Source organism: Geotrypetes seraphini, chromosome 5 (genome assembly GCF_902459505.1).
Source record: "Geotrypetes seraphini chromosome 5, aGeoSer1.1, whole genome shotgun sequence".
Lineage (NCBI taxonomy): Eukaryota > Metazoa > Chordata > Amphibia > Gymnophiona > Dermophiidae > Geotrypetes > Geotrypetes seraphini.
Window position 1 is genome coordinate 77,307,644 of NC_047088.1, and position 60,948 is coordinate 77,368,591.

Here is a 60,948-nt window from a genome sequence, read left to right on the forward strand (position 1 = left end):
TACAATATGCCTCGTTTGATGAGGCGGTTGCTTTGGTGCGGAATTTTGGTAGAGGGTCCATGATGGCTAAGGCTGACATTGAATCAGCATTCCGTTTGTTGCCTGTGCATCCCACTGCGTTTCACCTGCTTGGTTTCCATTTTGAGGGTCATTATTATTTTGACAAATGTATGCCAATGGGATGTTCCATTTCTTGCAAATATTTTGAGGCATTTTCTACTTTTGTGCACTGGGTTGTGCAACAAGTGAGTGGGAGCAGTTCCATTGTCCATTATTTGGATGATTTCTTGTTTGTTGGACTCCTGATTCCCAGGAATGTGCTGATTTGATGTCCGCCTTTCAAGCGGTAGCAGATGCCTTAGGGATCCCGTTGGCTCAAGATAAGTGTGCAGGGCCTGTGACCTCTTTGATATTTTTAGGGATTGAATTGGACTCAGTTTGGATGGAATCCCGTCTGCCTTTGCATAAAGTGCAAAATTTGGTGGCAGCTATTGAGTCAGCATGTGCCAAGAAAAAATTAACTTTAAAAGAAATCCAAACTTTGGTTGGCCATTTCAATTTTGCAGCCAGAGTTATTCCGATGGGGAGAGTATTTTCTAGGCGTTTGGCATTGTTGTCAGTGGGTCTGAAAAGACCGTATTATAAAGTGCGTTTGACAAGTGCGGTATGTCAGGATTTGAGACTGTGGCATTCATTTCTGTTGTCTTTTAATGGTGCCTGTATTTGGCAATCTGCTGCGGTTTCTAGTTCTGATCTTCAATTGTTTACAGATGCGTCTGGCGAGATTGGATTTGGTGTGTTTTTTGGTGGGGCCTGGTGTGCTCATCAGTGGCCGCACTGGTGGAGATCAGCTAGTTTGTGTACCAATATTGCCTTGCAGGAGCTGTTTCCAGTATGGGTAGCTTTGGATACTTGGGGGGCTCGTTTGGCTAATAAGAAAGTAGTCATATTTTCAGACAATTTAGCGGTGGTTTCAGCTCTTAATCGCCAGTCGGCAAAATGCCCTAGATTGATAGAGCTGCTGAGACTCATTGTGCTAGCAGGTTTGCATCTGAATATGTGTTTGTCAGCAAGGCATGTGCCAGGGGTTTTAAATGAAATAGCTGATGCACTTTCTCGTTCACAGTGGTCCCGGTTCAGAGCGCTAGCTCCTGCAGCGGATGGCTTCCCGACACCCATGAGGGAGGAATTATGGGAGATCTTCCAGCGGGCAGTCAGCAGCTCTTGCATCGGTCTTTAGCACCTAATACTTGGAAATCTTATGCGCTTGGATGGAGGCGTTTACTGTTCTTTTTGGAACAGCAGTATTCTGGTTGTGATTTCCCTATTTCGGAACCGGCACTTGTGGCATTCATAGGATATTGTGCCCAACAGGGATGGTCATTTGTGATGGTGTCTCAAACAATAGCTAGTTTAGTTTTTGTGTCTCGTTTATATAAATGGCCGAATGTCACTGGGACATTTTTAGTTAAACAGCTTTTAAAAGGATATGCGCGGTCGGGAGTTGAGTACCGTCCGCATTTGCGACGCCGTCCTATTACTTATGAAATGTTGGTTTTGCTGTCCTGTATGGTCAGCTGTCCAGTATTTGCTCATCTGAGTATGAAACCCTATTGAGTTAAGGAGCTGGGTCATTAGCACTCAGACTTAATGGGGTGGGTCAGTAGAGTGGGCAGACTTGGTGGGCTGTAGCCCTTTTCTGCCGTCATCTTTCTATGTTTCTATGTTTCTAATTAGCCTTTGTAGTGGCTTTCTTTGTAGCATGTCGGATTGGAGAGTTAGTAGCGCCATCACACCGGGCAGTTGGAGAATCTGGTTTGCTTTTTCAGGACGTTATTTTGGAGGACTCTTATCTGAAGCTCCATTTTCGTAGGTCCAAAACGGATCAAGAGGGTAGAGGAGTCTGGTCTGTGTTGCGGAGGTTGAATAATTTGGCGGTGTGCCCGATACATTTGGCATTCCGCTATAGTGGTGTTCTACCTTCGGGGGGCCTTTATTGGTTGGAGCATATGAATTCCTTACCTTTAACTCGTTATCAATTTGCAGCTCTCTTGAAGAAGAGTGTGACTGCCCTAGGCTATGATCCTCGGGAATTTGGAACCCATTCTTTTAGAATTGGGGCAGCCACTTCTGCAGCAGCTGCTGGTGCACCTCCGGCGCTGATTCAGAGAGTGGGACGTTGGCGTTCCAATCAATATAAGGGTTATGTGAGAGAGTTGGCATGATGGAGTTGGGTGATACTGATGTTTGTTAGTTTATTTTTCAGGTCCTCGACCAATGCTCTCTTTGTCTCCAGATATCTGCGTCTGGCTCTGTGGACACTCTCACATCTTTTGGGCCCATAAGCATGCCAGAGAATCCTGCTGGGGTCACAATTTGGGCCGGGCTGAGGCTGGTGTCCGGATTCGCTGGCTTGGAATTCGAGGAATGATTTGGGAGCAGTTGTTGCCTACTTTGCATCAAGCTCATCGTTTCTCCTCTCCACTGCTTATATTAGTGCATTTGGGGGGCAATGATTTATGCTCTGTCACAGGGGTTGAATTAATTCGCCAAATAAAGCAAGATGTATTGTCCATTGCCTGCTCCTTCCCTGCAGCGCGCCTGGTATGGTCTCACATTCTTCCTCGCCGTTGCTGGAAGGGTGCACATAAGCCTGCCGCTATTGAGCGGCTTCGCAGGTGAGTGAATGCTGAAGTGTCAAAATTTATAGCTATGATGGGAGGTCTGGTCTTGGTCCATGACCTCATTTCAGTGGACTGTCCGGGTTTATTTCGCCTGGATGGTGTCCATTTATCTTTAATTGGGGTAAATATTTTTCTTAGTTCCATTCAGGATTTGTTACAGACTTGTTTATTGGGCTAGTTGGCTGCAGTAGTGGGGGGAGCAGTGACAAGAAATTCTGTCACTGCTTTTGGCCTATGACCTGAGCCTTATGATAGGCAGATAAAATTTGAAGTACTATGAATAGTAAATATGTCCTCGTGTGCGACACCGCCACGAGATGAGGTGACTTGACGACACCGTAAGTCACCGAGAGATTAGGGAAAGTTTGGATAAGAGAGCTAGTGTCGATACCGAATAGCTCTTGGAAGGAAATCATAAATTGTTAAGAGTTAAGTTTGGTATATTTTCAAAAGTTTGAAAATTAATGTTTAAATAATATGAAATAAAGCTGCGGCCAATATTTGCCCAATAGAACATTGTAAGAGTTATTATTGGAAATGGTGATGTAGTTCAGAATGGCTGATGTATGAGTCCCAATGTTAAAAAGGCCACACAGTTAATCTGGGTGGCCAATAACAGTGGGCGATATCAAAGGCCTAAACAGTTAAAGAAAAGGGTGGATTGGGGGTTGGAATGAAGAGCAAAGGGTTAGCAACAAGGAAGATAATTTTGATTGGTGGGTGATAAAAGCAGGGGATTGGAGGAAAAAGGAAAAAGGGTGTAGCTGGGGCTGAGGAGAGTAGGAAAGAAATTGGCGGGCTAAATTGGAAACACGGAGGAAAGAGCTAGGGAGGAGAGGAAAGGGTTTTTAGTTTCCCTCCCTCCCACCGCTTTGGGTGTATTAAGAGAGTGAAGGGTGAATGATGGGGATGAAGGTAGGGAATTGGGTGGGGGGTGGGGAGGTCGCAGCTAATATGTTGGTAGGCCTATGACCTGAGCCTTATGATAGGCAGATAAAATTTGAAGTACTATGAATAGTAAATATGTCCTCGTGTGCGACACCGCCACGAGATGAGGTGACTTGACGACACCGTAAGTCACCGAGAGATTAGGGAAAGTTTGGATAAGAGAGCTAGTGTCGATACCGAATAGCTCTTGGAAGGAAATCATAAATTGTTAAGAGTTAAGTTTGGTATATTTTCAAAAGTTTGAAAATTAATGTTTAAATAATATGAAATAAAGCTGCGGCCAATATTTGCCCAATAGAACATTGTAAGAGTTATTATTGGAAATGGTGATGTAGTTCAGAATGGCTGATGTATGAGTCCCAATGTTAATGATGATTAACATTTTCTCTGCGTATAGTGTGCTTTGTAGTTTTTTAAAAATTTTATGGTTACCATTATGAATTAATAAGATAGTATATGTACATGAAAAATGAATGGAAGAAATTGGGGGTGGGATTGGGGGTGGGACTGACAATTAATAGATGTCCCCTTTTCATGAAAAAAATAAATGGTCACGTTAGGTATAGACATTCTTAATAGAATAGGAAGTAGGTCTGAGGAATAGCCTAGTGCAGAGATGCTCACACTTTTTTGGCTTGCGAGCTACTTTTAAAATGACCAAGTCAAAATGATCTAGCAACAATAAAATTTAAAAAAACACAAAGCACACTGTATACAGAGAAAATGCTAATTATCATTTGTATTCATGTTTTTTTTTCAGAGGTCAAGGCAGATGACTTTAAAATATGCAATGTCACCTCAGTAAATAGACAAATAAACCCCATTCCCCTTTTACTAAACTGCAATAGCATTTTTTAGTGCAGGGAGCTGCATTGAATGCCCCTCGCAGCTCCAGATGCTCATAGGCTCCCTGTGCTAAAAAAACACTATCGCGGTTTAGTAAAAGGGGGCCATAGTGCAAAATATAGACAGCAGATATAAATTCTCAAAATGGACACATTTTGATCACTAAATTGAAAATAAAATTATTTTTCCTACCTTTTTGTCTGGTGATTTCATGAGTTTCTAGTTGGACTTCCTTCTTCTGTAAATCCAATATTTCTTTCTTTCTGCCCCTCCCCTTTTCTTTCTGTTTTTCTTTCTCTCTACCCCTACCCCCTCTTTATTTCTGTCTTTCTCTCCCCCTGCCTGCCTGTCTTCCTATTCTTCTCCCCCTGCCCCCCTACCCAAGCCATCGTGCAGATTTCTCCACTTCCCCAATTCTTTCTCTCTCCTTGTCCCCCCCAAACCACCACACCGATTTGTCCTTTCTTCGCCGAGCCAGACCTGGCACATACAAGCACCGGGCCCACAAGCATTCACCTCTGGCATCAATTCTAATGTCGGAGAGGAAGTTCCAAGCCAGCCTGGCAGCAATTGGCTGGCCCAGAACTTCCTCTCTGACGTCAGAATTGACGTCGGAGGTGAAGGCTTGTGGGTCCATGTACGCGACAGGCCTGGCTCGGGGAGGCAGGAAGAGCAAGATTGCAAAGGCAGCACGATCGATTCGTATTGCCTTTGCGATCTATTGGTCGATCACGATCTACCATTTGGGCCCCCCTGGCCTAGTTTTTAGTGCAGTAGACTGTAAAACCAAGGAACCTGGATTCAAATCCCATTTCCACTTTTTTTTTTTTTTTTAATTATGAGCCTTCCAGAAACAGAATAATACCTACTGTACCTAAACATATAAGATACCTGCAAGCCTGAAAGCTATTGAAGTGATGTACATTCAGGTATGGTAGGTATTTTTCTGTTCCTGGAAGGCTCACAATGACAAAAACAAAGAGTTAACGTGGGATGTGAACCCAGGTGCCTTGGTTTATAGTCCAGTGCCACTAACCACTAGACTTACTTTCTCCTCTGCATGAACATCTCTGTCTGGTCAATTTCTAAGAATGCTGCTATACAGTTGCCCATGTCCCTTCTCCCCTCGCCTGTTCAAAATTTGGATGTTTTGTTTTGTAAAATGGATGTTCATGCTGTGACATTTCCAGTACACGGACATCCATCTCACGTATTTTCGAACAAGTTGTATCCTGTTCGAAAATACATATGAGATGCACATCTGTTTGGGACATTCTGACTTGAATATCCTTTTGAAAATACCCCTCCTAATATGGTCTAGCACATAGACTTCATTGCATGCTAGAGAGTCTAAAATTAATGCATATTGTAGGAGGATGCTGGGGGGGGGGGGTTAGTTGGCATTGATTTTGTGATTTTTAACCAGGGAAAATGCTTGAAGTATCTGTATGTAAACCGCTATGTGCATGGTTGTAAAACTACAAAAAGGGAGTATACAGTCCCAATTCCTCCTCCTCCTCCCCCCCCCCCTTCTTTCATACGTGTAATAAAATATCACAGCTAAACACAGCCTCATGGTGAGAAAAAGATGAAAGAGAGATGTGCATGGGTAGGAAAGAAAGTGGTTGGAAAAAAAGGGATGGAAGGATACAAAAGGGAAATTTTGCAGCATGAAACAGGTCAGTAGGAGGAGTAAAAGGGAGGTGGTAAGAGGAAAGCAGAGAATTAAAAAAGGGAGAAGTGGAAGAGACAGAAGGCAGGAAATGGGAAATTTGCAAATGCTTATTTAGTTGTGACTCAGGGCTATGAGAGCTATACAAATATTGCTTCATAATGTGGCGTAATATAGGGGAAGGAAGGATTCAAATTTGAATAACTAAACACTCTTTCTGCAATAATCCCAAAGCTTCCTAAACTCTGCTTTTGTTGATCACTCAGCAGCAGTCATTCACAGGGATTCTTACTGTGAGACTCTATCCAGCTATGGATGTTTTCTAAGAAAACTGAGGGTCGGCTCCTCTGCACTTGCTTTTCCATACGGCTTGAGAGGCTTCTGTACTGTCCATGCTAAAAAAGGTAAGGAGAACTCTTGTTAATAGTAGATATAATACTGTATAATTCTTTTATATGTGTAATGTTACCATTATAATGTATTTCTAGTCTACATGCAAGAAAAAAAATATTAGGCAGAAATTCAAAGAACAGCAAAGAAAAAATAAATAAAAATAAAGCACCAACATCAGATGTTTACGTCAAATTAGGAAAACATTAACTCAACCATCCTTCAAATTGGACGACAATAATTTATGTTACTTGGGGGGAGGGGCAGGAATACTACTTATAACTACTACTACTTACCATTTCTATAGGGCTGCTAGATGTACGCAGCGCTGAATAATTATAGAAATATATAGTCATAAGCTATCCAAAGACGAACACAAGATGAACCTGTTGAGCTGGTGCAGTCCTAGAAGAGAGCTAAGTAATAACTTGTTTCTGTGCAATTCAAACCAGTGACCCCATAGCCTAATATCAGAATCTTAAAGTAAGCCTTTAATTGTGCTCTAACAGAGAAAAGCATTGTTACAGATATTTAGGAGCTGCAAATTCCATTCAAATATTCATGAATATCTGATGTATGGGATCAAGCACAAATACTGAATGGCAGCATTCAATTATAGTTATCATTAAGAGCTTGATTTACTTAGGGCTCCTTTTACTAAGGTGTGCTAGCATTTTTAGCTTAGGCTTTCCTCTGTGTTATGAAAGGTTATATAGGGGCAAACAAAGCATCTACATGTATGTCTACTGGTACTGTTTACCTAATGACTTTGCATCATTTTTTTAAAGGGAAAAATGTCCCTTTTGGAAAATGAGTCAGGAAAAGAATACATATGTGCATATCTGTCCCTGCTCTTTGTGCAGGTATTTTTCCGAGGAAAATCTACACACACGCACTTTTGGAAATCTAACTCCCTGTTTGAATCCTGGGTCCAGGAACAACTTCCCAATGTGTGGGCAAACTTTCCTTTCAGTAAAGCTACGCACTTAAGTTTACCAATTGATTGGGCTGGCCAGTTCCTAAATACCCATTTTGCTGCATAAACCCCATGTTTTCATGTGCAGCTATGGCTTTGAAATGTGCCCCTTTGGGAAAGACATTAAAGCGATCAATAGTTTCAAAGTAACACAATAATTTACAAGGTTTTGACTTTCCCCTTCATTTTCAGGCACAGGGATACAGCATGTTTGCAGCTATAAAGGTTTATTGGGCCTTCTACCTCTGTCATGCCCTCCTCCGCCCAATTTCCCAGTCGCAGTCAAAATCCCACCCAGCCCCACCTCATTCTTTTACTGAGCTGTAATTGTAATGTAATTTGAAACGTCCTTTCACATACAGATAAACTCTGCACCCAAGTTATATCCAGTGTAAGTGCAGTTTCTTTAGCACTCCGACGAAAGTCCCCTAGCTCTTAAAAGTTAGTCACAGATACATTGAGTTATCACTCACACCTTGTTTTTTGATCTTTATTTCTATAAGTCTGGAGGTAGTATTAAAAAAAAGAAAGTTTAGTAAATCTAACAATTTATATACTGGCTACAATTTGGACTGCTACGTGTTACCCTACCTTTTGTATTTTCCTGTGTTTCTCTCTTCTTTATATATATTTCAGTTCTCCCTTTTCCACTCATTTCAGTATGTCCTTTGGTCTTATTCATCCATTGTTTTAACTGATGATGGGTGTTTTTTTAAAATTTGTTTGTTATAATTTGTCCCCTTCTTGATTTTATTGTATAATTTTGATAAGGTGGTATAACAAATTTTTAATAAACTCGGAAACTTGGAAACATCAGCTTTACTTAATAGAAAAGGTTGAACAGGTGATGAATAAGATCAGTTATTTCAATCTCTTCTGGTTCCAGAAGCCAAGAGTCAGATGTGTGGGAGGGCTGAACTGACTTCCAAAGTCTCAAATGAGTCTTAATAAAAAAATAAAACAAAACAATACTGTGCATTATGAATGTTGTAGCCAATCTCTAAGAGGGAAATTCTATAATTAAAAGCTCCTATCGGCACCTAAACAAAAGGTGCCGGAATTGAGCCTCTGGATGTGCCTACTATAGGCATGGCTAATGCAAGATATGGCATTAGACGCTGTAAAGCACCTATTGTTCATAGGCATGATTCATAGCAAAGGTAGGTGCTGGAACTGTAGGTCTGGAAAATCCTGGCCTACATTTCCAGCACCTATCTTTCCCAGATTCTCTCAGCTGCTTCTTAGGCGGCCGCTAATATCGGCATTATTTAGAGAATCCGAGCCTAATTCAATAATGGCTCTGTAGACTACAGGGTAATTTTATAAGAGGGTATCTGGGTAAAGAGATTAAGAAGGTACCTATTCTTAGCTTGTTTTATAAAGATACATAGGCACAGATGCATCTTCTCAAAATACTAGGGAGAGGTATTGCCAGTAGGAAAAAGGAGGTATTGACTCTGGTGAGACCTCATTTGGAATATTGTGTACAATTCTGGAGACCACACTTTCAAAAAAGATATAAACAGAATGGAGTTTGTCCAGAGGACGGCAACTAAAATGGCTGATGATCTGCTTCATAAGGTGTATAGGGACAGACGTAAAGCTCTCAATATGCGTAATGAATGGTCTAGAATTTGGCAGCTAAGATTTAATGCTAAGAAATGTAGAGTGATGCACTTTGGCTGCAAAAAATATGAGAGTGGTACATTATAAGGGTGAAGTTCTTCTATGCAGAAAAGAAGAACAGGACTTGGAGGTGATCACGTGTGTTGCTCTTAAGGTGGCCAAACAGGTAGAAAGGTGATGGCAAAAATCAGATCGATGCTTGGGTGCATAGAGGAATGACTTGCTAGACAGCAAAAAGATGTATACAGAGTACAATTCTGGGGTTCAAAAAGGGACTGGATGACTTCCTGGAAGCGAAGGGGATAACAGGGTACAGATAGAGGTTTACCTTACAGGACATTGAGCGAATAGGGTATGGACATTTTTAGGTTAGGTAAGGAACACTTTCAGGCCATGGACCTGGAGGGCTGCCGCGGGAGCGGACTGCCAGGCACGATGGACCCCCTGGTCTGATCTGGCAGAGGCAATGCTTGTGTTCTTATGACTACATCTTCCAAAAGACATAAACAGGGCAAAGTCAGTCCAGAGCTCAATTACTTCATCATTAAGTATATGGGGTAGACTTAAAGACCTCAATATGTATACCCCGGAAAACAGCATGAGTGACATTTTTCTTTTGGTGATTGTGCACAGTGGTGGGCGGTTGACTAGTATAAGATGAATATTATAATAATAATAACAACTTTATTTTTCTACATCACCATAGTCGAAAGACTTCTAGGCGGTTTAAATTGAAGAAGGCTAGACAATCAGCGAATTACAGAGTGCAAGAGGTGAAAGGTTACATAAACAATAGGTAAAGGACAGCAAATTACATCAAGTTTGGCAAGGGGAAAATATCATTGAGAGTGAGGGGCATCTGTTTAGGAGATGAATTTGTCAAATAGAACGGTTTTTATTGATTTTCAGAATGCGCCGTAGGTCTGCCTGGCTCTATTAATGTAGTTTCCCAGCCAGGATTGCTGTCTGCTTGCTTGGAAACTAACGTGTCCTGTCCAAAAAGGATTTGTATTTGCAGTCTGTAATCTTTGGGTTTGCAAAGATGCTTTGGTTTCTGGTTGTTCGTGTGGTGTGGTGTAATGTGAAGTGGGGTAGCAGGTAGGAAGGTGCTAGTCCCCAGACCTGTTTGAAACAGGTACATGCAAACTTGAACCGTATTCGCGTTTCCATGGGTAACCAATGCAATTTTTTGTAGTAAGGGCTAATATGGTCATTTTTCCTCAATCCGAAGATCAAGCGAACTGCAGTGTTTGTAATGCGGTGGAGTTTTTTGTGCCAATAACAAGCAGATTGGCTTGAAGTCCTTTTGGACTGCTGTCGTCATATGTGATTATTTGAGGCTTTTTCTCCACCCGCATTTGTTAACTAATATCTCTTCAGGCCAGCCCACCCTTGGCTGGTAATATTTTTGGTGATTTTTTAAAATTATTTTGCTACCACTACGATTGTTATTGAGAGACATTTAAATACCTTGGTGGCATACAGGTACAGGAGGTGAACCTTTTTTCAACAGAAAAGAACCTCTGAAACAAGGGGGGCATAGGATGAAGACAAAAGGGATAATCTAAGGAAATGTGCTTCCAATGGAGGGGGTGAAGATGAAGGCTGTAAATGAATTCAGGAAAGCTTGGAGCAAGCACGTAGGATCTCTTAGGGAGAGGAAGAGACAGTAGATTCCCCCCCCCCTTTTTTTACAAAACTGCGCAAGAGGTTTTTAGCGCCAGCCAATGCTCTGCGCTGCTCCAATGCTCATAGGAACTCTATGACCGTAGGAGCAATGCAGAGTATTCGGTGCACCGGCTGGCGCTAAAAACCTCTTGCGCAGTTTTGTAAAAAGGAGGGGGGGGTTATATTCCAAATTTATAAACTGCTTTAATTCATAAGATAAAATTCTTCAGGCATTAACCGAAGGTAAGTTCCGAGTTATTCGCTGGTTTTAATCTAGATAAGTTGATAGCACTGCAGTTTTACTTGCACTTTGTGAAAGCTTCACTGATTTTGTATCACATTATAATTACGATTTTGTGCACTTCTGTAGGTCTGTGATGGTGCACAACAGGTCTTGAAATATAGCCTGGCTACAACAGGTTAAGCCTGGAGCATTGGTTCGCCAGAGCACCGTTAGCTTTAACTATTGCACTGACGCTACATATATAAAATAATATTATTATTAAATTTTCATGGTTTGATAATTTTTAGTACACTGCTGCTCACTTCTCTTGATTTTTATCTGGGGATTTTTGATCGGTATTAATTCCTAAAATGGCATGAATAGGCAGACCTGATAAGCCATGTGACTTTTTGTGCCATCTTTCTCTCTGTTTCTGTTAGGTTCATAACTGCTGCTCCATGCTGGATAATACCTCATGCTTTTATTTAGGATTTGTTGAAAACCAAGTATACAGCATCTAGCACATGTCCTCCATCTACTTCTTTAGTCATTTAATCCAAGAAATAAGTAACAATTGATTGGCTCAGGCTGCCTCATGTTGCAGCCATCTGGATTATGTATAGTTCACTGTCCTTCCCTTCAGCAGCAAATTCAGGGTAAGACTTGTAGTGTATTTTCCATTACCACTTTTGTGAAGAGAATATCTACCCTTTTCCAGTCCTGTGGACAGTGGCGCAGTAAGGGGGGCTGTGTGGGAGGAGGTGGTCCTAAGGGTGCAAAAGCACCCCTCCTCCTCTCCCACCCCCACCCCGCCCACCCATTCCTCGCGTTTCTCCTTGTGCGCTCCTTGCCTTCCCCTGGCATGAGGTTGCTGCCCGTGTCAGCATCAGCGCTCTCTATGACCTCATTTCTGGGACCCGTACCTAGGAAGGGATGCTGCTCACGCCGGAGAAGCTAAAAAAAGGTATGGGGCAAGGGAAGGGGGCGTGCATGCAACTGGAGGGCATGAGAAGGGTGCTACCACCCCAGGTGCCATTCACCCTTTCTACGCCACTGCCCATGGAGCTTCTTCTGCCTTCCAAATCTATTAAACACATCCTTTATAGAACCAGCCAGGATATCTCTGAGTTCTCTTAGTATCCTGGAAGATATCTCATCCAGCCCCATGCCTTTGTCCACTTCAGTTTAGGTAATTGTTGATATCTGAATTATCTGCTCCATTTTAACAAGCATTTTTTATGGCTATCTGTTGTCCTTGTCCAAGGTTTTTTATCTGAAGAAACTGAACAGAAATATTTGGCCAGGACTTACAATGGGTTGTCAAATGGTAAAGACAGTGTAAGTATGTTTTGCACAGATACATTTATTGTATCGTTTAAAACCAATGCTGTCACCATTTGACTTTCGTGCCATTGTACAAGCACTGATTTTGTCGCGGCTGGACTACTGCAATATCCTGTACCTGGGAATAACTAAGACCAGGTGCAGGGCACTGCAGGTGGTTCAGAATGCCGCAGCTAGATTGATAACTGGAACATCAAGATATGAGCATATTACTCCATATCTCCGACAATTGCATTGGCTGCCAGTTGTATTTAGAATTCAACACAAAGCAATTATGCTATGTCACCAATTTCTATATGGTACAATCCCTGAATTTTTTAAGAGTTTGATGTCTGGGTATCAACCTTTAAGATCATTGCGCTCCGAAAGTTCAGCATTGCTGAAAACGAAGGCTAATCCTAAATTTGTGGAAACGAATGCCATGACTTTTACATGTGCAGGAGTTAAGTGGTGGAAAATTTGAAACTGTAGAGATAGGAATCATTCAGGAAAATGTTAAAAATACAACTATTTGTAGATGCATTTCTTTGAGCAATTGACCTTATGTAAGGACTGAATCTGTCTGTTTTGGTTCTTATTTTGTTCTGATCTTTTATAATGTTTTATGTATGTAACATTTTGTAAACCGTTTTTGGAAAACACGGTATAGAAATTTTAAAAATAAATAAATAAATCTCCACACATTGGTCCTTGTCAACCTTTAGTCTTACAATTCCATAGCTACCCTTCATCTTTATCCTGACATACCTCACCTTCTCATGTTACATCTTTATCAATCATTATTTCATCCTTGCTTTTGCTCTATAATTTCTTCTTTTGCCTCTTTCCGCATTATCAGGTATAATTTTCTGTGTTCCACTTGTTGAGATCCTTTGTTTTGTTTTCCTTTGCCTCTTGCTTTTATTTTTCTTGCATCCTGATCTGTTTCCATGATTATAGCTTATTTTAATTTAGGTCACTGTTCCTCCACTTCCGTATTTCCTCACACCTTACTAGTTCCTCCCGGTGCTTCCCCATTTTGCCAAAGTCAGCATTTTTTTTTAAATTCATGACTGAGCTTGGCGTGTCCAGTTTCTTCCTGAGTGTTTGTATCAAACCAAGCTATCTAATAATTGCTGATACTTAGTTGGCCACCAACCCTGATATTAAACATAAGTTGGGAATTTCTGGGGGTGTGGTTTTTGTAAAGCTAGAATGAAGCTGAAAGAGTAGAAGCAGAGAGTACAATAGCATGTTTAGACCTGCCTCAGGTGTAACTTTATATAAGAGAACATTAATGCAACTGGGGCTGCTTCAAGATGCCTATTTCATTAAGGTACTGTGAGAGCGTCTATAGGACGCTGCCACTTCCCCTCAGGATACTCCCTCACAGTGTCAGAGCCACCTTAAAGTCTATACTTTTCAAAGGGGAAGTAACACGGGAGTGGTGCAGCTGCGAAGACAGGAGCTAGGAAATATATAAAAGCTTAGGTCCAGCTAACCTAAGGAAGCCTAGGGGGAAGGAGTGAAGGCTCACTGCATATGCCTCCACTCAGTGGCATAGTAAGGGGGGGGGTGGTCTGCCCCTGTCTCCATCTTGGTAAGGGCGCAAGCACCCATTCCCCTCTCTGTCACCACGCTCCTTCCTGCCCCCCTCCCCCCCTCCCCACTGCCACGGGTGTGCACCACTTCCATTCCCCTGTACCTCTGTAATGTTCCTGGTGCAAGCAGCAACCCCCAATCTCCTGTCGCACCAGCATCATCTCTTCCTCTAGGAAGTAGCATCAGAGGAAAATCTGACGCTGGCACGACAGCAGTTTGGGGGTTGCAGTTCATGCCAGGAACGTTACAGAAGTACGGGGCAAGGGAAGCAGCGCACACATGGCAGGAGGGGCCAGGGAAGGAGCATGTGGAGGTAGGGGGATAGAGAGGACGGTAGGGGTGGGGTGCCACCGCCCCGGGCGCCTCTCACCCTCGCTGCACCACTGCCTCCACTATGTACTCTTTGAACTAGAACCACAACAGTCAGGTAGGCCCAGTTTAACTGGAACATTGTAGTTAGGGTTATCATATTGGTGAAGCCAAAAAAGAGGACACTTGGCCCTGCCCCTTTCCTTGGTGGTTGCTGGCTGTGGGCAGTCAGGGCTGTAACAAGATATAAGTGCACCCTGTATGACTTGGCTTCCATGGTGCACACCATCCTTTTTTACGCAGCCACCCCCCTCCCCCCAATGATATATCAGACTTTCAGTTGTGAGTTTTGTACTTCATTCAAAATTAAAAATACAATTATTTTTTTCTACCTTTGTTGTCTAGTTTAATTGCTCTAATTATTTTGATCCCAATCTCTGCTTTCTGCTTTCCTCTGTCTTCTCTTAACTCTCATGCCAGCTTTTGATGTCCATTTATCATTTTTCTTTTGCCTCCTGTCTTCTTCATCTCCTCCACTACTACATTTATCTCTAACATTGGGGGGGGGGGGGGTTCCTCTCAGCTTTTTTCAATTTATTTTTCTCCATCACTTCATTCATTCTTGATATATAGTCTTCAATTTCCCACTTTTTACTGTTTGCCTTTAACTTTCTACCTCTTTTCTCTTATAACACATCTCTCTTTCCCCTTCCTCTTATTCCACAGTCTTTCACTAACTCTATCTTCTACCCCCTTCCATCCAGAATGTCCTTCCTCTCTCACTTCGCACTTCTCTCACTTGGTTCTCTCCATACTTTCATCCAGCATCTCCCCTCTATCCCCACTCTTCCATCCAATATCTCTCTATGTCTTTTCCATCCAGCATGTCCCCCCCCCTTTTTTTTTTCTTCATCCTTCCATTTAGTGTGTCCCTCCATCATTCCAGCAAGTGTCTCCCCTCTCTCTCCAATCCTTTCATCCAGCATCTCTCTGCCCCTTTTCTCTCCTCTTCCTTCCATTTAACATCCCCTTCCCTCTCCCTCATCCTTTCATCCAGTATCTCCCTTCTCTCCCCATCTCTCCCTTCTATCCCTTTTCCATTCAAGGTCCCCTTTTTCTTTTCCCACCCTTCCATTTAGCATGGCCCCTCTCTCTCCCCCATCCAGCTACTCCCCTCTCTCTTTTCCATCCAGCGTCTCCTTTTTCTCTCCTCATCCTTCCATTTAGCATGACCTCCTCTCTCTCCTCCCTTATCCTTCCATCCACTGTCTCCCTTTTTTCCCTACCCTTCCTGTTCCCCTGCCTAGATTACCTTGGCTTCGGTTCCCTCCTGCTGCTGCTTCCTATGTGGGACTGCTCTGGTGAGGCATGTGCTGTTGTCTGTGCCAGTCTTTTGCCCCCTCTGACATCAGTTCCTGTTCTGGGGCAGAGGACCAGTACAGCCAACATTCACAGCACGTGCCTCAGCAGAGCAGCCTCATGTGCATTTCTTCTTGCCATCTGCCAAAAACTGGACAAAAAGAGAAAAATAAAAAAGCCAACTGGATGCCTGACCAAACCCTCAAAAAGAGAACATGTCTAGGGAAACCCAGACATATGGTAACCCTACTTGTAGTTTTTCATATTTGATCCAGCCTAATGCAGGCTGGCTGGTGAAGTGCAAAGGACTGTACTGATAACTCTGGGAAGCCAGATCAGAGCCAAGAGAAGGTATTGCCTTATCAAGGGACTATAGTGCCTGCAGTGGTCTAGTTTTGCATTGATTAGTCCATCATCTGTAAACCGAAAAGGACCCCTCGTCCTAACAATCTTAATAAATGTTAATTTTGGTCACCTTAGCCTGCTGCATGGTGTCCTTTTGGTCTGGACCCTGAGCCTGCCCTCGCTGACACTATCAAAGATACATATATTGCCTTTGTAAAATAGGCATACAATGGATGCTTTTTTAAACTAAACCTTAGGCTTATATACTGCATCTTCTCTATAAACAATAGAGCTCGGCATGGTTTACAAAGATTAGCAAAGAGAACAAATACAATATGATTTTTGAATTGTAAGCTTGCTAAAATATCAAGCCCAAAGTGTCCCTGAGTAGTTGAACTTATCCAAAGACATGATAAGAAACGGGCTTTTGAACATACTGCTGCCATTTCATGAAAGAATGGATGGGTGCAGTGGCATACCAAGGGGGGGGCGGGGGGGGGGTGTTCTGCCCCAAGTGCAAGGCCCGAGGGGTGTTCAGCTGGCCAGGGAATAGGCTGCCGCCGGGGAAAGAAAGAAGCCAGCGCCGAATTCTCCCTCCCTGCTGCTTCTCTTCCCCAAGCCGAGCAACTCTAGCCGTCCGACGTCAATTCTGCCTGGCTGGCCCGGAACATCCTCTCCGACGTTAGAATTTATTTCGGGCAGCCAGAGTTGGTTGGCCTGCGGGAAAAGAAGGAGGGCGAATTCGGCGCCGGCCTGTTTCCGATGGACAGTGGCAGCCTTTCCCCGACGGTGGTGGCAGCATGGTGGTGGTAGCGGCGGTGGCATGGGGAGGGAAGGGGGGGGGAGCCAGGGAGCCAGAAAGAAAGCAAGGGGGGGGGACAGGGATCCGGAAAGAAAGAAAGAAAGGGGGCAGGGTGAAAGAAAGAAAGAAAAAAAAATGGGGCATGGGGAAAGAGAGAGAAAGACAGACATAGAGAAAGAAAGTGGGCATGGAGAGAGAAAGAAAGAAGGGGGCAGGGTGAAAGAAAGAAATGGGGCACAGAGAGAGAGAGAAAGACAGACATACAGAAAGAAAGGGGGCATGGAGAGAGAAAGAAAGAAGGGGACAGGATGAAACAAAGAAAAGTTGGGGGAGTGAATGAAGTCTGGAGGAGAGGAAGCATGCAGGAGGCTGAAAGAAGGGAAGAAATATTGGATGCACAGTCAGAAGAATAAAGTGCAACCAGAGACTGATGAATTACCAATAATTTTATTTTCAATTTAGTGATCAAAATGTGTCTGTTTTGAGAATTTATATATGCTGTCTATATTTTGCACTATGGGCCCCTTTTACTAAACTGTAATAGCAGTTTTTAGCACAGGGAGCGTCGAGAGCAGCGTGGGGCATTCAGCGCAGCTCCCTGCGCTAAAAAACGCTATCGTGGTTTAATAAAAATGGAGGGGGTATATTTGTCTATTTTTGTATAGTTGTTACTGAGGTGACATTGCATAAAGTCATCTGCCTTGACCTCTTTGAAAACCACGGAATATAAATGATAATTAACATTTTCTCTGCGTACAATGTGCTTTGTGTTTTAAAAATTTTATTGTTGGTAGATCATTTTGACTTGGCCACGAAGGTAACGGGGAGGGAGGGAGGGGAGCTGCTGAAAGACATCTAGTAATCCTTGCAGGCTTGACTGCAGGGAATTATTTTTGTAAAATCATGTTTTGTTATGTGACTGGCATTATTTAGACTTTAATTTCTATGAATGAATAGAATGAAAATGATATAAAATTACTTGCTTGTTTTTATGTGCGTGCGCTGAAGGAAAGTGGAGAGAGAGTGGGCTGAGGACGCTGAAGGGAAATGGTGAAGAGAGAGTGGGGTGAAGACGCTGATTTATAAATTGACAATTGTACAGAATATTGTTTCTTTTTATACTTTAATATAATAAGTTCAATATAAAACAATTCAAGGCTTGTGTGGATGGAATTAGGTGGTTTGTGGGGATGAAGACTGAGCTTACGGGGATTAGTCCAATAAAATGGTATTTTCATATTTCTCATTATTTGTTTTATTTTTATTTGTTAATTTGTAAAGTGGTGATTGTTATGTATCAATTTTTCAAATTTACATCTACTGTCTTTATATTTTGCACAGTATTAGAGGACATGTATTACTGTTGTTGTGGTGTTGCATTGTATGCAGAGTCTGGTTTCTTGGCAGTTCAGTTTAACTTTTGTCTACATATTTCTATTTTTATTTTGTGATTATTCCATATTAGGCAAAGGTGTATCTGTCTGTGTGTATGAAAGGGACATGGCTTTCTGATAGCATCGACTGTAGTGGATCAATTGACTGTGCAGGATCTGGTTTGTTTAGTTTTACAATGTATGTGTTGGTGTTCTAGTGCTCACTGCAGTGTTTAAGATGCTGCCTTTTCCTAGGTACACTCTTGTTGTGCGATATATAGATTGTTACTAAAAATCATATTTTTCATATAGATGGGGGGGTGTCAAAAAATGATGGGCCCCGGGTGTCACATATGCTAGGTACGCCACTGGATGGGTGATGTGACTTTATATGTTTTACCTATGATAGATGTATACCTAGTGTGTGCAAATATTTGTGCAGAACGTATGAGCCATAAGCCTGATATGCAGCCCATGGTGATAAGGGACTTGTAAGGCATTCATAGCCGCATGCAGAACTATTCTTGGATATTAATGCTAGGGCATATCTGATCTCTGGCATTGCATTATTAGTGGCCCATGATTTCCTCTTGGGGAATGAGAGTACCAAGGTCTAGATCAGGGGTAGGGAACTCCGGTCCTCGAGGGCCGTATTCCAGTCGGGTTTTCAGGATTTCCCCAATGAATATGCATGAGATCTATTTGCATGCACTGCTTTCAATGCATATTTATTGGGGAAATCCTAAAAACCCGACTGGAATACGGCTCTCGAGGACTGGAGTTCCCTACCCCTGGTCTAGATGAAGTTCCTCAAGGGATTACGGTAGTCTGGTCAGGCCAGTGTCTGTCGGGTGGGGGGAGGGGGAGGAATATTTAATGTATGGGAGAGTGAACCATCAAGAAAAATTGACATCAAAAGTTAACAGTGTGTTATGGTTTTGAGTGACAGACGATGACACTGGGGGAAGGAGAATAGGATAGATAAAAATGTGTTGCTAGGGAAGAGGTCTCCCATGCTTCCTGCCATTGACTCAAAAGAGAAGGAAAGAGTGAAAGAGCTCAAGGGTGAAGCCATGGAGACCCCGTGAGTTCTGCAGGACAAGAGTGCCTGCAGTGAGACTGGAGGCGTGTAAGAGAAACCACATGCTCTGGACGGGAGGATGGACAGGCAGAATTGGATCTGGCAGCTGGCAAAAATGCCCAGTTGGACCATGGTATGATTAATACTTTTTCGGGCTGTGTTTTTTGGATTCTGATCTGAAGAAGATTCAGTCAGGATGCAGCCTTCACTGGAGTTGCTGATTGGGATGGGGTAGGAGGGAGGGAGAGAACCAAACCAAACTGCTGCAAATAGTCCATTTTTAACAACTATTCATGGTTGAAAAATCAATCTTATTCTCATCCCCAATAAAAATACATTTCTTTTTGGCCTCTGTCATATGAATTTACTGCAAGTTTTGGTCAGTAACGAGTTCCAGTTTGAATTATACCTGTGGAGTCCGAGTGATTGTTTAAGTGAGAACTTTATTTAAATCCCTTTAATCCAGTGGTCTCAAACTCAAACCCTTTGCAGGGCCACATTTTGGATTTGTAGGTACAGTACTTGGAGGGCCTCAGAAAAAAATAGTTAATATCTTATTAAAGAAATGACAATTTTGCATGAGGTAAAATTCTTTATAGTTTATAAATCTTTCCTTTTGGCTAAGTCTTAATAATAATATTGTAATTTACAGCTAAAGAGATATATGATCAAGAAACTGTGTTATTTTACTTTTGTGATTATGATAAACATACTGAGGGCCTCAAAATAGTACCTGACTTATTCCAGTAGGCTGTAGGATTAAAGCAGACCACTGCTTTAATCCTACAGCCTACTGGAATAAGTCAGGTCCCAGCCTGCACCCAGTTTGAAATTCAGGTCTAGGTAACCACCCCAAAGAGCTAGTTGGTGCCCAGAGATTTTGGTAAGCAGAACTAGGGTTACATGTAAGTAAGTGGCATGAGCTCTTACAAAATGATCATTAGCGGAATAGTATGTACCATGCTTTGATGGTGCATGTTTGCCAGTGAGTTTGTGCATAAACAGGGTGGGTGGAACATGGGTGGATACACATATATGTATGTATATGCACAGATGAGAAAATACTTTAATTTACGTGCACACATGCTAACATTTAGGCACAGGCTGTAGGGCTAGTGTAAGTGATTGATCCTTAATATACATTTCTTGGGCTACTTGCACTAGTATTCTATAAAGAAAAGTATGTACCCACGTTGGGGGTTGTTTGTTTTTTTGGTAGGGGTGGTTCTTTTTTCCTTTTTCTTTATTGATTTTTCTATTGTATATAGGCAGTTTCAGTCAACAGTAATACCAAACAAAAAAAAAATTGTCACAAATTAACTTATCACCAACCAAGCATTTTGAAATGATTTATAATGTTTTATCTTTCCTTTGGCATTTCATTTGTAAGGCTATCATTCCTTGCAACACAAATAATTTCTATGTAACCAAACCTGAACATTAAGAAACTCTTGTGAACATAAATGGCACTGGTTATGGTTCCTTGTTTTTATTCTAACTAGAGGGTGTGAGATGGCTCTGTTTTGTTGGTGAGAGATTGAGTGCTTTTTCAGTTTTAACTACACAGAGGAGTATTTTTCACATTTTTTTTTGTGTGGGGGGTCTCCTAATTTGTGGAAGGTCTGTTTTCTCTTCCGCCCCCCCCCCCCAATTGCCCGTGCCTAAAACAGACATATCAAACTCTGGTCCGCGGACCCCAACTATCTTAATAAAAACTTTGGCCCGCAACTTACCCTATGTTTTAGATTTCGACCCCTTATGTGATTGAGTATGACACCCCTGGCCTAGAAGGAGGAGGTCTTTTCTCCTTGCACTGCCAACACCTTTTTTTTGATACATTTTTAGCTACTAAAGGAAATCTGTGGTTTCAGCCCTCATAGCTTTTTACCACTGATGCAGCCTAAAGGGCAAAACGTGGCCACATCGGGTTTATAATTAATAAATTGACTGCATATAAATCTGTTGGTTTGCTGTTGGGTTTGTAGCAGTCTTGGTTTGTTCAAATGATTTAAATTGCCAGGTTTTTTTAATTGCTTTGAATATTAACCCCATATGTAATAGACCAATATTTAACTGACAGTTGTCACTAACTGGGTATGTTCCTAGATAAAGTTAAGACTGCAAGAGACGTTCCTAATTTTATCCATGTGTTTATACCAACTGGCATCCAGATAACTTCCAGCAGCCAAGCAGTACCTGAATATTCAATATCAGGGTCCGTATTAAGCACGACTTTGAATATCCAAGTCAAATTTAGCCAGTGGTGATCTTATGTGTGTCAGTTTGTATATTGTAAATATCTTGACAGGGCAAAAAACATTTACATTCAGTTCTAATTTATATTCCAGATTTCCTTTTTTGTAAATTGAGCAATTTAACCATCATGGAGTCAAAGAAAACAGCTGGACCCTCTCAAGATTCATTAGGATTCCTGTCTATATCTACTGGGAGAATCACTGGTATGTACTATTATTGACACTTTTACTGTATAATGCATTATCTAATTTTTAGTCACCTGTGTCTGGTGTGTGTCAACAAATTGAATATATCCATCATATTTTTAGTTCAGAGAACTTCTTTAAAAAAAAAAAAAAAAGGCTCAATAGCTGAGCCTATACTGGAGACAAAGGTCAAATTTCCAGATCTTTTTGTGCTCCTTGGGGTGCTATACTTATAGGATCCCAGATTGAAGAAAATCCAGTTATCACTCACCAGCAAAATATGGTGATTAAGGTAAAGTCCCGACATCCCCTTTGCCTTTTTCCCAGTTGGTTAACATATGCAGCTGCAGAAAGGGCTTTAGAGCTCTAGGTGGAAAAGGAAACTTGGTGTGGACTCCCCTGGATGGTGAGGAATTGTTCCTAGCCTGCAGAGTCTGGGAAAAAGGGTTGAAGGACTCCAGCAACCAGGAAGGGGGAAAGGCAGGGACAAACTAGGAAAAAGAAAAAAAACATAGCCCAGAGCCAGAGAGAAGAGGGTGGAGAGGAGTCCCTCCTGGGCTTTGCAAAAGGCCAGCCTGAGGAAATGGGCTATCAATCCCAGGACAAGGAGGACCCAAGGCTGAGCTGGGAAGCTGTGAATCTGAAACTGAGTAATTAAACCTTTCCTTCTTATGTTTATTTAAAATATTTATTATACTGCCTTTCTGTAGGTTAAAGCAGTATATATACTACAAATATTTTAAAAGTATGAAAAGAACTCCATAAAATCCAACAAGTAAAGTTTTTGAACTTCTTTTTGTTCTTGGCTGAAGGGCACCATGGACAACACTGCATGGGTGGTTGCTGCCTAAAAAAAAACCCTGCTGGAGGAACTTGGACTGAGAAACAGGGTTATATTGATTTTTTTTTTTCTGAGAATGGTTTGCTAATAGTGAAGTAAACCACAAATTATTGTTCTTTGTTTTGTGGGACTAGAACAAAGCCAAGGAACTTGAGAGGGAAATAATAATAATAACAGTTTATATACCGCAATACCGTTAAGTTCTATGCGGTTTACAAAAGATTATTGGAGTACAAGTTGAGTTGACGTACAAGTTGAATTACCTTAAGGGATGTGGGGAACAATGGGGAGAAAGGGCAAGGGAGGGGAAAGAGGGAAGTGGGTTAACTGTCTAGGTATTTCAGGAATAGGTGGGTTTTGAGGCGTTTCCTGAATACCTCATAAGTGGTGGGCAATAGGAGTTGTTCTAGGTCTTTACCCCATAGAGCAGCCTGATGTGAAGAACCAAGGGAGTATGGAAAATTAAACTTGTTAAGACTTGTGAACCTCCACTGGGGCTCAGATTCCGAATAAAACTTGGGATAAGAGTACTGCAGGGTGGACTAATCCCCTGGGGGTACAAAGCTGTTTTCTTTTTATTGTCTATTGGACTGAGAACGAGAGAAAAGCAATTTCTGTTACTTGGGATATAAAGCCACTGGAAAGAACCTGGCAGCAGGCTTACTGCTTTGCTGGATGACCTAAAAGCCATCCGGACCCCCTGGACATGTCCTGAAAAGAAGACATGTCCGGGGAAATCCAGACATCTGGTAACCCTATTTATACCCAAAGGGGTGTGATTGGGAAAGAAGGGCAGATGTTAAATACTTAGGTGAGGGACGAGAAGTTATAGCCAGCAGAGCTGTTCATATGCTGCTGTCATGTCAGCCTCTCCCCTCCTCATATGCTTGGTTTTTTATAGCAATGCATGGAGAGTGCTACTGGCTACAGTAAGTCGGGAAGTAGCCTGTTATAGCTGCTGGAGTACCTCTTCAGGTGGCGGGGTATGGGGATTCCCACCAGTTCAGGTATTTACTGTTTCATGGGGTTCACTGGAATTGTGTGCTCATTCACTTTAGGCTCAGGCCTACCCAAAATAGTATGTTCTATTGAGGATGATGCCTTGAGCTGTCCTTGGGGAAGGAGGGGAGGGAATGCATGGCTATAGGTTCTCCTTGGATATCAGCCGGTCGATGTTCAGTACTATTTAACTGGCCAGAAACGGCATCGACCAGTTAAATAATGCTTAACCAGCTAAATCTGAATACTCAGCATCAGATAACCGGTTATCTCTGCTGAATATTCATGGTTAGCAGCTAAAAGTTAATTGTCTATAACACATGATAACTCGCAATTTTCAGCGCTGACCAGCCAAGTTTAGTGGCCAAATCGGGCTGCGCAAATGACACTCCTATCTTTGACCACTATAAACTTAACTGACTAGCTCTCAATATTGACTTAGCCAGTTAAGTTTACTTTGGCCAGAAATAAACTGGCTATTCAATGCAGGTCACCAGAAATGGCCTGGCATTGGATATCCATGGTCACTGTGGGAGTGAGCCAGCCTGCCTCCCATGATCTGAATATCTACTGACAGATGCCTATAAGCCAGGTACGCATTCATAAAAAGATTGGTCTACATCTAACATTTATGTAGACAAAATCTGTATATTATCCCTCAAATATTCAGCAGTACTTAGCTGACTATCTACCGAATAGCCAGTTCACCAGATTAGCTGATGACTGGCTATGTTGAGTGACATAATCGGCTAAGGCATGTCTGTCTTTGGCCACTAAGCTTTAGTTCACCAGCTGATGAATATCAGCTTGGAAGGCTAAGTCCCAGATATTCAATTCTTGTGGCCATATCTGGCCCCAGCATTAAATATCTGAGATTGCTGCGAATTGTAGGAGGTAGCCCTAAATTTCTAGTATTTTTTTAGAGTTTCCTGTTCTTTTCTGCTCTATCACTTTCATGTATTTCCTTGGTTTCTCTCTCTTTCTTCTAGCTCTTTCCATCTGTCCAGTGGGTGGATGCCCGCTAATGGTTTAGTGGGTGAAATGTGGTTGTGGCCTCAGTTCCTAAACATGTGTTGAAAAGTTATGGAGAACAATAAAGCACAGATATGTATTCTGTTGATACAGAAGCTGGTTTATTACATCTTTATTTGATCCAATACAAACAGGTGGAGGGGCATAATCAAAAGAAACGTCTAAGTCCGTTTTGGGCCTAAGTCACAAGTCGGCAAAAATTGGACACGGGAAAAGGTCCATTTTTTAACAATACATCCAACATATTTTTTTTTTCCAAAAATCATCCAACTGTACGTCCAGCCTTCTGATCGCCCAGACCGCTAAGTTGTCCATCTTTATACCACATTTTCATCCAAAAATTCATCCAAGTCACAAACACCTAGAAAAATACCTTTTGGGCATGGGAGGGGCCAGAACTGGACACCCAGATATGCACTAGAGTAGTGGGGTACCTTACAGGGCCCTGCTGTGAACTTCACAAAAAGGGTCCCACATAAACATCTCACTACAGCTCCCTTATAGGTCATGGTGAGCCCCCCCAAAACACCCCCAGAATCTACTAGACCCACCTATCTACCACCCCAATAGCCCTTATGGCTGCATGAGCCACTTATACGACAGTACAAAAGGGTTATGGGGGATGCACATGTTTCACCATAAATGCAGTGATTAGTCTGGCTTATGAGCCTGGGTCCTCCTCTCCATGGTTCACTAATCCACCCCCAAGACCACTTAAGCCACCTCTGCGCAGCTCTACTAGGCTTTCCTATGCCAGGCTGCCAGGTGGCGATGTTCTGGAGGCAGATATGTAAAGTTGTTATTATGATTTTTATGGAGGTGAGGGGGTGGAATCAGTGATCACTGGGGCAGTGTGTGAGGGTCTGTACTTGTGTCTGCATTGCTTATCTGATCACTTTGGATACCTTCTTGTGACTTAGACCTGGTTTTAGATGGCCTAAGTCACAATGTCCAGGTTCCGTCTAGGCAGTATTGTAAAACTTTTGGTTATACATACAGTATGACTAAGTCTAGGACGGCCCATGGCCCGCCCAAATCCCACCCTCGACACTCCTCCTGACACACCCCTTTTAGCTCTGGTCGTTCAGCAGCACTGTGAAGGCCTAAGTAGTTTTTAAATACGTCTAAAACCCGGTTCGATTATCGGCACTTGGACGACCTGTCTCACTGATCATTTAAGTGCCGATTTAGTCTGGTTTTTAGACGTATTTCCATTTCATTTATGAGCCCCATAACCTCTGGGTCCACCCTGACTTTGCCAGTTAAGTGCAAAAGAACACCGAGCGATTGACCCTCTTAAACCATGCTGAATACTGACACCTAAATAAAACCAACGGGCTTTGGTGCCATTTTTATTTCAAAGCAAATGGAAATTTCTGTGAAAGAGGGTTCTCAAGGTTAGCAACATAGGGTGATTGACTACCTATATACTCACACCGTAGCCAAATTAGTTCCTCAGATCTTGTTTAACTGTATAAACAACTCGCCTTGAGTTTAACCTCCCATCTGTTTATCCCAATGGACTCTGTACCACCTATCTTGTCCCTATATTATAACTATACATGGACCTTTGGCTATAGGATAAGCTGTATTGTAGAAAAATATTAGTATCATATCTATGTTATTTGAATGTGTACTTATGAGGTGTTTCTTAAATATTATGTTGACATTGTATTATATCTCTCTGTTTCATGGTAGTTTGCTGATTTTGAGTTTACCTCACTCATATTTTTTTTTTATATTTGGTCTTTTTACTACTGTTATGCTGTTAACAAAATTGTAAGTTCTATGTTGAATTGTACTTCCTGTACACTGCCTTGCGCGAATTTCTTCATAAATGAAGTTAATAAATCCCAGTAAAAAAATAAACATGCTTTTCTCTTCTACCCAGCATACCTGATAAGAGGGCACACCTTTATCAAACCAAAGCCAACTATTCATTTGTATGAAAGATAATTTTGTTCATGTAGAAAAATGTTTCCAGTGTTCGACTCTCTACCTTCTAAAAATGCTATTTTGTAATGCATTGCTAGTACAAAATTACTTTGGGCTCCTTTTACAAAGGTGTGTTAGGGCCTTAATGCACGGAATATCGCACGCTAGCCGCTACCGCCTCCTTTTAAGCAGACGGTAATTTTTCAGCTAGTGCGCACTATAGTACGCGCTAATCTTGTGCGTGTGCTAAAAATGCTAGCGCACCTTAGTAAAAGGAGCCCTGTATCTCCTTTTTCCTTCGGAAATATTAACATGTCCCCACTCCTATTTACGGAGGCCTTAAAAGTGCTATTCTAATTTAGCAGGCTTCCAAATAATTTACAGTATTATAGAGCCTAAACTATTTTTTATTTCAGAGAACGCACCTGAATGTCAAAGGTGAGGCAATGCAGATTGTGGAAGGACTCGTGTCTTCACCTGAACCAACCCTTGCCACCCATTAAAATTACTTGAACTCTTATTCAATATCCATTTTTTTAAATTATTTTTTTGTGATTTTCTGTTTTCAGGTTCCTTTTTGCTGGCTCTTAATTTCTACACCTCTAACAGGACAGTGCCTTTGATACCCAGCCTTGCACTGGGGATCCTGCTGCTTATTCTTGCCGCTCTCTTGGCATACGCAGGTAAAGAACGTTGTAAGTACTTGACTTGTATAGAATTGTGACTATTTTGTTTTAAGACAGGGGTGCCCAAACTTGGCCCACAAGGCCTCCAATCCAGTCAAGCTTTCAAGCTATCCACAATGAGTATGAATGAGATATATTTGCATTCAATGAAGGCAGTGAGGCCTGGATTCTCTACAGGGCACTGATATCGGCGGCCGCTGATTGCATGTCAATCACATGACGGCGCCCTATAGAGAATTGCGCCTCCATGAAAGATAGGCGCCAGAAATGTAGGCCAGGATATTACGGGCCTACCTTTCTTGTGCCTATCTATGCCATGAATTATGCCTATATAGGCACTTAAGTCCACCTAACACCACTTCCGGCATTAGCAATGCCCATAGTGGCATTGAATGACCTAAAGCAGTGGTAGGCAATTCTGGTCCTCAAGAGCCGGAGCCAGGTCAGGTTTTCAGGATACCCACAATGAATATGTACGAGATGGATTTGCATGCACTGCCTCCTTAAGATGCAAATCTATCTCATGCATATTTATTGTGGATATCCTGAAAACCTGACCTGGCTCTGGCTCTCGAGGACCGGAATTGCCTACCCCTGACCTAAAGCTCCTACTTAGGCATATTATTTAAGCATTGGTAGGCACTTTTAACGGTGCCTTTTTTACTGTTTAAAATGGTGTTTGTTTCTTGACCTAGGTGTCGTTTCTAGATTTTCCCCTGGAATGTGTATAGATTTCATGCATATACATTACATAGAAACATAGAATATGACGGCAGAAAAGGGCTATAGCCCATCAAGTCTGCCCACTCTAATGACCCACCCCCCCTGACTTTACTCCCTTAGAGATCCCACGTGAATGTCCCATTTTCTCTTAAAATCTGACACGCTGCTGGCCTCAATCACCTGCAGAGGTAGACTGTTCCAATGTGGAAATACTAAAAATTCAACTGGGTTGTACCCTTTCAGGACTGCATTATGGTACCCCTATTTGTATTTTTTTTGGGTAACTAATATTATGTGTAAGCTATTTGCTATTCAGAAGCATTTATCCTATTAGTAGGCACTGCTGAGGGTTCGATGTGCAAAAGCTTACAGTGGATGTAAGACTGGTTGTAGCCAGTCTCACTTGCAAAGTAGTTCAGCCTCCGATGCAGTTACAGTTACTTTATTTGATATTAACACAAAAAAGTTAAGCCCAAGCGGTTTACAACAATAAAAGCAAGGGTGACATTTCAAAAGTCAATAAGCACAAACAAGATAAAACCACCAAAAAGAAAACAAACAGACACACATTGACTAGAGTGGAAAGGACGATTTACAATATATTATAGGGAAAAAACAGGAAGGAAAACAACAAAAGGTAAGGGGAAAAATAAGTGTTCTCGGGGGCTTTTACCAATCACGGTAGCAGCCATCGAGAATCCTATGCAAATGCAATACGAGGAGCGCATTAGTATTAAAATGAGCACTCTGTGTAATGCAAAGCAAGGAATGTCCATCTTTCAGGGGTCAGATTTTTCTAGCAGGTCTGGAGCTGTCGGAAGCTTGAATTGGAGCTGTTTGTGCCACAACCCCAATCCCAAGGTTTTCAAGGTTTCCCAACCCCAATCCCAAGGTTTTCAAGATTTCCTTAATATGCATGAGATCTATTTGCATAACGGAGCAGTGCTTGCATAGTTCCCGAGAAACAAGGTTGCCAACCCCTGAGATAACACTTTTGTATCAGTGCTAAAAATGGATACAGTATTCAGCGCCAGATGGTATCCGAGTGCCAATGCTGATTATCTGGATTTATTTTAACCACAGCAGCTGGCAGATACCTAAACCTGTGGTCAGCACAGTTGCATATTGTGCTCTGCTCCCCCCCCCCCTCCCCGGTATCTTAACTTTGAAGAATGGCCAGAGGGATGCCCACTCCCTCCAGCTAGCAGGCCTGTCTCTTTGAAATGGTGGGCCTTCCCAGTGCATCCTGAGATGCACTAGGATGGGACTAAGGCCCTGATTGGCTCTGGAACTTAAGGGTCCTAGCCTGAGCAGGTCATAAGGCCTTAGGCCTTAGGCCCCTCCTAGTGCACCCCAGGATTCACCAGGAAGGGGAAGGCCTGCAATTTTGAAAAGGTGGGCCTGCTGGCCAGAGGGAGTGGGCATTCCTCTGGCCTTTCTTCAACATTAAGGTATGGGGGGCAGGGAATTGTTGGGGGACCCCGGTGGCCTGCCAGCAGGAGAGAGTGGGCATTTCTCCTGCCAAATTTGGGAGGGGGGCATCGAATGGCCCTAGGGGGAGATCGGTGGGAGGGAGGGAGGAATCAGGGGTCTTTTTAATTTTAATTGGGGATTTTTTTGTGGTGGGGTCTGAGCTGTCAAGCCTTACTTTCCTGTCAGTGCCTGAGCCAATCAGCGCTCAGGCACTGACCAGAAAGTAAAGCTTCAACAGATCAGATCCTGCTGGAAATTTTTGCATGCAAATGTAGTGCAACAAGATTAAAGAATCACCCGGACAGTTTAGAGAATCACCCAGAGTGCTTGTTTTAATATTAATGGCCTTGTTGTACTACCATTTCAATATTAATGACCTCGTTGTACTACATTTGCATAGTACAATCGGAGTCTGCTAGGAAGCATGGAAAATAACACGGTGAGCCGTTCTGAGAATCAGCCGTTAAAATACTTGAATGCTAAACCAGCTTGGACTGGTTTAGTGTCTGTCGTTAAATACACGGTGAGTTTTGAGAATCTGGCCCTCTGTTCACTATTTTCTGGAGGGGTTTTAGCAAAGTTCGGGTCTGTCATAGCTTAGTACCTTGGCCTCTTAAAATGAAAAATTATGGAAATGTTTCTTCTGACTTTTTAGTAATTATTGTAATTATTATTTTTCCTGCAGGAATCCAGAAGAGCTTAGGGAATGCCCCTATTGTTGTTTCTTTCTGCCTGACTGTTTCTGCACTATGGTTCAGTTCTGGACTGGTCCAAATTCTGGTGGGGCAGGGAATTCTAAATGGAGCCAGTGATATGCAGAATGCCATGATCCCTGGGCTAGTGGCTTTTAGTCTGGGTATGTTTATCATTGGAGCTGTGGGGCTTCTTCAAAAGGAAATTGCTATTGCTATTATGGCATTTGCCATTTCATTTTCAAATGCTCACGGAATTGTCACATTTATGGACAGAAGCTTTGGTGCATCTGCTGTTGCATGTAACTACCTTATTGTCACCATTGTCAGTGTTTACCTCTTCTTAGCTGTTATCCTACGTTTCCTCAGCATGCAGCGTATTATTCTTCCAGGCACAGCCCCTCCTAAGAGTAAAGGGAATGGGCAAAGCCAAGCCAAGGGCACCAGTAAAAATGATTTGGTTATAATTGGCTTAATTTTGAACATGTCATCTGCAAGTATCTTTGGCTGTAAACTCCTAGGTGTGACAACTACTCTTTTTGTGGGTCATGTGCCATGGCTTTTGGTAGCTGGGGTTTACCAGGCAGGGATCTGCATTTTGTCATATCGTTGCCTTGATACACTTGCTGCAACATTTTTTGGCTTCACAGCTATTCTGAAGTTTGTTGAAGGCTATTCCCTCTTGTTTCCGATGTGGCACTCAGTTGAGCCAGTTTTTCCTACTCCTATTTTGGTGGTTTTTGCTATCTTATTTTTTATATTGGCCTTGTTCTTCACGTCTAAAAGTCTAGCAGAAGGCCTTTATGTTCTCTGTTTTGTGGCCTACTGCATTGCTGTGAGCTGTAAGCCTATCGGTATTTTTCAATGTGGACCTCAAAGCGTGAACATCGCTATATTTGTGGCCTCTGCTGCTTTAGCCCTAGTTTATCTTTACAACATTAAAGCTGATGTTAAAATCCCTACAGGACAGGGAATAGTCAAGGATATGCTTTCACGAACCCATATTTTCAAGTTTGCTCAAGGAAAGGACTTTAATAGCCCCTTCCTTGGCTATTCTAAATATGCAAATGCTGATGTGCTTGGCCACGCTTGCAATGTCCTTTCTGCATTTTGCATAACAACAATTGAACCTAGATCACCACTGATCACTATTATGGTGCCCTGGAAGGTGATAGCTGGTGGGTTTTTTCAGCTTCTGAGCGGCGCAGTGGCTTTTTCACATGGCAAAACCCTTGAAAGCACTACCTTTATTCTTTATGGAATCATGTGGATTATATGGGGCACTTTTCGATTTGGTGGGTTCTATGATGGCCCTAGGGGATTCAACATAGCAGTGGGCATCATCTGCTTTATAATGTTTAATGCCTTCGTGGTCTTCTGTTCTCTGTTTTTAAGCAAAGCTTGGTTCATGTACTCGTTCACCTTTGAATTCATTCTTATCAGCTTTCTCTTGGATGCCCTTGATGCTTTGCCAGTCGGTTATGATCTTGCTGTCACTATTATTTTCGGTCTGGTCAGTTTTTACTGCTTCGTGGTGGCCTTGTTCAACAGCACTTTTGAAAGTCCCCAGCTTCCAGTTGGCATGCCCATTCTGAAACTCAATGGCTTTGGGAATGGCAATGACATCTGTCCTCATCTACCCTGCAGGAAAGCAACCTCTGTCATAAGAATTGCAGGTAAGGAATACTCCCAGCGAAAGAAAACAGTGGATATCAATGTTATTGAATTTAGGGAAAAAAAAATGTCGGACACAAAAAAAATACTTAAGACAATTATGTGATAATCTTTTGCTAGAGTTATATATTTTTTTAATCATAAAGAAGCCAATATGCCTTGAATTCTCAAAATGACTCCATTATCGGCAGCTGGCTTAAAAGTGGCTGCCAATTGTGTGTCAATTACATGACAGCGGTATTTAGAGAATAGCATCTCTGGCAATGGTAGGTGCTGGAAATGTAGGCCAGGGTTATTTGGGAAAAATGTCCAAAAATTCAATCGTTTTTCCTAAAACATCTGAACTCAGACTTAGACTTCATATCAAAAGTGCTCCTCCACATGAAATATTCAGCCATTAACTGTATAAGATGAACTACAGAAGACAGAACTACTTTGTATTCAGCTCAATTTATGTGGTTATCTTATATGGCTAAGTGCTGAATATATGCAGTTAACCACATAAGTGCTAACTGCGTCCCTGGAATACCCACAAATTAGCCAGCCAGTTGTGGCTTATATAACCGTGAATATTCAATGGCATTAACTAGTTATGGACAAGTGATGTAAATAGCCAGGATCCTCTCTGGGTTATTTAAATCACTTTGGATATCGGGCAAGATATATTTACCTAAATACAGATAAAGAGAAATTAAATTTGAGGTGGAAGATAAGTAGTAAGATATAAAGTAAAGGGGTTACTCTAAATAATTCCCATATCTAAGCAAGGGAAGCAAACCAGCCACTATCCTACAGCGAAGACCCAGGACTTTAAAAATATGGCCATATCTCGTACTTTTTCAGAGATACGAGGGAGTACTGAAAAGTTCTCAGCCTAACCAACCAACTTCCTAAATTCTGAGTGTTATTTTGCCACTGTAGCTGAAAAGAGTGTTATCTTATTTCATTAAGTGTCCAATACAGTGGTACCTTGGATTACGAGCATAATCCGTTCCAGGAGCATGCTCGTAATCCAAAATGCTCGTTTATCAAAGCGAGTTTCCCCATAGGAAATAATGGAAACTCGCTTTGATGCGTTCCCCTCCTCCCCCCAAGAACCGGCATTGTTCCCGTCGAAGGCCCCCCTCACGATCAGGCACCCCCCCTGCGGTCCGGCACCCCCCCCTGCCTCGAACCGGCACCCCCCCCGCCACGATCCGACACCCCCCCCGACACGATTGGACACCCCCGCCATGATCCGACCCCCCCGACACGATTGGGCACCCCCCCAACACGATCCGACATCCCCCCGACACAATTGGGCACCCCCCCCCGCCGCTTCTTACCCTCATCTGGGCACTCTTGAAAATCGGCTTCCCCCTCTGCTGGGCGCGAGTTCACGTTCAGAACGTGGACTCGCAGGCCTTGAGCATGCTCAGATGCTCAAGGCCCAGCAGATTGTGGGGATTGTGGGGGGCCCGGATTGTGGGGGGGGGGGGGGGTGCTCGTAAATCGAGCCATGCTCGGTTTCCGAGGCACCGATTTTGCAAATGTTTTGCTCATCTTGCAAAACACTCGCAAACCGGTGCACTCGTAAACCGAGGTACCACTGTATATGGAAACAATTCTATGTTTTGTCATTGTTTCAGATCATTGATTGAACCATATTCAAGTCATTCTCTCTCTTTGTGGTTGGGCTGAGAACTTTTCAGCACTCCCTCATATGTTATGAAGAATGGAAGTCTATTAGTTCTTTGCAGGATAAGTGTTGGCACAAGAAGCTAATAACATTCATTCTAAACCTCTGTTGCAGAAATCATGAAAAATGGAGGTATATGTGGGATTCCCACAGACACAGTTTATATGCTTGTGGCAGCCTGCAGTCATTCTGGTGCTGTGGAAAAAGCATATAGGTATGTTTTCTAAATCATACAAAAATTCTTGTAGGTTAACATTCAGTGAATGTATATAGTTATATATGTGATAGATTAGTTATATATATATATACAGTGTATATGTTCAGTGGTACTACTTTATAAGTATCAGTATTGAAGTTTCACAGATTCGCACATATAATTTTAAATAGATTGCTTATACATTTAAAGTTAGACCTGACAGTTATACAGTCAACAACAGAATTTCATTGCTGAACATTTGAATCTAATATTCAAAGGTACTTTGGGGGAAAGTTATCAAGCTGCATTAGAGTTTTAAGTCATGTTATTTTCCTCATAAGGCAGCTTGTCTTGCACTAATGCACTACAGCAGTGATATAGTAAGGGAAGACAGCACCCAGGGTAGAGGGAAGATGGTGCCTGGCAGTCCCTCCTCCCACCCCCGGTGATGAAGGGTTTCTGAACTGCACCCCTCCCCCCTCTTGCCCGGTATCTCTTATATCCTTCTGTTGTTCACCAGCAGTGAGTAAGGACTTTTACCCACTGCTTGCACCAGATCAAGCTTTTTCTCCGACATAATTTTATCTAGCTAGGTGCTTGGGACCCGAGTTGGCCACTGTTGGAAATAGGATACTGGGCTTGATGGACCTTTGGTCTCTTCAGTATGGCAATTCTTATGTTCTTAACTTCCTGATACCGCAAAAGGGAAGTTATTGGCTTGGGGCCAATAGATAGGAGTCCTTACATAGGAGTCCTTACTTGCTGCTAATGAAGAATAGAAGGATGAAAGGTACCGGGGTGGGGAAGAGGAGAGATGTTCTGTGCTGCTGCAGGATAGTGCCTGAGGTGCTACAGCTTCCCCCACCCCCCTAACTATGCTACTGCACCATGGGTTACATAGTAATGAGATGCAAAACTTTTCAAGTACATGTAAAGCACCAGATCAGGGAGGAGGGTCCAAATCAGGGGGTGTTTGGATTGGGGGACATGGTGTGGAAATTTTGGCTGAGAGCATCGGGCCACAGCTTGATGGCCCGATGCTCCAGGCTAGTAGAATAGGGTTGCTTGCAGGATGGCTCTACTGAAGTACCACAAGGCTGCTGCTAGAGGTCACAGCTTCCATTTTGAAGAGACAGTCACTACAGGCAGAAGTGATTAGACTTTGCTGTTTCCTGTATCCCCATAAGACTACCAGGGATTGGGCAGGTTAGCCTGAAGAATGCTAGGGGATTTGTGAATGTTCGGGGGGGAAGGAAGAGGAAATCAGAAGATGGGGTTCATCATGTTCAGAAGGTGGAAAGAGCATCAAGAGGATGTTGTCATGTTTAGGAATGGTATGAGAAAGGGAAAGATCAGCACCAAGTGGCGTACCTAGCATATGTGGCACCCGGGGCCCATCATTTTTTTGACACCCCCCCCCCCATCTGTATGAAAAACATGATTTTTAGTAACAATCCAAACGTCACACAAGAGTATACCTAGGAAAAGGCAGCATCTTACATACTGCAGTGAGCAGTACATCAATACACCCATTGTAAAACTAAACAAGCCAGACTAGTGCAGATCAATTCTGCAGTCAATCCTAACAGAAAACCATGTCTTTCGAATACACAGAAAATACCTTCGCCTAGTATGGAATATGTAATCACAAACTAACCCCTCCTCTTTTAAAAAACTGTAGTGTGGTTTTTAGCCATGGTGGTAGAATTCTGAACATCAGAGCTGCTACCATCATGGCTGGCACTAAAAAATGCTCCACAGTTTTGTAAAAGGGGGGATAAAATAGAAATACATAGACAAAGTTTAAATTGAACCAGCAAGAAGCTGGACTCTGCATACAATGTAACCCCACAGAAACAGTGACACGTCTCCTAAAGCAATAAATAAATAGAAAATTTTTGTTCTACCTTTGTCTTCTCTGGTTTATGCTTTCCTCATCTTCTTGTTACTCTCTTCCTTCCATCCACTGTCTGCCATCTCTCTGCCCCTATATGGCATCTTCTCTCCTTCTATGCCCCTTCCAGAAACTGCATGCCTCCCCCTTCCATCTCTCCTCTCCCATACCTCTCTTCTGCAATCCCTTTCTTCCCTCATTTTCCTTTTCAATTTATTTTCTGCATCCATCTATTTCCTTTTTTACTGTCTACCTACAGCTTGCCACCTCTTTCCCTCACCCCCTCCAGTATTTCCCTAACTCAATCCTTTTCCCCCATCATGTGCCCTCCTTTTATTTATCCCCTCCTTCCATCATGTGCCCTCTTTCTCTACCCTTTCCATCTAGTACCTTCTCCTCTCTGTCCACTTCCATCATCTGCTCCCCTCTTTCTCTCCTCCCATTTCCTTCCTGCATTTGTTCCCTTATCTTTTACATCCACACTTCCATCCAGCATAGGCTCCCCCTCTACCCTCCCCACTACCATCCAATGTCTTCTCTTTGTCTCTCCATCCACCCCTCTTCAATCAGCATCTGCCCCCTTTCTTTCCCTCCAATCCAATTACATCCTCCCCTTTCCCTGCACACCAATTCCATCAGTACTACCCTTTCATACCATCCTTCCTCCTTTCTCTCCCTCCACCACTCTTCTATAGCAGAAGTCCTTCTCCCTTCATGCAGCAAGGTCCCGCGATGAGTATGTCTGCCGGCTCTGCTCCGGAAGAAGTAAGTTACGTCGGAGGGGGTGGACCCGGCAGATGCAGTCATCGCAAATCCCTGTGTCTGCCGGGTCCACCCCTTCTGACGTAACTTACTGCTTCCGGAGCAGAGCCGGCAGATGTACTTATCGCAGGACCTTCCTGCACCTCAGCGTGGCTGCCGACTCTGCTCCAGAGCAACTAAATCGGAGGGGATGCACCAGAAGCCCCGCTGAGGTGCAGGTATTTTTCAACAGTAGGGCAGGACGTTCCAGACTGCTATGCATCCCCCTAGGGCATGCACCCGGAGCGTACCCCCCCCCCCCCTCCCACCACCTCATCCCTTGGTACGCTACCGATCAGCACATTTGGATAGCTAAATGAACAAAGTTAGGACTGTTATATATGCGGCTCTATTTGGTTGTTTAGCTAGGTGGGTATGAGCACTAAATATTGCAGGCAGCCATGTAGGGGTCAGCTATTCTCTGACTCCACCATCAGAATACTCTTCTCCATGCCATTTCAAAAATGGCTGCTCAGAGCTGATATTCAGCAGCATTACCTGGTTAAGTACTGAATAGCTATCACTAGCCTATTGAGCATAATTTAAACAGGCAAGAGCCTATTCCACCCACTTAAATCATTTTGAATATCAACCACTGATTTTTTTTTTTTTACTGTACATAATATTTATATATCTGGGTCTCGTGAAATGCTTTTTTTCTAATTCAACCATTTTTCTATAAGCTTATGAGGAGACTTGGGACTCCTTTTACAAAGTCGGGCTAGCGGTTTTAGCGCATACACTGGATTAGCGCTATAGCGCGCGCTAGCCGAAAATCTACCACCTGCTCAAAAGGAGGTGGTAGCGGCTAGCGCGCACAGCAATTTAGCGCGCTATTCCGCGTGTTAAGACCCTAGCACAGCTTTGTAAAAGGAGCCCTTAGTTAACATTAATCAAAATACACTGTTTGCTTTCCTCTCCTATACATCCAACTGGCAAAAAGGTTAATTGTATAATAGAATTTAGAAATATGATTATTTCTCACATACAATATTTTCTTTGTAGAACAAAGCTGCAGGCTCGGGGTCATCCAATGTCCTTGTGGATCTCTAGTTTAGAGCAACTAAAGCCAGTGAAACGTTTCTTCAGTCCCTTGCTCTGGGACTTTATGGAAGCTGTTTGGCCTTCTTCTGTTAGCATGGTGCTTCACAAAGGTAGGAAAGAGAAAGGAACTAGATTTAATTTAACATGGATGTTCAATTATATCCATACAGGATCTCTAAGGAATGTGTGTAGCCACGACAGCTGAAAATTATCCTAAATCTAGCTGGTCAATATTAGCGGCAACCTAGGCAGCTGAAAATTATCCAGCCAAAATATAACTGCCCAGATCATGGCCAGCAACGTCAGTACGTAGGGTCAGGCAGGACAGGATTAAGGCATAGGCAAACTAGGCACCTGCCTAGGGCCTGAAGTAGCAATTCTAAAAACTGGTGCCAAGATTTAGGCATCTCAATGCTATGTGCTTAGTATCAATTCTATAATGGCATCTTAGCCCCAAGATTCTATTATGGAATACTAGCATAAGTGGGCATTGGTGCACCTAAAGGTTAGGCATGAAATGTTACAAAAAGTCAATGATTGTTGAAAGTATGAGTAACTTATAGTTTTCACTGAGACATGCCCATGACCCACCCTTACTCTGCCCATTTTTGCATCCCTCACACTTATATTTCTGTCTTGATATACTGCCATTGCTGATGACCAGGTCAAAGCAGTAATGCTGGTGCTGTATCTGGCAACCAGCATTAAACTTCTGGTCTATTATTTTTGGCCAGCTGAGACATAGCCGGCCCGGTCAATATTCAGAATTTGGGATTAAGGTATATTGTTATGCAGATGATATTCTTTTAGTTGCCAAAATTGATCCAATTGCATTACAACCAAAGTACTGTGGTTTGGGGACTACAGTCTGCTACCTTGCAAGGAACTGTTACTATTTACAGGTGAGGTACTCACAATATCGGACTCCTCTAAGGTGTTAGGAATTACCCTAGACTCCTCCTTATCCTTCAGAAGTCAGATCGCATCCCTGGCAAAGGGATTCTACTACAGACTAAGACAACTAAGATCAGTCAGATCAGCTCTGACCCAGGACAGCTTTAGGACGGTGGCAGAAGCTATTACCTGGACTACTGCAATTCCCTCTACTACAGTACTACGGAGAAAGAACAAGGTGCCTGCAAATGCTCCAAAATACAGCGGCAAGACTGATTTTTCAGTCTAACCACTATCAGAGGATTAGTCCCTTGCTGCTAAAACTGCACTGGTTACCTATCAAAAAACGTATTCACTTCAAATTAGCTTGTGTTATTCACAAGGCCATCTACGCAGAAAGCTCCAGTGGATTAGTGACCTGTATTCCAGTCTCTCACACCTTCCTCAATTCAAGACTTACACAATCATTTAAAATACCTTTCTCATCTTCTCAACAAATATGCCGGGAAAAAAGTTTAGCTCCACTTTTGAATTCCTTGGACCATACATCTGGAATACTCTACCCTCTCACCACTGTCTCTTCAGGAAAAGGCTAAAAACATACCTCTTCCCCTTGTAGTTATGAATGCTAGCCGTAGTCTAGCGTTCGCATTTATCACTCCCCCATACTCTGAACCATCTACGCTAAATCTGCTCATCTTAATCTGGAATCACAAATGTATTCTTTCTTGCTGTGAACCACAATGATTCCCTGTCGAAAATTGTGGGATATAAGAAGCTGCATTATTATTATTGTTTTAGAGCAATTTATTCCTGGTTAGACAATAACAAATTATTTTTGAGCATTGAGAAATTCTTCTCTTATTGGCTTACAGGTCAATGTATAGTGCCAAATTTACAACTTACAATTTTGGATAAAACAATACCATTAATACAGAAATTAAAATATTTGGGGGCCATTTCTAGATTCAAACTTACGTTTAATGATCAAGTTTCTGAAATAATAAAAAAAGGTTTTTATACACTCAGATCTTTAAGATCAATTTGACATTATTTTGGAAATGCAGATTTACATACTTTAAATTCAAGCTTTTTTACATCAAAAATTAATTACTATAATGTAGTCTACGCAGGTATTTCATGTTTTAATCTGAGATCTCGTCAGACACTACAAAATGTGGCTCTAAAATTATTAGTCTATAATTCATTGATCAGAAGTGGGTTCTTCTTACAGAGAACCGTATTTCTTCAATCTAGTGGAGAAAAAGCCTCAAATACCATACAGAAACAGCAATCCTAATAGATTTCAAGATGCTCTATTTACATCATGAGCATAAAAAACTCCACTATAAATACCTAATGTCAAATAGGATCTGAGCCCACCACTTAACTTATTCCCCCCTTTTACAAAACCGCAATAGTGGATTTTAGCACAGGCTGGCACGCTGAATGCTCTGCGCTGCTCCTGATACTCATAAAGTTTTATTTTATGGAGTTCTCTTTCTTATAATTTTATGTACTTTGTAAACCACTTGGAACTGTTGGAAGCTGGAGCAGTATATCAAATTTTAAGAAAACATAAAACATAAGTCATAGCGGAGAAAGATAGTAGCTCTACCTGGCTGCCAAAGTTAGCCAACGAGCCACTGAATATTGTCAGTGAATGGTTATGTCCCATGACACAGCCAGTCACTGGCCAAACAACTGAGCTAGATATTCATTTGGAAATAGCCAGCTGTCTCCTATTGAATATTACTGGCCTGGAACGGCTCCCAGATGGCTAAGTAGTACAGAATGTTGGCCTCGTGATGCCTAGATTTGGGTGTCTAAATTTGGGTGTGATCCCGAGATACATGTGCTTCTTAATTGGCTGATGAGCCATTAATGAGCAATAATTAGCTGCTAAACCAATTACTGATGTTAATTGGCACCAATTAGGATGTACATGTGCATTTGGCTATGCAGTATTCTATAATGTATAGTGCCCAAATCCTATAGTGCAGTGCTCAGAAGGAAGCGTGACCATGTGAGGTGAGTCAGTGGTGTTCCAAAAAATTGTGCATATTTTTTTTACAGAATAATGGGTCAGCCCACCCAATGTATGTGCCAGCCTTTACACCTAGTTTCAGCAGCTGCAAGTCTAATGCCCAAAGATAGGGCATGTGAATCAACAGTAAGCACAATTCTATATAGAACACATGCCCTTTATAGAATCGCACTTAGTGCCCTTCTTTTCTGGCTCCTATTTTTGAGCATCATTAATAGAATCTGGCCCTAAGTGATTTTTGCATGTATGTTATAGAATAGTAGCTAGTCTTTACATGTGCAATTGCCAATTATGGTGTGAATTCCACATTCTATAACTTACACACGTAACTGATATCTTTCTTTCAGCACCAATTTATATGAGGGTTCTTCAAAATGTTTCCGCATTTTTATATTTTCAAAGGAAATGTTTGAGGGCAGAAGAAATGGTAAGAGGGTGTGTTGTAGAATATCATTTATTTATTTATTTATTTCGATTTCTATCCCATTCTCCCAGAAGCTCAGAATGGGTTACAAGTAGACATTCACAATCGTTTGAAAACAGACTAGGCATGCCAACAAATAGGTTACAGTAGACAATAACAGAGCTTATTCTAGAGACCAGACTGGTAATAGCGAAGAGTACTAGGAGAAGTATATTGAGGAGGAAGTTTTTAATGGCCCGATTGGCAGAAGAGGAATGTCTTTACTGATCTGCGGAAGGTCATTGGTGAGTCTAGCGACCTGATCTGTGTGGGAAGTCGGTTCCATAGCTGAGGTAGGAAATGGCTGTAGGATCTTTTGTACGCCGTACTCATTCGGAGGGAATGCTGAGTCTTTGTTCTGCTTTGGAGTGGAGGGGGCAGTTAGGGGAGTATAGGCGTAGCTTGGATGCTATGTAGGCTGGGTTTTCTTGATAGAATCTCTTGTGTGTCATGACCAGGGCTTTGAAGATGTATCGCTTTTTGACTGGTAACCAGTGAGCTGCATAGAGCGCTGGAGTAATGGGGTCATGGTAGCTGAGGTTGTATAGGAGTCGAATTGTTGAGTTCTGGACTTTTTAGAGGCGTTTTAGATCTCTTGCAGCGATGCCATTGAATAGGGAGTTACAGTAGTCTAGTCTAGAGAGTATGTAGGCATATAGCAGTTGAGCTAAGTCTGTTTCTGGGAGGTAGGGTTTGATCCTTCGCAGTTGGCGCAGGTAGTAAAAAGATGTGGAAACTACCTGTGAGACGTGGGCGGAGAGGGACAGGTAACCATCCAGTATAATTCCAAGACTTTCTTACCTGGTCTTTTGCTGTTAAGGGGGTGAATTCCCAGGATAGTGTCGGATGGATGAAAATAGTGTTCTTTTTCCTGATCTAGAGTAGTTCAGTCTTTGAGGCATTCAGCTGGAGTTTATTGGCTGTCATCCAGTTTTTCATATCAGAGAGACAATGTAGGAGGTTAGTGAGTTGGGTTGGCCGATCGTCACCAAGGGGGAGCAATAGTTGAAGGTCATCAGTGAATCTTAATGTTGTATTTGTGTGCAATGTCGATGACTGGCCTGATATTCAGATTGAAGAGGAGAGAGGATAACAAGGCACCTTGGGGAACTCTGTATTTAATTGATTTGGGGTTTGAATTAGCTGTCCCTAGTAGCACAGATTGTGTTCTTTGATCCAGAAAGGAGGTGAATCATTGCAGTGCTGAATTCTTGATTCCTATGTCAGTGAGTCGGTCTAGTAGAAGTTGATGATCTATAGTGTCGAAGGCGGTACTAAGGTCAAGCAGGACCAGTAAGGCATTATTTCCTTTATCCAGCATTGACCAGTCAAGTAAAATAGGGTGTTTATGTGGAAAAGTGATGTAATTTGCTTTTCAGATATTTAATAAATAGTGTTAAAAAAAATAAAAGTATAGAAACTTTTTGAAGATCCCTCGTTGAATTATCCTTTAAATGTTTTGGAGGGACCCTCTCAGATATTTGATTCAATAGCTCCCAAGGCATATTTCTGCCCTATTAAGTCATCTGCTGGCAGAAAGAAGAATAGGTAGGTTGACGGGGAGTGGGGGGAGGGGAGTGGAGGAAGGAGATCACCACTGCCACAAAATGTCTGCCTATTTACCCACCCTATGCATTGTCTTCATGCTGGCAAGAAGCATTAGCAAGTCATTCTTACTCATTGCTTACGCCTTTGCAGTTTTTCCTCTAGTCAGAACTGTGTGTTACATAAGAACATAAGAACTGCCATCTCCGGATCAGACCATCGGTCCATCAAGTCTGGCGATCCGCACACGCGGAGGCCCAGCCAGGTGTACCGTACACCTGGCGTAATTCTAGTCACCCATATCCCTCTATGCCTTCCGTAAGGAGATGTGCATCCAGTTTGCTTTTAAATCCGGGAACAGTGGATTCCACAATAACCTCCTCTGGGAGAACATTCCAGGTATCCACCACTCGTTGCATGAAGCAGTACTTCCTGATATTTGTCCTGGACTTGTCCCTCTTTAGCTTCAGTCCTTGTCCTCTTGTCAGTGTCACATTGGTCATTGTAAATAACTTTCTTTCCTGCTCTATTTTGTCGATTCCTTTCAGTATTTTGAAAGTCTCGATCATATCCCCTCGCAATCTCCTCTTCTCAAGGGAGAACAATCCCGGTCTCTTCAGTCGTTCCTCGTATTCCATGTTCTCCTTACCTTTTATTAGCTTTGTTGCTCGTTTCTGCACCCTCTCCAGCAGTTTTATAGCCTTCTTTAGGTTGGGAGACCAATGTTGGGCACAGTATTCCAAGTGTGGTCCGACCATTGCTCTATAAAGCGTCATTATAACTTTCTCCGATCTACTCATGATTCCCTTCTTTATCATGCGTAACATTCTATTTGCTTTCTTTGCCGCCGCCGCGCATTGTGCCGACGGCTTCATGGTCCTATCTATCAGTACACCCAGGTTCTTTGATGCCTTATTTATGGAATGTGCTATTATTGAACAATCCAAAATAAAGTGAGTTTTTAAAATATATCCTTGAAATGTTATAGAATTAATATTTGTATTAATTTTTAATACATAGTCTGAACAATCAGGTCAAGGTGGTTTACAAAATTTAGTAGTATGTGTAAGCTTGAAATCTTTTGAGGACCCTCATATGCACTTTACATGAAAAAGGTTGGAGATCACTAAACTAAACCTTAAGTTTATATACTTCATCCTCTCCATAATTATTGAGCTCAGCACGGTTTACAAGAGCTTAATATAGGAAGGAATAACACATTGGGTTTGGAGGTTGAATACAGGGGGCAGGAGAGCATTACATTTTTGTGAAAAGCCTAGTTTTCAGGTGCTTACAGAATAGTTGGAAGGAGCCCTGATTCCATAGTGAGGCAGTAAGATTACTCCAAAGCCCTGTAATTCTGAAGAAGAGAGATTTTCCCAATTTTCCCACATAGAGGAGTAGCACAAATACATTATAAAGCATATTGTTCATTAAGATATGCTTGGAAAAGGATAGTCCTAGTTATTTGTCTTTCATATTAAATGTTTTTTTTCTGGCTGTTTCATGTGCAGGACAGTGGATGGATTGCTTGGGCATGAAAGACAGTGAAAAGTACATTGGCACCTCTCAGAACATTGCCGTACAGATCCCAGACTGCTCAGTTGCCACATACCTCATTGACCTGGTAAGTGAATTCTCGAGACTTTTCAGGTAGTCACTAAGTCATGAGGAGGGAAATTCTTGAAGACGCACTGAAGGTTTGCCAGCAGTAGGACACACTACCACTGACTAACTAACCAATTCAGAAGCACGTTTTCTAAAAAAATGAAGGTGCTGAACGGCGCCGGTGTAGCACCTACAAAAGTCATTAGGGGTGTTTAAGGATGCCTAAGGCCGGCATGGGCATGGCTTGTGCCGGAGGTGGCCTTAGGCGCCACTAGGCGCTTCCATAAGCACAACACCGGTGTCTTAAATATAGACTTCTAATATACCAGCCTACATTTAAGGGGCTAGTGGGGAAAAAAAAAGGCAAAATTCTATATTCGTCACTGATTTGTGATTGACATGCTATCGGTGGCTGCTTCTTAGGCGGCTGCCGATTATAGAATTCCCCCCATATTGTCCTTCAGATGGATTTTTAGTGCAGGCTGAATGCCTAATCTAGCCATCCACGTTTTATTTGGCCCACCATTAAAGTACTGACCCTAGGAACACTTAGGTAATATTATAATCGACTTGCACACATAGAGGGGCATAATCGAAAGGGATGTCTAAATCCGTTTAAGTCCATCTCGCAAGTCGTCCAAAGTAAAAAACAGCTTAAGACACATTTTCGAAAGATACGTCCAACTTTTTTTTCGTTTTGAAAATCGTCTAATTATACGTCCTGCCGATCTGATCGTCCAAGCAGCTAAGTCGTCTATCTTTATACCACATTTTCGTCCAATTTTCCATCCAAGTCCAAAACGCCTAGAACAAGCCCTGTTGGACGTGGGAGGGGTCTGCAAAGTGATGGACTGCACACCCAGACATGCCACCTAAATAGTGGGGTACCTTACAGGGCAAAAACTTCACAAAAAGGGTGCCAAGTCTTCTCCTCCCTACAGATCCCTTATAGGTTATGGTAAGCCCCCCAAACCACCTCCAGAATCCCCTAGACCCACTTATCTACCACCCTAATAGCCCTTAAGGCTTCAGGAGCCACTTATATGCCAGTAGAAAAAGGTTATGGGGTGTATAGAGGAGTGCACATGTTTAAGTATCAATGTAGTGATTACAGGGGCTTATGGACATGGGTCCTCCTCTCTATGGTCCCTAACCCACCCCCAAGATGGCTTAAGCCGCCTCTGTGCTGGACGACTAGGCTTTCCTATGCCAGGCAGCCAGGTGATGATGGTCTGGAGGCTGGATTTTAAAGGTGTGATTAATATATTTATGGGGGTGGGGTGGGGATCACTGGGATAGTGTGTGGGAGGTCTGTGTTATGTGTTTGCAGTGCTTATTTGGTGAGTTTAGGTGGTTTTTTTTGTGACTTAGACCATGTTTTACATGGTCTAAGTCACAACGTCCAAGTTCTGTCTAGGCTCTGTTGTAAAACTTTCGGTTACACATGCTATACAACTAAGTCTAAGCCGGCCCATGTCCAGCCCAACTCCCGCCCTTGACACGCTTCCCGAAACGCCCCATTTAGCTTTGGTTGTTTAGCAGCACTATGAGGACCTAGGTAGTTTAGAAATACGTCCAAAACCGGTTTTTATTATCGGCACTTGGACATTTTTGAGAAATATTCATCCAAGTGCCAACTTAGGCCGGTTTTTGGACGTTTTTCTCTTTCAATTATGAGCCCCATAAGCAACATTTTAGTCAATTGGAATGGAGGAGTAGGCTAGCGAGATAGTGCTCTGATCTTGGCATCCAGGCATAGGGCTAGATTCACTAACCTGCCCGATTGTGACTGAGCCGTGTCCGATCTGGGCAGGTCCAATGGATTCTGCAAGCAATAATATTCTAATGGGGGTGATCGGAGGAACACCCCATCCACTGACACGGATCGCTAGTGTGCGATCCAGACACATGCGCAGACCATCTGTTTTCCCTGTAGATGGTCTGCGCATGCGTTCGTGTTTGTTTTTGCTTTGGGTTTTTTTGGGGGGGGAGCCCAACTCTCCTTCTACCTACCATCAGTTATCTTGAAGGGCGATCCCCGGCAGCAGCAGCAGCCTCTTTAAAAGGCTAAAAACTCACTGGCCCTGACTCTCCTGCTCTCTGCCACCTTCCCAGCAGTGCAAGCCCGCAGGTTTAAAGTGGGGCTGCACTGCGTAGTGCAGCCCCGCTTTAAACACACGGGCTCGCACTGCAGGGAAGGAGGCAGAGAGCAGGAGAGTCGGGGCAGCAGAGATCATTCTGGGTGGCAGAGAGCAGGGGGAGTTTGGGATAGCAAAGTTGGGGCTGAAAGGCAGGAGAAGGGCAGAGAGTAGGGCGGCGTGAGGAGCTAAATAATGTGGCCAACAACCACTGCTCTCTCCCCCCCCCTCTCCAGGGCTTCTGCAGAGTAAAGGCAGCCAGATCGGGGCAACAGAGAGCAGGGCGTGCAGAGAGCAGGGTGGCAATGGAGCTAGAGAGTGGGAAAGGACGTTTGTGACTGGTCCCCAGCAGTCGCTTTTTGGGTTGATTGGCCAGCCCAGTCGGTTTGCAAAATTTATTTTGTGAATTGTGTCCCTGCCTACTTTGCATGCCGTTCCCCTCAGGACTCTTCAATCTCTCCATAAGTTCGGGGAGAGCCCCCATAGACTGGAAAACAGCTAACGTTGTTCCACTGCACAAAAAGGGTTGAAGGGCAGAGGCTGCAAACTACAGACCGGTGAGTCTCACATCAATAGTGTGCAAATTCATGGAAACACTAATCAAACGTAAATTAGACGCAATCTTGGATGAGGAGAATCTACGGGATCCCAGTCAACATGGATTCACCAAGGGTAGGTCCTGCCAATCCAATCTCATCAGCTTCTTTGACTGGGTAACAAAACAGTTAGATTTGGGAGAATCCGTGGACGTTGTATACCTAGACTTCAGCAAAGCTTTCGATAGTGTCCTGCATCGCAGGCTGTTGAGCAAGATGAAATCAATGGGGCTGGGAGAAACACTAACTACATGGGTCAATGACTGGCTGAGTGGCAGACTTCAGAGGGTGGTAGTTAACGGTACCCTCTCTAAAACATCGAAGGTGACCAGTTGAGTACCGCAGGGCTCAGTCTTGGGCCCGCTCCTTTTCAACATATTCATAGGTGACCTAACTCAGGGGCTTCAAGGTAAGGTAACGTTATTCGCTGACAACGCCAAACTATGTAATATAGTGAGAGATGGCAATTCACCCGATAGTATGACACAGGACCTACATTTGTTGGAGCTTTGGTCCTCGACCTGGCAGCTGGGCTTCAACGCTAAGAAATGCAAGATCATGCACCTCGGCAGCAGAAATCCGTGCAGAACTTACACCTTGAATGGTGAGACCTTAGCTAGAACTTCAACAGAACGAGACTTGGGAGTGATCATCAGCGCAGACATGAAAACTGCTGATCATGTGGAGAAGGCTTCATCTAACGCAAGACAGTTGTTAGGTTGCATCCGCAGGAGTTTCGTCAGCCGGAAGCCTGAAATCATAATGCCATTATACAAAACCATGGTGAGGCCTCATTTGGAATACTGTGTGCAATTCTGGAGGCCACACTACCGAAAAGATGTGCTGAGAGTAGAGTCGGTACAACGGATGGCCACCAGGATGGTCTCGGGGCTCAAGGATCTACCGTACGAGGAAAGGCTGAAAAATTTGCGGCTGTACTCACTTGAGGAATGTAGGGAGAGAGGAGACATGATCGAGACGTTTAAGTATATTACCGGCCGTATCGAGATGAAAGAAGAGATTCTCTTTCTCAAAGGACCCTCAGCCACAAGAGGGCATCCGCTCAAACTCAGGGGTGGGAAATTTCATGGCGACACCAGAAAATATTTCTTCACCGAGAGAGTGGTTGATCCTTGGAACGAGCTCCCGGTGCAGGTGATCGAGGCAAACAGCATGCAAGATGCCCATGTGGGATCCCTTAGAGGGTTAAGCCAAGGGAACCTGTCACCAGGAGTGGGATCCCTAGGATAGTAGACTTGGGGGTGGGTCAGTAGAGTGGGCAGACCTGATGGGCTATGGCCCTTATCTGCCATCATCTTCTATGTTTCTATCGGAATCGGATCGGCAGAGAGGTAAATGAATCGGGCCGGAGTAAAATCGGGTCGCAAAGGGGTCACATGCCGATCGGTACACGATTGGTTTGCTTAGTGAATCTAGCCCTAAATACTATACCAAGTCCAGAGAAATAGCAAGAATGTGGCAATGTGAGGTTGCATCAAGGCCATGTTAATTAAGTATTTCCCTGTCTCCACTTATCTCTCATGTTATTCATTGTTGAAACCAGAAACATAATTTAGACCTTGTATGAGTACTTACCTTAGCTTATAGGATAAGATGGTTTACAATTGCTAGGGTTAAATTCAATTGAATTAAAGGTACTACTGCAAAACTAGGGATTTACAAGGGAAAAATGTGGTAACTTTCGAGGTTCTTTTCTTTTTTTTTTCATATTTCAGTATTTCATTGTGTGTTTGGGTCACACATTTATTTTAATTAAAAATGAAAGCTCATTAGATCTTTTAATGTACATCAATTGATTTAACATGCATTTATTCATATGCTAATATATGTCACTTTAGTGTGCGCTACATATGTTATAGTATGCTAAGAAACGAAGACCCTCTTTAACTAGCGGCTCCTTTTACTAAGCTGCGATAGCGTTTTTAGCGTGTGCAGAATTATAGCGCACGCTAAACCTGCGCTACGCGGCTAGAACTAGCATCAGCTCAATGCTGGCGTTAGCGTCTAGCGCACACAGCGATTTAGCGCGCACTAAGCGCACGCTAAAACCGCTATCACAGTTTAGTAAAAGGAGCCCTAAGTCATTGTAGAGGTTTCTACCACAGCCCAGAGTGCTAAATGCTCTGACGCTCATAGAAATTCTATGAGCGTTGGAGCAGCATCGTAGCATTTAATGCCCCAGGCTGCGGTAGAAACCTCTAATATAGCTTAGTAAAAATGGGGGAGGGGAGGGGGTAAATGTGCACTAATGAATGTACAACTCCTTGCAAAACCAAGCAATATCTGTAATTCTCTTTTCCATCCACCATTATTACTCAATCAGGTTGGGCCTATTGCAGTTACATCAGTCAGTCCATCTGGAGAATCAGATACCACCCACCATAACCAAGTCTATGCCAAACTTGGGAACAAGGTATAGAAATAATCAAAAATCATTCATAAAAAATGTTTATGTAGTGACTCGCAAAAGACAAAGAACAAACTCCACTAGAAAAAAATGTCTATTAAATAAAATGCTTGATCATGCATATTAAATAAAATTATTGCTTTGCAATATCGATGGAAGATGTCACTAGTGACACTGCTATAGTGGTGCATGCTGTGGTACAGGAGACTAACATTCTGATCCTCATGTCTGTCAGGGTCAGCAGCAGTGGACATTTGGCAGAGGTGCTCCTACCAGGCCTTGGAGAGGCAGAGTTAATCCCTTATGACATAAGGGCAACACTCAAAGAATCAAAGTGAAAGGCAATTGTCCTTTCAAATTTTGCCTGGCAAGCAAAATTCCTTCTAAGCTGTTAATTAATTTGCACACACCTCTTGGATGCTATAAATAGAATCCAGGAGATAATGAGCAGATTGAATGGGCAGGTGTGAGCAAGGAAATTGCAGATGACAGGTAGTAAATGATGCCGGTATTTACTGTAGAACTTGTAGCCAGAACTAGGATTTTAAAATGAATCCCAAACTGAACTGGAAGCATAATTGCCAGCTCTGTTGGGTGCTGGAGCATCCCTAATATTGAGGAAACCCCTTCACTATGTATAGGGATGGGTCAATTGTGTTGTTTAGCACCCTCCATCATTTTTAAAAGTCTGACTGGAAGCCAGTGATTTTTGAAAAACAATGGAGGGATATGATCAAATTTGTGTGCCCAAACTAACACCTGTATAAATGATACTGTAATATAAGAAAACAAATGCTTCTTTTTCTGTCATATTCTGTGTTCTGTTCACTTTTATAATATTAGCATCATACATAAAAGAGGGAATGCCCATATAAAGAGATGCTTTGACACTAATCAAATGTTCTAAGAGCTCTTCAATAAAAACCCACTGATATCCACATGATATTATTTTTCTCTCCAGGTAGATGGAGTTCTTTGTGATGGTCCCTCTCCAGAGAATATTGCCTCCACTGTTGTTGACTGCACCAAAATTGATAATGGGAATGTCGGATTCTTTAGGGTTGGGGTTGTCCCTATGTCCCAGGTAAACTCATCCACTACTAGAAATAACTTTATTTTGAATAAAAATCAGAGCAGCAGAATTTCAAATTCTTTAATTCGGATTTTGCCCGTTCTATCCAAAAGTGTTAGGGGGAAAGAGAATCCAGCTTGACTTTAACAGTGGCTAACTTCAGATTTCCAAATGTTGAGTCTGTTGATAGTAGAATGCCAGAGGGATGTCATGCAAACATTGCAGAGGACATGCATGCTTTGTTTAGGAACCATGGGAGAAAAAATAATTTTGCAAAAATAATCTTACATGAATCCTTATGATAAGCTATTTGGGCCAGACTTCTCTAGAAAGTGATTAGTGATTTTAGGTTTGGTCTCTTAAGTCTAGTTTCAACACAATGTTTACATTCTCTGGTGCAAAAACATGGAACGGTCTGCCAACAATCAGATCTGAACCAAACTACCTCACATTTCGAAAGAAGCTAAAGACTGCATGGATTACCGCTGCTCTTTGACTCAATGTACTCAACAGACACGCAACAACATGTTCCCAAAAAGAACGCACATACTGTACCTACAAATTCTATCTCTCCAAGGTATCAAGTACTCATACCAACCATCTGAAATAAACTATAACAGACAATCTCTACCTCCTAACATCTCTCCTCAAACAATATTAGCTCTCTGTAAATTGTCTTTATAATATACCTCCATAACATTCTGTATTACTTAATCTGTATCTGTAAAATGCACGATAAGACCTATCTACCTCAAATGTTTTTGTAATGCACCTCCTATAGCATCTTTTGCACTACACTAATAGGTATTTCCATGAAAATTGCTATGTAAGTCGCCTTGAGCCTTCTTAGGCATAGGGCTCCTTTTACAAAGGTGTGCTAGCATTTTTAGCGCACATACCAGATTAGCGCACGCTATAGTACGCGCTAGCTGAAAAACTACCACCTGCCCAAGAGGAGGTGGTAGCGGCTAGCACGCGTGGCATTTTAGCGCATGCTATTCCATAGAAACATAGAAAGATTACGGCAGAAAAGGGCTATAACCCATCAAGTCTACCCACTCTACTGACCCACCCCATTAAGTCTGAGTGCTAATGTCCTAGTTCCTTATCTCGACCCTCATAATGATCCCACTGGATGTCCCATTTATTCTTAAAGTCAAGCACGCTGGTGGCCTTGATCACCTGCACTGGAAGCTTGTTCCAGTGATGGATGAGGCCTTCTCTACTTGTTTGGCAGCCTTCATGTCTGCACTGATGATTACTCCCAAGTCTCGTTCTTCTGAAGTCGTAGCTAGTGTTTCTCCATTTAAGGTGTAAGTTCTGCATGGATTACCGCTGCCGAGATGCATGACCTTACATTTCTTAGCGTTGAAGCCCAGCTGCCATGTCAAGGACCAGTTTTCCAACGTAAGCAGATCCTGCGTCATACTATCCTGCAGATTGCTTTCACTCACTATATTACATAGTTTGGCGTCATTGGCGAATAGTGTTACTTTACCCTGAAGCCCTCGGGTCAAGTCCCTTATGAATATGTTAAAAAGGAACGGGCCCAGGACTGAGCCCTGTGGCACTCCGCTAGTCACCTCCGATGTCTCAGAGAGGGTGCCGTTGACCACCACCCTCTGAAGTCTTCCACTCAGCCAATCATTGACCCATGCAGTTAGTGTCTCACCTAACCCCATCAATTTCATCTTTCTTAATAGTCTACGGTGTGGGACGCTGTCAAAAGCCTTACTGAAATCCAAGTACACTATGTCCAGAGGCTCTCCCGAGTCTAGTTTTCCTGTTACCCAATCAAAGAAGCTGATAAGGTTGGATTGGCATGACCTACCCTTAGTGAATCCATGTTGGCTGGGATCCCTTAGATTCCCCTCATCCAAAATCGTGTCTAATTTACCTTTAAGTAGTGTTTCCATGAGTTTACATTCCGCGCATTAAGGCCCTAACGCACCTTTGTAAAAGGAGCCCATAGTACGACTCATAAAACCCAGATTAGATTAGATTCATAAGAACAGCCTTACTGGGTCAGACCAATGGTACATTATGCCCAGTATCCCGTCTTCACGGTGGCCAATCCAGGTCACTAGTTACCCGGCCAAAACCCAAAGAGTAGCAGCATTTCATGCTACTGATCCGGTGCAAGCAGTGGCTTCCCCAATGTCTTTCTCAATAACAGACTATGGACTTTTCATTCAGGAAATTGTCCAAACCTTTCTTAAAACCAGCTACACTATCTGCTCTTACCACAACCTCTGGCAATGCATTCCAGAGCTTAACTATTCTCTGAGTAAAAAAATATTTATTCCTATTGGTTTTAAAAGTATTTCCCCGTAGCTCCATCGCGTGTCCCCTAGTCTTTGTAATTTTTGATGGAGTGAAAAATTGATCCACTTGTACCCATTCTACTCAACTCAGGATTTTGTAGACTTCAATCATATCTCCCCTCAGCCATTTCTTTTCCAAACTGAAGAGCCCTAACCTTTTTAGGCTTTACTCATACGAGAGGAGTTCCATCCCCTTTACCATCTTGGTGGCTCTTCTTTGAACCTTTTCTAGCACCACTATATCAGAATTGACAAGACTAGACCAGAATTGAACGCACCATGGAGTGAGATCGCACCAAGGAGTGATACAAAGGCATTATAACAATCATAGTCTTGTTAACCATCCCTTTTTTAAATAATTCCTAGCATCTTATTTGCTTTTTTGGCTGCCGCCGCACATCTATACTCTTTTTGACAGGGCACATTATAAAGTAAACCTGGTCTATAGCAGCATAACTTATGTTCTGCAAATCAATAGTTTTCTGCTCAAATACATCAATATGTTGAAGCTTATATGTTTTTAGGATATGATTAATCATGAATTTTTGCTAATAGATGCAGAATAGGAGGGTCTTTTACTAAACAATTACTGCATTTTATCTGCCACAGAACCTTTTTTATTGCTATGGGCCTTGCTATAGATAGCTTGCATTAATCTTTAATTTAAAAAAAACAACTTAGGAAATCAAGCTCTTAACTGTTCGAAATAGCAAATTGGACCAAAATATGTTTCCTTGTTTAAGAAAGTCACCTTATCCCTAGGATTGTAATAATTAACCCAATGCTAAAGTGAAAATAAATGACAAAGGGCTCCTTTTATTAAGCTGCGCTAGCGGGGTAAACGCGTGCGACTTTTCATCATACGCTATCCCCCACGCTGGCCTAAAAACTACCGCCCGCTCCAGATGAGGCGATAGCGTCTAGCGTGGCCGGCGGTTTAGCGGCTTTGTAAAAGGAGACCAAAGTTTAATTCAGCATGATAACTAGGTTGAGGAAGTTCTCTCTTTGCCTGACTAATTGCAGTGGCTAATTTTGTAATTGTAATATAGACAAGGAAATTCCAGGCTACGTATCTTACATACATTCTGGATAATTGTCATGTTTGTGGCTTGATCAAATTCATACAAGTTCTTTCATTTAAAGTAATATGAACCTAGGGTCCAAAAGTCAAAAGATTTGTCCAAGAAATTAGAAAGTTAATCACACAAACTCCCACCCCTCTTTTACAAAACTGCAAAAGTAGTTTTTAGTGCCATCCAGCGCACTGAATACTGTGCGCTGCTCCAGCGCTCATAGGAACTCTATGAGCGACAAAGCAGCGCATAGCATTCAGCGTGCCGGCCAGTGTTAAAACTGCTTTTCACATTTTAAATCCATCTAACCTTTAGCTAGGCGACACAAAGTCCAGGCAGAAGGAGGGGGTTTAAAGGAGATGGGGTATTCCTCATCAGTGTAATGAGCTCCTGCAAAATTCAGAAAATGTCAATTAGTTTTTCCATAGAAATAGAGAAAAATGAAGGCAGATAAAAACCGTATGGCCTTTCTATTCTGGCCAACCATGCCATTCACTATCCCCTCCTCTCCCTTAGAGATTCAACACACTTGTCCCAAGCTGTCTTGGATTGGGAACTGTGAATACGTCTAAGAGATACGAAGAATGTGTGCCCGAAGAAGATGAATTAAAAACTAGTTGAATGTTAGTTCAGAGTTTCAGATTTTTTCAGGAGCCCATTACCCTGATGCAACATATAGAACCAGGTGGTATCCTGGATTTGGCTATTTTTTAGAAAAGTTCATATATTTATAGTATTACAAACTGAATGACTTTTTGTATATAAATGGATCAATGAGGAACATAGGAGGGATCTTCAAAAAGTTTCTGCACTTTTATTTTTTTAAACACTATTTATAAAATATCTCAAAAGCAAATTATATCACTTTTCCACATAATCACCCTGTTTTGCCTGATGACTAGAAAAAAATAATTGCAGCTTGAGTTCTCGAGCAATGTCTTGGGCATCATCATTGATTCCACATTGTCCTTCAATGACCACCTCCAATCCTTGGTAAAAAAATGCTTTTTCAGCCTTCACATGCTGAGGAAAGTTAGATCCTGCTTCCATCAAAAACATTTTACCCTCCTTGTCCAATCCATCATCCTCTCCAGATTGGACTATTGCAACTCTATCTACTTAAGCCTAACTAAGAAAAACCTCCACAGACTCCAACGGATTCAGAATGCCGCGGCCAAGCTCATCTTCGCTAAAAGTAAATTTGACCATGTCTCCCCGCTCCTGGCCAAGCTCCACTGGCTTCCGATAATCGCCAGGGTCCACTATAAATGCGCCTGTTTAACTTTCAAAATCCTATATGGTATCCTCCCTCCCTTTATCCCTCTTTCTTAGAATTCCTCAAATCCTAATACCACCAGATCCTCCCACAAATTAAAACTATCCTTCCCCTCGCTAAAAGGCATTTCCCACACAGGAAAGCTAGGGACCTCCCTCCACTTCAAAATCACTGAGCTCTGGAACAACCTTACCTCCCCTCTTCGGAACTTGAGCTCTCTCCAAGTTTTCCGCAAACATCTGAAAACCTGGCTTTTCTCAAAAAATGTAAGTCTCCCTCCAACTTAGGAATCAAGGAAACTCTTATATCTTGGCATCCCAAGTCCTCTAAATTTTCTTCACACTTCTACCTCTAACCCTCTGTTGTAGTTCCTTCCTATTTCTCCTACTGTAAACCGCGTCGAGCTCTACGAACGTGGAGATGATGCGGTATACAAACCTAAGGATTAGATTAGATTAGATTAGTAGTAGGGTTTCATTCATACCACATAGACAAAAACTGTTAAGTTTCAAGTTTCAAGTTTTATTTACATTTGATGTATCGCTTATAAAAAATATCTAAGCGACGTACAATTTAAAAACCAACAAATTGTGGTAATACATATAATTTCACTAAGTTAGACAATTGACAAAACAATGTGGACAAACATGATTGGGTAGGAAGGAAGGGGAAAGTTACAATTGCATTATTTGTTAGAATTTACATAGAGTGGGTAATACAATAAGTATGATTGGAATGAAGCAAGAGAAAAGAATATTAGAGACATATGAGAGTATAAAATAAATCATTTCATAAATCAAATGCATCTTGAAATAGGTAAGTTTTTAACAATTTTTTAAAAGAAATAAGATCTTTTTCATTTTTAATAAAATTTGGTAGGGAGTTCCACAAGGATGGAGCAACCACTGAAAACATATCTTTGCGTCTAGTGCCGATTATTCTTAATGAAGGAACTGAAAGCTGATTAGATAAAGATGATCTTAAGGATCGAGGAGGATTATATGGGACTATCATTTTTGATATGAATAGGGGTTCATTTGAGATTAATGTTTTGAAAACTAGAAATAAGGTTTTAAAAGTGATTCGGTGAGAAATTGGAAGCCAGTGAGATTTGATGAGTAGTGGGGTAACGTGATCGTATTTTTTAGCTTTGTGAATTAATTTAATTGCGGTATTTTGTATAATTTGAAGTCGTCTCCTTTCTTTCTGAGATATGTTTATTAGGAGAGAATTACAGTAATCTAATTTTGAAATAATTAGCGAATGAACCAAAATGTTAATAGATTTGGGGTCTAAGAAAGTGGAAATAGAGCGTAGAAGCCGGAGTCTGTAAAAACAGGATTTAACTGTTTCACTGATGTGATTGTGAAATGAGAGATCTGTGTCAATTATTACTCCGAGAATTTTCATTTGAGAGACAGATTCAAGAGGAGAGTCGTTTAGTAAGAATGGAGCTTTTAAAGTTATGTTTCCTTTCCATGTAAAGAGCATTGTTTTTGTTTTTTGAACATTCAAGGATAGTTTATTATTGTTTAACCAGTTTTTTATTAGTTCTAGTTTGTCGTTAATGGTTTTTATTTCTTCTGCAATTTCAGGGTTAAGAGGGTGCATGAGTTGGATGTCATCTGCATAGGAGAAAGCTGTGAAACCCAGTGATTGTGCAATAGTAATAAGAGGGGATAAAAAAATATTAAATAAAAGAGGGGAAAGTATAGACCCTTGTGGCACTCCATATGGTAATGTAAAATTTTCAGAGTAAGCATCATTGAATTTGACTTTAGAAGTACGATCTAAAAGAAATGAAGTCAACCAATCATGGGTTTGTCCTTCTATGCCTATTGATTGCATACGGTTTAGCAGGAGTTCGTGATCAATTGTGTCAAACGCCGCCGATAAATCTAAAGAAAAGAGCGCAACAGATTTGTGGTTATCGAGATAATAATGAATATTTGTTACAAGGCTGATCATAGAATGTTCTGTGCTGTGATGTTTTCGGAAACCTGTTTGGTTCGGGTGTAGTGCGTTTGTGGATTCAATGAAATCAGTCAGTTGTTCGAAGACTAGTTTTTCTGAGAGCTTCATTAGGAAAGATAAATTGGAAATAGGACGGTAATTCGATAAGTCGTCTTGGTTTATTTTCATGTTTTTTCTGATTGGAGTGATGATAGAGGTTTTCCACGAAATAGGAACAGTGACCGAAGCAAAACTCTTTTGTATAAGGGAGAGAATGAAAGGACCGACATTTTGAAAAAATTTCTTTAGATAGTACGGTGGGAAAAGTTCTAAGGAAGAGCCTTTTAAATTAATTGATTTAAGATGTCTTTCTAGATCTTCTAATGTTGGTATTCTAAGGTTTGAACATTTGGCTACTGGGATAGAAGTATTTGTGTTTTGATTTTCTGGTACAGGTGAAGTTGTTGTGTTATTATTTTTTTTGAAATTTTGTCTAATCTTTTCGATCTTATTGCAAAAATAATCCGCTAGGTCTTGGGCTGTTGGGGTTGGTGTTTGATTTGATATATTCCCTTTTTTGTCAGGGTTTATTGATTTAAGAATGTTAAATAAGACGCAAATTGTGTATAAAATGAAAAATACAAAAAACGGAGAAAAACAAACCTCAATTGCAAGCAGCCGGGACTACACGAGTACCCTAAGCCGCTTGCATCATTACAGGTTTGTAAAAAAACTCCGTACAGGTATATGTGCTTAACTTTCATTCATATGCAACCAAGTTTATACTTTCAATCTTTTCAATATTCTTTTAGCGTAAAATGTATCCAAGAGGTGAAAGAAATCCCAAACTAACTAAAATATTAGCAAGGGCAACAGCTCAATTTCAAAAGATTCAAGCGGTTTTAACAAACATGGAATCCAAAGCAATAATGTCAGATATAAAAGAATCACTCATCTGAAGGTGCAGAAATTAGAAAACCTCTCATCTCTTCTCATATCTGGCTTCGTGTCCTGACAGAAAAGTCTTTCTGTTTCGCCCAAATTGGCTACTTCAGGGGTACTTGGCGGCTTAGGGTACTTGTGTAGTCCCGGCTGCTTGCAATTGAGGTTTGTTTTTCTCCGTTTTTTGTATTTTTCATTTTATATACAATTTGCATCATGTTAACAGTTTTTGTCTATGTGGTATGAATGAAACCCTACTACTAAATATCATTTACAATACGTTCTAAATTATTTTTTTCTATTATATACAATTGTATCCCTCGATACATTTAGTTGCCTGATGACTAGTCACGTGACATTCTACGGCACGTCCTCTTACCACTTCTCCCGCCCCCAACCATATCCCATGAAAATAAGAAAGTGCAGAAATTTTTTGAAGAACACTCATATGTTCAGATACATTACCTATTGCTTTTTATGCCTCTTCTGAAGATGGGACTATATATATATATACATATACATTTATAGATAGATACAGATATAATTTAGTGGGAGATTGTTAATGTTGATGTTTGGGAATAACTTTCATTACATAATAAGGTATTGAAATATCGGTACCATATTTAAGTGTTTTTTACCTTTATAAGATAGACACAACATAGGCACAATGGCTCCGATTCTATATATGTCGCCTAAAATATCAGTTCCCGACTAGCACAACGCTAAGCGTGATTCTATAAAAGTTTGGCACACTATACAATCACAACATTGCCTAAGTAGCCTTAGGAGTGACTAGGCATCCTAACTTTTAGACACATCGTATTTATGCAAGGATTTTCCTAGCCTAAATGGCTGCTCATGTCAAAAATAGGCACCCAACTCAAAGACACACCCACAATCCACCTCTAACCACACCTACTTTTAACTATGCACTTTGAACTAAGCACCTACTTTTTATAGACTCACATTTTGTGAGTTGTGCACCTAACTCTCAATTAAGTCAATTAATGTCAATGAGGAGGTTAAGGGCCTCTTCTATCAAACTGCGCTAGCAGTTTTTAGCGCAGAGAGCCGCGCTGAAAGGCTCGCGCTGCTCCCGACGCAGCTCACCACGTTACAAACTGCTAGTGCAGTTTGATAGAAGAGGCCCTAAGTGCCCATTATCGGCATCCGTGAAGCCTATTAATTGAGGCACTAACATCAGCTAGGTGTGCCAATGTAAGCCCCTAACTTTAGACGGACTTTATAGAATTTGGGGGATTTGGGATATTTTTATAGGTATCTAGATATAAAATTACACCTGTGCTGTGCTTTAAGTTATGCTAGTTCTGCCACATCAGCGAATAAAATTGCTCTAGCCTTTATAACATTAAAATCAAGTCAGGTAAGGCAAAAAAGGATGTTTCTATTAGAAATAAATGGGAAGATATCTTTATTCCTTTAATTGTTCTTCCATTTAACACCTTGACTGTCCTATTCATTTTAGGTGCTAGAAATTTTACAAAATGTCTACAAGAAACACCGGTCTGGCCACATCAATGCTGGATTTATTGATGAAGCTATTTAACAGAAAATGCTGCCATATCTTTCCAGCGATGTAAACGAACCAAACTCAACAGCCAATTATTACTGCCAGATAACACCAGAAAAAAACTTCTATCAGAGAAAAAATGGGCATTTTATTTGGATTGTCCATACTTAGAGCATTTTCTATTCTTATATATTTTTTGAACTCTTGAGTGGTTCAAATGAATATTAGTTCCAGAAAAAATGAAGATGTACAACTTAATGGAGAAAGTTAATAAGCTCAGTAGGCCCAATACTGAGCCCATGGCACTCAGCATCTATATAGGCTCTTACTGCCACAAAGCTAAAATGACCCAAATATTCAATGCCAAGACTAATTTGTGCATGGGCATTGAATATTCAGGAACTGGCAGCTGTAGGAAGTGCTGGTTGCCAGCTGATCACTGGTCCCTCTAAGTTGGGTGGGAGTCCTTCAAATGCATTGCTGCCAGTAATTTTTTGGGGGGAGGGGGAGGAGAGAGGGAAGAGGCGGTGCTTCAATATTGTGTTTTCCATCATTAGGGACAGGCAGATTCCCAGGACTCCTGCAGAGCTTGCCTATCTCTCACTATTGAAAAGGTGCTTAGTGAAACAGCACCCTCTACTGGCAGGGCTAAACGGACTCCTGCTCTGCTTAGAGGGATCAATGCAGACAATATTCAGGCTGGTACCTAGATAACAAGTTAGGACAGGTTGTAACTTTATCTGGGCACTTCCCTGTTAGTACACTGAAAATTGCTGCTAACCAGATAACTCTTAGATTTCCCTGGCACATTTTTGAAAATAGGTTTAAAATAAACACCTTAAATAACAATTTTACAGTAGCAAGTGACTGGTTACAAATTACCCTTCACATGAAGTATGTAATCAAATCCTGTAATTACCTTCCCCAGTGGAAATAAGTATTTAAAAACAATAGAGTCACTGAGAAATGTTGAAGGGAATTTCCAATGAAAGAATGACTCTATGGCAAGAAATGCTATTGTTCTGTCTCTACTTCCTTGTATCAAGGTTTTTTCTGTGCCTAAACAGTTGTATTACTTTGCTGACAAATGTTTGACATTCAGAATTATTTATCTTACCCTTTTTGTCTTGTTTAATGTTGAAAGTGTGTTTTTGGTTTTTTTTTTTAATTCTTCGTGAAAGATGAAGCCTTTTTGCTGTTATTGTTTGAAGACTAAAAGTATTTCTGAATTTTATTTATAATGCACAAAATGCATTAAAATATTGGATGTTTTCTATATCATAGTATGTGTATTCATTTTTCATTCTCATAAAATTTGTAAGCTATTAAATTGATTTACTTGTTGTCTGTGCCTGAATTAAATAGATTAGCTTGACCACAATCTCTATTCATCAGTTTTTAATATAGGATTCTTCTTTTTGTATCTATCCAACAAAATCATTTCCTTCCACTGGCAAGCACATTCCAGTGCTTGTGAGTTGGCCTCAACAAGCTGCCACACTGTGCGAGGGCTCAGTGGTGTGCCTAGCATATGTGACACCCGGGGCCCATCATTTTTTGACACCCCCCCCCATCTTTATGAAAACATGATTTTTAGTAACATGAGTGCCTAGGAAAAGGCAGCATCTTACATACTGCAATGAGCAGTACAACATCAATACACCCATTGTAAAACTAAACAAGCCAGACTAGTACAGATCAATCCTGCAGTTAATCCTAACA

The 60,948-nt window shown here is 41.9% G+C and overlaps 1 protein-coding gene across 4 annotated transcripts; it reads left to right on the forward strand.

Moving 5' to 3' along the window:
- The first annotated feature begins 6,274 nt into the window (after positions 1 to 6,274).
- LOC117361400 lies at positions 6,275 to 60,504 on the forward strand. Of its 4 annotated transcripts, none has more exons than XM_033946657.1 (10): positions 6,275 to 6,554; positions 21,576 to 21,686; positions 27,045 to 27,158; positions 30,043 to 31,725; positions 33,516 to 33,615; positions 37,298 to 37,446; positions 43,800 to 43,912; positions 48,972 to 49,061; positions 50,017 to 50,139; positions 59,182 to 60,504. In XM_033946657.1, exons 2-10 carry the CDS (start codon positions 21,611 to 21,613, stop codon positions 59,260 to 59,262), a joined length of 2,529 nt encoding a protein of 842 aa, XP_033802548.1. In that variant the 5' UTR covers positions 6,275 to 6,554; positions 21,576 to 21,610; the 3' UTR covers positions 59,263 to 60,504. The 4 variants fall into 4 exon arrangements, with proteins under 4 accessions (XP_033802548.1, XP_033802549.1, XP_033802551.1 ...); XM_033946658.1 differs by lacking the exon at positions 6,275 to 6,554 and adding an exon at positions 21,097 to 21,442; XM_033946660.1 differs by lacking the exons at positions 6,275 to 6,554; positions 21,576 to 21,686 and adding an exon at positions 21,863 to 21,960 and having other exon boundaries at positions 27,045 to 27,170.
- The last annotated feature ends 444 nt before the right edge of the window (positions 60,505 to 60,948 follow it).

Coding starts and splice junctions, on each gene's coding strand:
- LOC117361400 (XM_033946657.1), top strand. CDS start 21,611: ATGGAGTCAAAGAAAACAGCTGGACCCTCTCAAGATTCATTAGGATTC. Junction 33,616..37,297: donor GCTGTGGAAAAAGCATATAG/GTATGTTTTCTA, acceptor TTTTCTTTGTAG/AACAAAGCTGCAGGCTCGGG. Junction 50,140..59,181: donor GGGTTGTCCCTATGTCCCAG/GTAAACTCATCC, acceptor TATTCATTTTAG/GTGCTAGAAATTTTACAAAA.